Source organism: Microtus ochrogaster, chromosome 6 (assembly GCF_000317375.1).
Source record: "Microtus ochrogaster isolate Prairie Vole_2 chromosome 6, MicOch1.0, whole genome shotgun sequence".
In the NCBI taxonomy this organism is placed as follows: domain Eukaryota; kingdom Metazoa; phylum Chordata; class Mammalia; order Rodentia; family Cricetidae; genus Microtus; species Microtus ochrogaster.
Window position 1 is genome coordinate 26,504,358 of NC_022013.1, and position 61,183 is coordinate 26,565,540.

The 61,183-nt window shown below is 49.9% G+C and overlaps 1 protein-coding gene across 1 annotated transcript; it reads right to left on the reverse strand.

Moving 5' to 3' along the window:
* Positions 1–3,363: 3,363 nt before the first annotated feature.
* Positions 3,364–46,039, reverse strand: Pkp1 (plakophilin 1). The gene is made up of 14 exons (XM_005348424.2): positions 45,747–46,039; positions 35,895–36,001; positions 17,318–17,712; positions 14,921–15,065; positions 13,264–13,471; positions 12,311–12,488; positions 10,891–11,005; positions 9,118–9,273; positions 8,416–8,592; positions 7,159–7,312; positions 6,657–6,843; positions 6,086–6,170; positions 4,596–4,702; positions 3,364–3,508 (listed from the first exon to the last, which is right to left on the reverse strand). The coding sequence occupies exons 1-13, from the start codon at positions 45,946–45,948 to the stop codon at positions 4,628–4,630; spliced, it is 2,184 nt and encodes a 727-aa protein (XP_005348481.1). The 5' UTR covers positions 45,949–46,039; the 3' UTR covers positions 3,364–3,508; positions 4,596–4,627.
* Positions 46,040–61,183: the final 15,144 nt, after the last annotated feature.

Here is a 61,183-nt window from a genome sequence, read left to right on the forward strand (position 1 = left end):
CTCTGTAGACCAGGCTGGTCTCGAACTCACAGAGATCCGCCTGCCTCTGCCTTCCGAGTGCTGGGATTAAAGGCATGCGCCACCACTGCCCGGCCCCCAGGATGCTTTAATGGAGGCCTTCTTAGCCATCATTCCTCTGGGATGGGAAGAGCTCCCTGCACGGATTTCCTTAGCATCTCCCTTTCTCAACCCAGGCATCCCTGGTTCTTACAGGTGATGATGACCCTCAGCCCATACCATGCCTGGGGTCCTCCATATCCTTTGTGTTATGACTCTCCAGCAGCTGACATGGAACCTATGCAGCATAGACATTCTGGAAACATGGACCCCTAAGTATCCCCCCTTGTAGTTTTCTTCCCTACAGACCTCTGCCTGGATGGATGGGGTTGTGCTCAGAATGACTTTCCCACTTGTAACCAGGGTAGCATCAATTGGATATTTTTCCCTCCTAAAACTCCACCAATGATGTGGGAGTGATTTCTTATTAATAAAGAAACTGCCTAGGCCCATTTCATAGGCCAACCCTTAGGTAGGCGGAGAAACAGAATGCTGGGAGAAAGAAGCTGAATCAGAGAGTCGCCATGATTCTCTCACTCCAGACAGACGCAGGTTAAGATCATTCCTGGTAAGCCACCTTGTGGGCTACACAAATGGGTTAGATCAATATGTAAGAGCTAGCCAATAAGAGGCTGGAACTAATGGGCCAGGCAGTGTTTAAAAGAATACAGTTTTGTGTAATTATTTCGGGTAAAGCTAGCCGGGTGGCAGGAAGCAGCCCGCCACCTCTATTACAACACACCTATCTGCAAATTAGGACTGCAATCCCAACATCCTGGTTCTCACACAGGTTACAGGGGAGCAGGTATCTATGAATGCCCTTGGGTGACATTTTCATAGCTTGCTTGATGTGTAGTCAATAAGAGGAGGCATTGGAGATAAGGCCCTTCATCCCTTAATAGTCACCCAAATAATACAAAGCTTGACACATGTTCAAAGAAACACTATCAATTTATTGATTTTCTATATTTCAACAAAGCAAATACATGGTGTATCATACAAGGAAACTGGGCCTGGCAAACACAAGATTCTCATATAAGATAGAGCAATAAGAATAAGGACTGGAGGGAGACTCCCAGACCCTGCAAGCCCGAGTCCCAGTCAGGGCTGAGTAGACACACACAGGCCATCCTTGGCCTCTTGGGTCCTTGGGAGAGGCGTGGGATCTGGGCGGCTGGTCCATCTCCCACCGGGCAGGCTGCTGGTGGCCAACAGTTGAATCTCTCACAGGAGATCCAAAAGTCAAGGAAGACTTTCTCTTTGATCCTCAATTGTAACTTGTTTTAGGCATGGGAATAGGAGGCCAAGTTGATATAAAACACTAAGATAGGTCTGGGATACATAAAGTCCACCAGCCCCTTATTCCCTGCTTCTTCTAGGAATATATCCATAAGTCACCTTAATTTTACCCTTCCTGAGTGACAGGCATGAGTTGGGCCCAGTTCACCTGACCAGCTTTAGATCATGGAGGAAGTTGCCATTATCAGGCCTGGCCCCTGGGTGTCTGGGCACCCGCTTCATCCCCAAAGCAAAGGGTGGGCCTCCCAAGTCTTCCTCCTAGGGAAAGGAAAGCTAAGGCCCTGGGCTGCAGGAAGTGAGGATGTTGCTCGGAGTCCGTAACAGTTCCTCCTGCTGACTTGGATGTTCTGCACGCTTCTCTCCAGCTTACTTAGAAAGGGGACAGTCCCTAAAGCCAAGGACTGGGCCTGGGGCCTGGAAGGTTTCATATACCATTGCACTCTAAGTGCTCCCGTAGAACACTTCCCGGCATGGAGCAGGGTGCTGACGGCATACTCTAGGAAATGAATTGTTTTGGATCCCAATGACTGGCAAGGGAGATTCAAGGACAGTGTCGTGGGGTAGCATCCCCACATTGGTATTGGAGGAGAGGCGAGGCAGGAGGCAGATTCCAACACAAGTCAAACTGGGAAGGTTACGGCAGACTCAGGGTGTCAGAGCACACTGGGTGAGATAGTTTAGGACGCCTCTCAGGGACAACGCCCTCGCGTATCTGACCTCCATCTTTAATGGGCAGATCTTTTACTAGGCCATCCTGAGTCACAAGGGATTTTTACAGTCTTACTGCTGGGGTGAGAAAAGGGGTGGGCCAAGGCACACTCTATGTCTTCCCTGAGAGAAGTGTGACCCTGATCATTCTTGTCTACCCAGTGTTAACCACACCAGCTGAGAGGTGCTAGCCTAGACATGAGAGGCCCTGGGGCTCAGCTCTGTCCCATCCCGCCATCTGTCCTAGGGACCTTGACACAGACAGACCCACTTACAGGGTTCTCGGGTGCTCTTTTGCTACCGCAGTGCAAAGTCTGGGGTCCTGAGGCTGACTGCCTTCACCCCGACAGGCCTCTTTGTTTCACAGGGCCAGTGTGCAGACAGGACGACTAAGGTTTAGGGAGCAAGGACGACTGATGGCTGGGATGTGAGCTGACTGATGCAAACTAGGACATTGCCTTTTCCTGGTCCATCCGAGCAAATCCCCTCCCTTCAGCCTCTGGGACCCCCAAGCACTCTCTCACCTGACCCTCAGCAGACTGGGTTTGAGGCACATGGCAGATAATTTCCCGTTCTCCTCCCTTGCTCTGTGAGAAGCCTGAGTGGGCAGGTACCTGCTCCTCACCTGCTCTGGCCCATCCCTTGGGGAGATGGGAACAAGCAGCCATCTTTGACTTTGGGCACGTTTCTTGCTTTCTTTCTCCCAAAACAGCTGCTTGTAGTTTTTCTGAAATCGGGGGCTCTGCTGGCTAAAGCTTCATGTGGGTGCAGAACCCCAAAGAATGGTAAGCCTGTCTCTCTGCTCCTAGTCGCTAGCTAAGCACGTGACACTATCCTGCATCTTCTGGAGCTCCCTTCTGCCTCTTAAGAGAGAACATTAGCCTTGGCTACTGTCCCTTCTTCTGCCATCTGGGCAGTGGCAGAGAAAGGCTACTGAACTCTCTGTGGCTTGACTGGCAAGGGCCCCTGTCTGGACACACTGTATTTCCAGCTACCCAAAACCACACATGGCTCCTGTCTAGGGAGGAGACATGGAGAGTCCTCTGTGCTGTCTGTGAACTGCAAAGAATCAGCGGACCTAGCCTGTTGCAGTTGTTGGTTATGTTGTTAGGCATTCACACACACATACACACATACACATGCACACACACACATGCACGTACATACTTACATTATACACATTATATATATACTGTTTCTCAGAGAAGAAAGTATTGACATCAGATATAAGCCCCTTTAACTCAAGAAAGGCCCCCCACCCAACCTCCCAAACCCTCTTGCCTCCCAGTTCCCCTAAGGAAAAAAAAAGAATCAGAAATTATTTCCATCATCCACAGTTTTCAGGCTGCTCTTGGTTGCATCTGAACGTCTCCAAATACTGCACCGGATGAAGCAGGTAACCCATCCTTAAGGCCTGGGGTCTTCCGAGCTGGGTTGTGTCTTCCTAGAAAGAGAAACTATCAAGTTATGGTATACTGAAAGGTGGGCCTTGGTAGTGTATGCCTGTGGTACCAAGTTTTTGGTTAAGATAGCAGGATCACATGTTTAAGGTCAGCCTTGGCTATAGAGCAAGTCCAAGGCTAGCCGGGGAGAGTTAGGAAGACTCTATCTCAAGAGAAAATATGTAAAATATAAAACATAAGAGTTGAGGTTAGAAGCCAGTGGTAGAGTATTTGCCTGGAATATGTGAGGCCCTAGATTAAATCCCCCAAAACCATGACGTGCAAGGTTACACAATGTGCGGGGTTTCATGTGGTGAAACATTGCCACACCAGATTGTCAGACCCATTTAACACACAGCTTCTCCCTCACATCTTCCCAAAGGTGTCTGCTTCAATGCATAGCTGTGGCTCTTGATTTATCTGTATGAGAATCCCTTCAGATACCCATCTAAAATTACATTTTCTGCACCCCACTTAAGGGCTACTTACAGGCTATCAAGTCAGAATTGACAAGATGGAAGGCCAGAACATGAGTAGCAAGCATTCCAGTTGATTCCAGAGAATATTCAGCTTGCAAAGCCTTGACAGAGTATTGGATTTGAGTGTCTGGTCTCTAGAACCATCAACTGGAAACAAAGCTTGTTCACACCAAGTGTGTGCAGAATGAGAATGGGCTTTAAGAAGGATGGAGGGGCTTGACAGATGGTACAGTGCTCTTTCACAAGCCTAGGGTTTGATTCCCAGCACCCCTGTGGTTCACAGCTGTTCGTAACTCCAGTTCCAGAGGATGTATACCTTGGATACCTGGCACACATATGGTGCACAGACATACACGTAGGCAAGATACTCATATACAAAAAAATAGAATTTTTTTTAAAGGATGAAAAGTAAGTTATAGCTGACCTGACCCAAAATGACACTGTATGACTCCCTTATTACATAACCCACCTGTGAGTGGCTCCACCTGGTCTGTGCACTGGGTGACCAACACCGTTATACTCAGTAGTCCCACACAGATCTCTGGCCCGCCCTACCAGTGTTACTAAAACATTACACGTCCCTAATGTGGTTGGGCAGTCTGATTCTCACCTGCAAGGTGAACTTGCTTGGACAGTCTCTTCTTAGAACCGGGAGGTGAAGTTTCTGAGGCTGTTGGCCCCAGCTATGGTTCCCAACATGTTCCTATCGAAACCTTGCTGCAAGAGGAGAAACAAACACATGATCCATCATGGGACAACAGTGTGGAACTTGATGCCTGGTCAGGAGCCACTTTTCTGGGTTTGTCTAGACTCTGAAACATGCCAGTGTGCACTAACCACGATATTCATAGGCCTGGGCTACAAAGGGGCCTGATTGTGATGTTCGTAACACCATGAACATCAGTGTGTTAGTGAATTGCATTTGGCATTCCTCTTGCACATTTGAGTTTTCTAATTGAGTTTGCAGAAATCAAGCAAGGAAGTAGAGTTCTTTATTTTTGAGAAATGGTCTGATGTAGCGCTCTCTACATAGCCAAGGGTCCTGGCTAGTTGTACGCCAACTTGATACAAGCTGGAGTTACCTGAAGGGAGGGAACATTAATTGAGAAAATGCCTGCATAAGATCCAGCTGTAAGGCATTTTTTAAATTAGTGATCAATGGGGGAGGGCCCAGCCCATTATGGGTGTGGCCATTCCTGGGCTGGTGGTTCTGGGTTTTAAAAGAAAGCAGGCTGAGCAAGCCATGGGAAACAAGCCAGTAAGCAGCATCCCTCCATGGCCTCTGCATCAGCTCCTGCCTCCAGGTTCCTGCCCTGTGTGAGATTCCCCTCCAACCTGTGTTTTGGACATGGTATTTCATCACAGCAGCAGAAACCCTAAGGCACCAATGACGGCTTTGAATTCCTGAATCCCTCATTACCTCCCAAGAGCAAGGATTACAGCTGTGTGCCACTGCAGCTGGCATTGCTAGGTCTCAGACAGTGAGGACAGGCCTAGTAGTTTTCCAGTGCCAAAGGCACAAGTGCAAACCCTTGAGCTGAAACTAAAGGGGTTCTGTTGCTGAACTCTGAACCTCTCTAGGACATGCTAGGCTCCCAAATGGCTGGTGTGCCCTTTGTCCATCCTTGCTGCCTTGATCTAAGCCAGCAGTTCTCAACTTTCCTCATGCTGCAACCCTTTGAGACATTTCCTCATGGTGTGGTGACCCCCAACAATAAATTTATTTCCATTGCTACTTCATAACTATAATTTTGCTGCTGCTATGAATCATAATGAAAATATCTGCTAAGCAGGATGACCTTAGGTGACCCCTGTGAAAGGGTCGTTTAACCCCCAAAGGGGTCACAACCCACATTTTGAGAACCACTGCTCTAAGTGTTCTTACGCTGGGCTTCTCTCCCATCTCCTCCACCCCTCAGCTGCACGGCAGATTTTCTGGTCAGAGCCCCCGCTCACACTCCACGGCTACCCACATCTGCTCTTACTCACCCCCTGAGTCAGCCTCACCTTTAGGGAGTGCATGAATCTTTCCCTCCCTTCCCAGGACAGGGTAGATGTGGGAGGAGCCTAGGCAGGAGGGCCCCTGGTAGATGCTCTTACCTGCCTGAGGACACCTTGCAGCTCCTTGCTGGCCCACATGTCAGACAGGAGTAGCCGGGCAGCCTCTGCAGCCTTGGGTGAGGCACTGTGCAGATGGAAAGTGGGTTTGTGAGGTGAGAATACCTATGACATAGGAATACCCCTTCCCTTGCCAGCTCCCTCTTTAGGGTCAGAGATGTGGGGGATACCCTGAGTGCATGAAAGAAGAACCCTAATGGGGGTAGTGAGCCTGAGCCATTATATAGTGGTACATCTCATCCCCAGCCCATCTGGAGGCACCCTAGAGGTTAGTTCCCTAGCCCTGAATGAACAGAGCCCTAGGAAGCAGAAAAAAGTTCTCATAAATCGGTCCTACTATTCTATGTCTCCTGCTGAACCCTGGACAGCCCGGTGTCCCACACGTCCCCCAGCTAAGAAGTATGCTGTTCGATCCCCTCTATGCATTCCTAGGGCCTGGAGTCTGAGTGACATCCCCTCGGCACTCAGCTTCTAGAACTTCTTCCTCATCCCATCCCCTGCCTCCCCGGGTGCTACAGCGTGGGGAGGGGACGTGCGCCTCCTCTCTGCCCACCTGTTGCGACACAGGTTGAAGACATTGTTGATCATGCTGCTGGAGAAGTACTGTTTGGCCAGCTGTGGCTGCGAGGTCATCAGGTTCCTCACGGTGTAGCAAGCCGAGGACAAGATGTCTTCAGAGTTGCTGGTGTTGCCAGTGTGGCTGGTGAGGAGTCTGGTTACCTCCGGAAACACCTGGTTTCCTAGAGAAAAGGGAGTTGAGAAATGGGGTCAGGATTGCCGTGGAATAGCGGAGAGATTCTTTTGGGGGCCTCAGTAGCCATCGTCCTCTTCCAGGCGGCAAGCAAGGTGGCTCCTCAAGGACTCGTAGGACCCAAGGATTTCTGGAGACACACCCATCAAGTGACAATTCCCTCCTCCCTCCACACCTCTCTTGGGCCAAACTCTCCTCAGAATACACATACTATGGAACAGTTTGAGAATGACCTTCTAGAAGGCTCTAGAAAACACAGGCACCTGTGTGTCCTATGAGGAAGGACGAGGGGACAGCATCTTACCCATCATTCTGTGCAGCACAGGGTGGCGGGACATGTTGCTCAGCAGAGAGGCCCCGGACCGCACCACATCTGAATTGCCAGATTGCAGGAGGCGGGCGATTTGTGGCAAGCCCTTTTCCTTTAGCCCAATCAACTGGCTCATACCACTGGACATCTACAAGAGAAGACCCAGGGAGGAGCTGGCCTGTGGCCTCTGGGCACTATGGTTAGGAGAGAGGCAGATAACCCCAAACAAGAAAACCTGGGCATTTTCTCTTTCATCTTAAAGTTGGGAGGAGACAGAATTGCTCCTATGGGTGACTACGGAACAGCCAGGTTCCACCTGCCCCTGACTGGTCCCGGTGCCTAGTCAATCTGAAGCTCTGGTGAGTAGGCAGGGAAGTGTTATTTCTCTCACTCATGGTGACCCAGGATTGGTGTCTAGACTGGCAGTGTCCCATCCTTGCTCACTGTCTCACTCCTCTGTCTCAGACACCTCGTTCTTTCATGTATCTGTGGGCACGAGACCACGCCACCAAGGGCATGTGACAATTATGGAAAGCCTACTTCCTTTCAAACTCCCCAACCTCTACAGAGTCCAATCCACACTAACTGAAGGCTTGCCCAACACCAAGCTGGCTCAGAAGGGGTCTGGGTCACCATGGAGATAGAACTGGGATCCCTTGCAAATAAACCAGCTTATCTGGGTTGCAAACCAACATCCTGGTGTGAACCTAATCCAGGCCAGTTTGGTGTCCTTGAGAAGCCCAGCTTCCTCCTCTAAGAACCAGAGAAGTTATCTTGACCCTCAGGATACCCATGTCTACTGTTCCCCAAGTCTCTTTTGTCCCAAGAGCATCTGGAGAACAAAAGCTGGCCATCCACCAATATGCTTTACCCTATGCCATCATGACCTTAAGCCCCAAAGCTGATTCTGTCACAGCTTTCTCCAAATCTGCCCATGTCTCAAACTCTGTCTGCCAGTTCATGGGGATTTCTCTTGCTAAACACACTCCTCATCTCTGTCTCCCACTGTATATGGAGCCCAAGTAGTCAGCACCACAGGACAAGAGATTAGAGTGTGGGCATTACCCAGGAGTTCTTGGAGGGCAGAGGTGTGTCTGCCCCATCACTGCTCTGGTAACCAGCCCAAGGCTCAACATGCTCACATCTGCAGCTCGAAGCTTACATGGAGCCAGATGTGTTTGAAAGACTCAGGCAGGGAAAGGACAGACTGGTGGAAAGAACAGGGAATAATAGGAGAGTGAGCGTCCTCACCAGCCCCTTGCTGGCTGTCAGGTTCTGCAGGGCCCCAGCACAGGCCTCCAGGGTTGCATCCTTCTTGCTCTTGGCCATGAGGTTCAGGTAGGTGCGGATGGCATCTGAGTGGTACAGCCAGCTGCTGCCCTTGGGGTTGCTCTCCTCCTCGGGAAGGGGGCAGTCATAGTTATTGTTCTGAAGACGGACAACAGGTTAGTGAGGGGTCTGGTGAGGTAACACATCCCAGCAGTGTGCCTCTCCCCCAGTTTCCGGTTGTGGGTTCTGTGGAGAAGGATGGGAGAAGACTGCTCCCTGCACCCTTTCTTCTGAGCATTCCAGAACCCCCCACAAAATGAGGGGTTCTCTAGATGGTCTCCGGGCAGTATCACAGGAAGGGTGCTCCAGGGTAGCTGCATCCCTGAGCCTCCACATAGGTTTGGCAACAAGATGATGAGAATTTTAGTTACTTTGGGATCTCCAGGCTGGTCTGGAGCCCAGCTTCTATGTCTACAGCATCTTTCTTAAGAGATTTAGGAGGTAGTGGTAACCCTTGCCTAAGATGGAAAGAGTTCCATTGTTTCCTAAGTGCTCGGCAGTCAGAGGAAGACAAAGATGATTTCCCCATTATATAATAAGAGGAATGGAGGCCAGCAGAATGGGGGAGGTAGACCTGGTAGGTGCTGGGGGATGGGCCCTGGCTCTGCAGTGGTCACGGCTCACCATCATCTTGTCTCCCCTGTTGCTGAAGCAGCCAGTGGAGGACTTCTCAGTGTAGGTGTTGCGAGCGTTGTACTCCAGTTGGCGGTAGCGAGTGGGCACCTCGGCGTCCAGGCGGTAGGAGAGGTTATGCAGGATACACATGCAATTCTCCACGGACTAGGGGCAAGCAGAGAGCACCTGAGTCCTGTCCAGTCCTCACAGACTGCTGGGGCTGCCAACCACCCCGAGTATTCATAGTGAGCTGCTCCACTGTCAGTCTGGAAGGATCTCTCAGGCACACCCTGGGGACTAGCCACAATTCCTCCTCTGCCACTTCCTGGCTGTTTGAACATGTATAATAACTCATCTTTGTGGGCCTCAGTGTCCTCAGTTGTAAAATGGGCTGTTCTCACTTCACTTGTCCAGTTGGAGAGATTATGCACTAGGTCCCCAGTTCTACACCCACAGTACGAGCCAAACACAAATTGAAATGATTTTTGAAAAATCTAAGGGATTCCTGAGTACAGATTTCTTTCTTGGCACTTTAATAACTATTCATTTGACATTTCTATTGTATTAGGATTCATAAATAACAAATGGATGATTTAAAGTATACAAAGGAGTGAGTACAGTTATATTTAGATACCTGTCATTTTATAGGAGTGCTTGAGACTGTGGCTTTGGGTGTGAATGGGGATTTGGAACAATGTCTGTGGTTACTGGGGGATGATGGCACAGGAAGAATACCAACCATGGGGCCTTGCACATAGTACACACAGCAGACAGGGTGACCATTTCCATGGCTACAGACCACGTGTGGGCCAGAAGGCAAAAAGCAACTTCCTTCAGAAGCAGTCCTAACTCCTTCTAGTTTTAAAAGCATCTAGTCACTGCTGTCTTTCCTGTCCCTTCTTCCCATGATCACTCCTCAGTCCTCAACATCAAACGTCTTAGTGCATAGCAACAATGAGACCTGGGACTCGGGATTTCACAGAGGTCCCAGTGCACAGGTGCATTGTCTTTTGGTGAGCCTCCAGGCTAAGGGCTTGGGGTGGCAGATTTACCCTCTAGACAGGGCCTGGTCCCTGTTGGGGTCAGGGTGAATCTGACTCCTATTGGTTAGGGTTGTCCAGGCATAGGAGATATACACAGATCAGGAGAAAGGGGGATAAAGGCACTTTGTCCTGCAGCTTAATGATAAGGTTGTTCTCAGAGGCCTTGTTACCCCTTCCAGTGAAGGAAGCAAGAGATAGCACTTTCCCTTCATTGACCTTCCTGGTGACTTGGGTGTGGGGACTAGACCTCACTAGACCTCAGTGTCCTGAGTCACCGTCTGGCTATTGTGGGGGTACCTTAGCCCCCAGTTTATCTTTTTTCCAAGATCCATCCTTTCAATTTGTGCATGATGCTGCATCCAGCAATCTAGAGAAGGTGGGGGGGGGCTTTCCAGTGGCTTTTCTGGAGTTACTGGAAGGAGTTACATCTTGGAAAGGACAAGGGGTCCCTGGGAACACGTTCGTGGGCTCAGCACCACATTAACAGTGTGGTCCCTGAGCTCAAGCAGGGAGCACCTGCAAGCTCTAGATGTCCTCTCCACTGTTCCTGCCTCTGCTCCTGTCACTGAGATAGATTACAGAAGCATCCAGAAAGTATAACCCTGACTCGTGGGTTCTCGAAGAGAGAAATGTCAGGACCAGGAGAGTTCCTAACAAACATGTATTCCTGGGCTTTGCAGTTATGGGCAGAGACGTTGGGGCTGGAGGTAGGGATGTCACCAGGGGCCTGCACCCTCACCTTGTCATCGCAGCGGCTGGCAGCCACACAGTTCTGGACATAAGCCATGAGGGAGTCAATGAGCCCAGAGTAGTTCCGCATGGTCTGGCGGCCAGCATCAGCAGAGCTCAGGTTCCTGCAGGAGAGGACCAGGGAGGAGGAGGAGGATGCAGGTGGGGTGATGAGGAGGCAGGGCAGGAGAGGCAAAGTGTCGCGGGGACACATGGGGAAGGACAGCAGAAAGCACAGGGCAGAATGTGGAAGTTGTGGCAGGAAGAAGAAGGAAGAAGAGGAAGGGAGAGAGAAAAATGAGGGAAAAGGAGAGAAGGAAAATAAATGATTTAACCTTATCTGCCTGCTCCTGGCTGACAGGAGTCTCCTCTGAACTCAGTTTTCATTGTTTCTGTCATTTAGTCCCTTGACACTTGGCTGCACTACATGTGACAGCCCTGCTCCTCCCCTCTAGTGGTCACTTGAGGGACAGGCATTGGAAATGCCAGCATGCTGTCTTTGCCTGAGTAAGGCAAAGCTGAGGGGGTGCTGGACCAGAACTTGCAGGAGTGCAGGTGGGAGGCTAACCTGGGATTCAGATGTAACTACCTCTTCCAAAGGTTGTGCTCATTCCCAAGCCGTGTGGGTCCTCCTGCCCTAGGCAGTGTGTATGGTGCATGTATAGGATGCGTGTGTGTATATTGTCACACCCAGGAGCCATGTGACCCCATAAAGTTCTTTAATTGCACTGGCTTTTCATCTACCCAGCCTCTTTGCCCTTTGGAAGCTGTGGCTGGAGGCTGGCTGGCTGCGAGAAGAGCAAGCTGAGACACAGAAGCATATATCAACTTCACCCCTATTCTGGCAGTTCTTTGTGAGGTTCTGAGGGACAAGCTCCATTATAGCAAGATGAGATCCTAGAAGGGAACTCACTCCATGCCAGCACCTACCGGCAGCACATCCAGATCCCACTAGGGCTTTGCCACACCCTGCCGTGGAACTCAAACAACTTTGGGCAAGACAGTACCATCTCCATGCCAATGAACATGGCAAATGGTTTCAGCACTTGGGCGGGAGGTGACTCATAAAGCAGCCAGTCAGCAGACTTTTGCATAAAAGAATGCTCTTCAAGATAGTACAAGAAATACCCCCTTCCCTCTTGAGGGTGAAGGCGATGATTTAGTTGAATGAGTTTGGATATTCAAATGCAGGGTTTTTTTTTTTTTTCTCTTAGATTTCCAATGATGTCCTCTAGATCCTCCCAGGAGGTTGCATGGCATAGCCAGACTCAGAGACATTGGAAATACCTGGCCCTTTGTCCTGGAGCCAGGCCACAAAAAACAGAGCCAAGATGAGCACTATGTTCTCTACTCTGGCTGAATGTTGGCTGAAGAGGAGGCTGACTGTGGAAGGGCCTGAGCAGAAAGACCTATGTGCCATCTTCTCGTACCTCAAGCAGCCCGTGGCGTTGAAGAAGACCTCGGGGTCCACCACGTCCCGGGACATGTTGCTGTTGCCATCACACCAGCCAGAGAACGGAATGATGACTCGGTCAGTCAGAACAGGGAGGGCATCCGCCACCAGCTCCTCCTTCAGCTCGTCAGTGGAGGACAGGTTCCAGAGTAGCCCTGGACACAGACATGATAAGCACAACACGGCAGGCTCCGAAAACCTAAGGACAAAAGGTGCCGCCCCTAGCGTGGGCTCTAGCCAATGGCTCCCTTCCAGGTAGGCTTGGCCCATCAGACCATTGTCTAACTCTCTCTGATCCTAGTCTCAGTGTCCCTGTAAACTGCAGGTTCTTTGGGGTCTGAGACTATCTCAGAGCAGGAAAGATTCCTAAAATACAGCTGGTTGATCAGTGGTTTTAACCATATATTTTGGAAATTAGAACCGTTTTACAGTCTTTGTTTTCCACCTGAAACAATATATGGGAAGTATCAGCCATGGAGGTCCATCTAGAAGCTCTTATCAATCGTTAATCTGAACTTTCTCTTCTTTCCAGTCCAACTCAAGGTCTTCACGGTGACTTACTTTGCTGTTCTGTTCCCCACCTTGAATGTTCCATGTGTGTCGTGAATTCAGGGTAAGGGCGTCCTTCCAGATCCACTAATCCCTGCCCTACATTGTGCTTCCCTCCCATCCCACACGTTTCTGTGCCTACTACATACGGTTCCTTCCCTTGCACCCCACTCTCAAAGATGCCCTCTGAAGAGTGTGCACCATCTCAGGCCATCATCTGGATGCCACTGTCCCAGCTGGAGCCAGTGCCACTGCGCTCCTGAACTGTAGCTCAGTGAAACCTACACAGCTTGTCTTGGCCTAGCCTAAAAGGGACTGGTCAGAGACACACCCTGCCACCTTGCCCAGTCCCCTCCCTGGCTTCCTACTGCAACAACCTACCGGTCAGCTGTTTCTGGATCTCCGTGCTCCCGCTTCTCCTCAGGAGGTTGACAGCCTCACGGATCCCATTCTGCCTCCTGGTCTCCAGCTTGTTGTTGGCGCTCCTGAACACCAGGTTGCGCAGGGCCCCAGCAGCAGCCTGCTGGACATTCTGATTGGGGCTGCGGAGGAGGTCCACCAACTTGCAGATGCCCTGCAGCTGAAAGACCTGCCAAGAAAGTTGCTCACATTGCTTGCTCAAAGGAAAGGAGGCTGAGACAGTTATTCTCTACTCAAAGTAGCTGCTTCTCAGGACAAAAAAAAATCAGTTCAGAAGCACACAAGTCCACTACAACACATAAGCAATAATGAGTTAATGGCAACTGACTCAGACAAGAAAGCCAAAGACCTGAATTCAGAACTAGCTTCTCATAGCCTACTCAGGGCCCTTAGCAAGTCTCTCCTCTGTCTGGAGCCTGTGTTCCTCTTCTGGAGCATGCTAAAGACCAGCTGAGAAGCTGTACCACCATACTTCAGAATCCCAAGGCAAAACACGCTGAAGGTGCCACAGAAGGTCTCCTATGGTCGAAATTTTGATGAAAGCTACCCCGGGCTTCTAGGAAGCCATTTGTGGCACATAGAGCTGTATACTGTGTGGTGTAGGTGTTTTCCTAGCCGGCCAACAGCCAAGCGTGGGAGGCGTTAATGAACCCTGTTTTCACTGAGGGAAAGAGCTGGGAGGGAGAGAGTCTTATACTTGAGTGGAATCTGAGGAAGGGGATTTCTGTGAAACTCATGGCTATCAAATTGAGCCGTGGGCCCCTTCCAAGGCTGTTGTAGAAGGCAAGCCTCCTAGTGTAGCAGCCATTATTATCTTCACCACAGCAGCTGCAATGGCTTCTCAGAGATCCTCAAGATGGTGTTTGCTGAGAGCTGAGTGCGTGCCGCAAGTAGAAGAGAACTGAATCCTGAGTTGTCCTCTGATCACTGCATGGGCACGCATACACACGTGCACACACAAACACACACACACACACACACACACTGAGTAAAAAGATTGGGCCTGTTACCAGAAGGAGAGGATAGAGAGAATCATTAGATCTTCACCTGAGGTTCAAGCCACTCCCCCCATGTTTCCCTCCCAGAGATATGTAATCCTACCCAAGCTGTATAAGGTCCCGTGGTCTCAGGTCTTGGAGGTGATAGAGTATATAGAATATGAAAGATTAGATGAAGAGTAGGGGATACTCCATCTATACATCTGTGCTGGGATGAGACTCGCTTTGGGGTCACTTATGTGCTTGCAAGTGTCTCATTACCCATGCTTTCTAAATAAACCCAATAAATTCATTGACATGCCAGGTTGTGTCTTGGTGGGATCACTACTCTGGTCTGTTGTTAGTACATTGTCTCAGGTGAATAGCCGTTTATCTATATCTCCCTAGGAAAGGTTGACATAGCAATGACCAGTGGGGGAAAGGCAACTGTCTAAGGTCCACTCAGGAGGGCATTACTCTGCAGGTTAGGATGCAGCTCTGATCTTGCAGGGAATACTCCTCCTCCTGGTACTGGGTGCCTTGGAAAGGAACCAACTACAACTGCTTCCACTCATCTGCAAATCCGGGGCCAGGCTGACACACTCAGGACCTGGCACCGAGAAAGATGTATGACCTATTACCTGTTGCTTGGCAGATTCATCCTGGAAGCAGGTATGCTGAATGTAATAGGCCCCGATGGCCTGGTACTTCTCATCCTGGGAGCTCAGGTACTGCACAGCCTTGGGGATGGTCAGCCCACTGCACTCAATGTCTTCACTGCAGATTCTGGAAGAATAGGGCACAGTACATTACAGGGTGAGCTTAGAGCCTGGTGAGCAGGCTCTATATTCTTATACACCGAACAGCCACAGCCTCTTCTGCCTCCAGGGAAACAGAACAAGGCAGCCAGGTTCTCTTGGAGAACGTCTTGTGAACAGCTCCCTATGAGGAAGGAAAAAGGGTGTGCTCTGGGTTCCCTTCTCCTGGGATGAGGCCCCTGTCATGGGTTAAGACTGAAGCAGGACAGTTACCCTTACACTGTGCACAACTTAGCCCTGTTTCCTGAGATGAAGCTTTCCGTCTATCCTGCCAATGTGTTTGTGCCTCATCCCCGGAAAGTGAAAGTGAATGGCTTGTCTTTTCCCTCTCTCCTTCTGCCCCGTCCTCCCAAGTCCAGTTAGCTTCTTACTCTCTCTCTCTCTCTCTCTCTCTCTCTCTCTCTCTCTCTCTCTCTCTCCATCACCATACTCGTCTGGGTTAGGGTCACTTTCGTGGGGCTAGTGTCTAGAGGCAGCTCTACACAGCACATTACAGCCTTTAGCTAGGTCCTGAAATCCTGTCCACTAGATTGTTCTCCAGCTCAGAAGCTACCCGCAGTTCCTCCATACAGCAGGTTCAATTTCAAACTGCTTAGACACTGAAGGGCATGCTATTAGTTCACTGTTTCAACTGAATGCTTGGCTCCACTGCAACCTCTGGCACGTTCCCTTGCCTCTGGCAAGAGTCCGTTGGTTGTAGCAAGGCATCCGCGGTTCCAGGCACGAAGGCCTAGCCTAGGCCTGCTGGAGTCTCCCTTCCAAGAAGCCTTTCCAAGGAAGGGAATCCTCGTCTGGAAACTCCTTCAGCTCCCATGGTATGCCCAATAAATAACCGCAGTTATAGCTAAGGCAATCCAACTTCATTTCTGAAATCCATCATCTGAAGGGCAGAGTTCTCTGACGCCGGGCTAGTTGCACACCTGCCCTCTATTGAGAAGGCCTCACCTCACCTTTATCAGTCAACTGTCCCTTCTACATGGCTTGTCACTCAACCCTAGACCTCCAGTTGGGGTCAGATAGTGCCATGATTAGTCTCCAGAAGAGAAGCATTTCTGAGTCCTCTCACAAGTTACCCTAAATACCCCTTACGCATTTCAAACAAAAGAGGTCCACTTTCGTTCAGAACAGTGTGAGACTGGGAGGAAAGAGTACAGCACACAGAACCAGCTGTGTGGCCTTGGACAAGCACCACCATCTGCCAGCTTTGTTTAGTCTTCCTTATGGTCTGCCTAGACAGGGGCTGAACAGGAACAAGGCAAAGGTCCTCGGTCACTAAGACTGTGTCACCATGGCTGTGCATCCTGAGATCACCGCAGAGCTGGCATGGAGTGGGTGCTCCCTAAATATTTGTCAAATGAGTAGCTGTCATGAGGAGATAAGGGACAGTGGGAAGGTTCATGAAGGTTCATGGTGTTCTGAGCCTTAAAGGCAGGTTCAGTGTTACTGTAGCCCCAAAGTGCCCTCTGCTTATGTCTCTCTATAGGACAGCTCATCAGGTCTGCTTCAGTGTGTGTGTGTGTGTGTGTGTGTGTGTGTGTGTGAGAGAGAGAGAGAGAGAGAGAGAGAGAGAGAGAGAGAGAGAGAGAGAGAGTCTATTACCTAGAAGGCTTGTTGGAACACATATTGCAAGGATCTCCAGGTGTCTGTAGGATTGTGTGGGACTGTGTGAGGCCCAGGAATGAATATTTTTTAGATGTCATTTTATATGTAAATGAGTATTCTGCCTGTATGAATGCCTAACTGGAGGGCAGAAAAGGGTGTTGTATCTTCTGGAACTGGAGTCACAGATGGTTGTAAGCCACATGTGGGTGCTGGGAATCAAACTTGGGTCCTCTGGAAGAGCAGCCAGTGCTCTTGACTGCTAAGCCATCTCTCCCGCCCTGAGAACAAGTATTTCTAACACATTCCCGGGTGCTGCTGATGTTGCTGATCACAGAGACATGGTGTGGCAGCCCTAGGCCTGTTAATCTCTCCTTTGCCCTTCCTCTGTTCACAGCTGGGGATCCTTAAGACCTGTATATGCAATGGCTGGGTTCTGGGGCCTTTTCACTCTGAGGACTCCCTAGTCAGTGGCCCGTCAGACCAGAGATTTTTCAAGGTGGCAACACTGAAGTCAGAACACAGGCGGAGCCTCTCCCTACTTCCCTGGGAGCCCCTGGCAGAGTGGGCCGGCTAGCAGACTGCCTCCCACCGGCCCCTCCACAGCCCCGCAGCACTCACTTGGAACTGGCCCTTGAGTGGCCAAAGGACAGGTCCTTGTTGCAAGAGATAGGTGGCACATACACCGGGTCCTGCTTGGAGGTGCAGGAGGGCGGTCGCACAGGACACTTCTTGACGGCCTTCTGACCGCTGCAGGTGCTGTAAAAGCTGTAGCGGTTCTGGGTGGTCTTGTGGCCCTTGCTGCCCAGCGTGCCCTTGCGCAGCGTGCCCCTCGGGTCACAGTAGAGGTCGGGCTCACTGCGGCTCGCCTTGATTTTTTGCATGAAGCAGATGTCACTGCCAGCGCCTGTGGTGGCACAGCTTCCGCGGGGATAGTTCCGGCTCCAGTTTTCCATCTGGCTGTAGGAGCTGAAGCGCCTGTTGTCAGACTCCCGCTTGAGGGTTCCATTGTAGATCTAGACAGGAAAGGCGTGAGCTGTTTAGTCAAGCGCTCAACTGGGGTCCTGGATCTAGCTGTTCACAAAGGCAGCCTTTCCTGCCCTAGTTACAGTGTTCAGAGGATCTGGAAATACTTGCAGAGAAAGGAACCGTTAACATTGTCTGCTTGCTATATTATTCTTTCCAAGGGCAGATTGTGATCCACTGTGGAATGTGAGATCATATTAGCAGTTATGTCCACCCTTAATAAAAGTATTGAATAAAGGAATGTATTGGAAAATACACACACAATACAGAGTGTAACACAGTAGAGATATAACCTGTTTTGTGCTACAGTGAGTAGATTCTGAATTGCAATGAAAAATGTACTTCTTTTTTTAAAATTAAAAAGATAGTTTCTTTTGTGTACATGAGTATTCTGTCTGTATGTATGTCTACACATCATGTGAACGTCTAGTGCCCGAGAAGATACCAGAAGAGGGTGTCAAATTCCTTGGAACTCTGGTTACAGATGGTTGAGAGCCACCATGTGGTTGCTGAGGATTGAACCCAGGTCCTCTAGAAGAGAAACCAGTGCTTTAACTGCTGAGCCATCTCTCCAGTGCCCAAATTTACTTCTTATTGTGGAAACGTGTGAAAGGAAGACGTTCTATACCACTGATCCAGCCACATGCGCAAAGTCTAGGATGGGGTCTGCAAGCCAGGGAGGAGGGGGTCTTTCAGTTGTCACTGGGGAAGGAGCCATACCTGTCTCAAGTCCTTGCCTTGTCCCTTTGGATCATCCCCAACAGCAGTGGCTTCTGACACAGCCAGCTCTGCCTCAGCACTTGCACACGTTTGGAAATGTCAGTTGCTAGGAAGCCACTGTGCAACAGAGACAGCGCAGGGCCATAGGCTGGGGCACAGGAAGACCTTTGGGCTGTGCTGTCAGGCAGGCTGGGAAAGAAGCGGCGCAGAAGCTCATCCAAAGGGGTACATGCCCCACGAACAAGGTGTTCCTAAGGGTCTTGTAAGCCAAGTGGGAATTTACTTCTCTGGGAGGAGCCTACAAAGCCAGAGACTTGGTGAGAATCAGCTGTGGTACTGAACTCTCCACAGAAGACTTTCCCAGACCCAAAAGCTGGCAGGTTTGGCCTGCTGGAACTTGTTCTCAGACTACAGGATCAACACTGAGCCTGATAAAACCTCTCTATACAGGTGCTGACTTGGGACTCACCTTTGCTGGGATGAGCGAGGGCCAAGTCCAGCCCAGAGACTGCCCACCCAACCCTAAGCACAGGATGGGGTACAGAAAGTGAGAGAAGAGAACCGGTTGCAAACTGTGTGTCTGCAGGGGAAGCTGTTTGGCGACCAGCAATTCCCCTCTACACTGGATTTGGCCGCACAGACTAAGGAGGGGCCCGTTGTTCCAGTTCCCTGAAAGAATTGGTGTAAAGCTACCAGCTGGAAGTGGTATCCAAAACCCAGAAGCCACAGGCTGTTAACCTTGGTGGTGGCAGGTACTCTCCCTTCGCCATGCCAAGCAGGCACAATTTTCTGCCCCCAACTGGGTCAAACCACCCTGCCACACACACAGTGAGCTGCTCTGTGGGGAGTCAGGAGAGACACAAACAACAGCAAGGCAGAGGTTAGAGGAACTGGCAGTTTTCTTGACGTTTGGAGTTGAACCAGACAATTATATACAAAATGTAAAGAGGCCTCCACTGCCTCAGACAGTGGCCACATTCTGCCTTCTCCCGGGGAAGGAGGGCAGCAGATGGCGCTTTGGAGGGAAAGCAGAACCAAACACTCCCCAGGGCAAGCTGGGCTTAAGAGGGAAAGACAACAAGGAGCTCCCTTGTTCTCAGTAAGTGACACACCTGGACGTCATCTCAGACACCTGATGAGGAGTGCAGATGCTCTCCTGGCCCAAACCCAGGAAAGACGCCATCCTGCTGATTAAGCCTGAGAGACATTCTGGTCTCAGCAACCTGTGCTGGGAAAGGGAGCAGCAGGCGGCCCTGGCAAGTCTCGGCGAGGTGGGCTGCCCCCAGGGAATGGGCGAGGACGCCCCTGTGAGATTGCAGTACCAGCCCCCCCCATCAGCCACACCCCAGTAATGTCATCCATTCCTGGGAGCCCCACCCCAGCTTTTAAAGTCACAGTGCTGGATTGTAAGAGTGTGACAGCTAGAGGTGGCTCTCCTGTCCCCGTTGCCTTTTGTGGTCACGTTGACAAGCAGGAGATAAACTCTCCAAGGCTCAGATAACGCATTCTGCCTCTAGGCCTCCTGCACAGGTAGCCCATGCTCCTGCTGTAGCTGCAGCCTGCTAAGGCTGCATTGGCAGTGGCATCTCGGGACTTCAAAGAGTTTCCTCGAGCGTGAGCAGGTTAGGACTCAGGAGTGCAGGCTGGAGTCAGATGGTCTTGGCTATGTCAGCTGCCTCTTTGGGTTAACCCAAGGCAAGAGACTTAAACCCAGTGTGTCTGAGTTTCTCCAGCTTTATGTCCGAGATCCTAATTGTTCATGACATAGAGGGTCATTAGAATCATTAGGCTAATGTTCGTGAATTAGAACTGGACATGACATGAGTACTTGGACCATCTGCGTCCATCTGACTCTCACACTGGCTGCCTTTAGGAGCTGGCTGAGAACACACACATGCACATGTACTCCCGTGATCCTCCTGTCTCTCCCTCCCTAATGCTGAGATTACATGCATATGCCATCAGGCCAATCTTTCTACATGGGTACTGGGGATCCGATCGCAGGTCCTCATACTGGCATGGCAATAAATCTACCGACTGAGCTAATTCTGTAGTCCCTTCTGCTTCCCTCCCCATCTGAATGTTTTAAGACAAAGCCTCTTACTGAGCCCAGAGCTCATGGATTCAGTTAGTCTAGCAGGCCAATGGACTTCAGTGATGTGTTCCCCCGGCACCAGGGTTACAGATGTGAATGGCCATGCTGACTTTGAAGTGGGTGCTCGGATCCAAACTCAGGTTCTCATGCCTGTGTAGCAGCTGCTTTACCAGTTAAGCCATCCTTGGCCCCTTTCTAAAGGAGTTTCTAGATAATAAGGGGGTGACACCCAGGATTCAGAGCCCCATGCCACGCTCATTCCATAGCACAGAACAGGTCTAAGTATGTTTGGGAAAAATAGAGGTACCCATTTTGCCCAGATGATACATGTTGAACGAAGCAGGCTTTCTGCCAAGATGGTGCAGTCCTTCCATGGGTGCCCCTGGCATCTGTGGCAGGACACTTCTCCATTGTCTGGATGCCCAGGTACCACAGGATGTTTGTGGGAGCCCCGCCCCCAGGCTCCAAACGATAGCAGGTCTCACTCCCACCCCCACTTCCACACACTGGCTTCCAAGTCTTAGCAAACAGCTGCAGCCAGAAGAGAAGTCATGGGCACCTGTGCCCACAGCAGGTGGGAGAGCTTTGCTGCCAATGCCTCTCCAGCCACACCCCCACACTCAGATAGGAATCTGCTGGCCGCCTCCTCTTCTTTGAATACAAAGGGGGTACACACACACACACACACACACACACACACACACACACACACGATGTCAGAGGACTATCCCATACCTTCTTGAGAAACTCAAACCTCAGGTAGGACAGACTGTGAGACCATGTAGTCAACAGGCCGGGTTAGGCCTGAGTTTGGCTGCACTGAAGCACAGAGTGTGGACACAGAGACATGCTTCTCCAGTTGGAACACTAGCTGGGCTCTTGGGACTCAACTGTTGGGACCACATTCCAAGCCTAGCCAGACAAGACTGTGTTGGCCAGAAGCCTCCCTAGCCAGCCTGTGTTCTGCCCTCTCTTCTCCTAACTTAAGTCTAGTTACTCACCTGTTAAAAGAGTGAAGCCAAGCTGCGTGCCTGGAGGCATTTGTTTCCTAACATGGTTTCCTGCATCTGAGGAAGAAGTGTCTTCATTACGCTAATGAAGCACCCTGTTGTTTAGTGGCCCTGCCTCTGAGGCCATCAGGCCCCTAAATGCCTTCTTCACTTCTCCCCCCTTGTCCTGAAGAAGTGTGGTATTTCAACTCACACTCATGGTCCCTGGATCCCTGTTCTTCTTTAAGTTAAGTAGGAAGCTCTCAGGAGCCCACTCTTCACTATGTAGGCAAGGAACGTGAATTCTAGAGTGGGCTGGATCAAAGTAAACCAATGCTTTTCTTAGGCTCCGAAGGCCCGAGGAACCCCTATGTGTCAGCGTTATTGGGGGGACAGTAAGCAACCATTCTGGAGGAGGTGATGCCCACCTAAGCATGCTGTCTGCCTCCTTCTTTGGCATTGCCATCTCTTAGACCATGGCCCTGTATGTCCTTGGTATAGTCCTAGGCACCCCCTAACTTATGAATTGTAATATAAGTATCTGATCTGACACGCAACCTTCAAAGGGGTTGTGGCACACGGGTTGAGAACTACCACTCTGATCCTCACCTTTTCACCCCGTCACTTCCTCCTTCCTCAGACAAAGCTTCCCCTAGCCCCGGCCTTGCTGGAGAACTCACTGTGTCTCTGCTGTTTACCAGGTAAGCACATGAACTTGCCTCTGGCCCACCTACCCAGCGGCCTCTTCCTTCCCTAGCACGCGCTCTCACATGGTCCCACAACAACAGATACACACTAGCCCCTGCTTCCCCTGCTTTCTGCCCACCTACTTTCGAATCCCATATTTTTCCCAAGCTTCTGCTCCAACCGGTCATCTCCACGAGGGCTGCTCTGCCCCTTCTTGGCCCTGGATGCTCACAGCTGGAATCCTTCAGCTGCATACCTAGTTTCCTCAGGCCTTGTCTGTTCTCTTGTTACTACAGTAGGGTTGTTATGCCAAGCTTTTCAAGCCAAAGAGCTCTGCCTAGTAGGGGGCTGGGTTCCCAGCAAGCACTTGTGGAAAAGAAAGTTACTTCTGCTCTGGAGAATTTCTTCTGGGAACGGACACTCTGGTTGCTGATGAGCACTACTGGGTTCTCCATGGCCTCCTTGCCTGGGGTCTACCACAGACAAAGTGAGCTGGTGGAAGGTAGAAGGGTTCTGAGCAATGCAAGACAGCCTATCCCAGAAGCACAGCCTGAGCTCACCACCTGGGGTCCAGGACTTCCTTTACCCTGCCCTGGGACATAGCTGATACCTGGCTGAGCCCAGAAAGTTCTGCCTCAGAGCTGGATAAGCAGACTGAAACTGCCTGCCTCCTTGGAAGCAGTGTATGCGCTAGGCAGGCCAAGATGAAAAGAGTGTCCACGTCCCCAGCTATTAGCCCATTTTGAAACCACGCTCTGCCAACAAGGTGGGGCTGGCCAAACTGGCTCTGCCACAGGTCACACCCTTCTCTGCCTGGAGAGTCACACACCCAGTGGAGTGTCCAACAGGGCCATGTTCAGCAAGGCAACTTCCCCACACCCTTCTCATGAAAGCCAGCACACATACAACTTCACAGAGTCCTCATCCCTTTTGGACCTGGAAAGAGCTTTTGGGCCTTGGCAGCGCTCCCCGTCTCCCCACAAGAACAGCCTCCGAGGTAGTTTATCTAACAAGTACTACTGCCTACCTATCTGTGCCCACTGAGGGCCCTCACACAATAATGACAACGGCCCTCTTGCATCTTTTTAGGGTTTTGTTCACTCGAGAGTAGCAAAGTACATCTGGTTTACAGGTGACTTGCCCTTCTTGCCTGGTGCTGGCGGACTAGGGCCCTCTACCAGAAGGCACCCAAGAGGGGCACATAGGACCCGAGGCATGGAGAGTTCTCCTAAAGACACAGGGTGCTGCTTACTTAGCTGTGTGAGTCAGGGAAGAAGCCACTGAGGCCTGAGTCACCAAAGATGCAGCTTCATCAGGGAGAGTGCCGGTCCCTGACTCCTCTGGGCACACCTTCCTCTAGAGAAGCACAAGTCCCACCCTGGGCTGGGTTTCTTATTTCCTGGCACACAGTTGTGAGAACACCCCACTGGTCAGAATCCCTGATGTCCGTCCAGGCAGAGAGTGGTGCCACTGGGCCATGAAGGAGGCTGGGGTAGGAGTGTCTCATTGTGGAGTCCTCAAAGGCAGGGAGGAGAGACACACCCACAATTCCATTACCAACACCCTGAAACCCACAGTGTCTTCCCAGGGACACCCCAGAAGCTTGAGAGATGCCTGTGAACTAAAGGGTAGTGTCTGGTTGACAACCAGTTCTTATTTAGTGAGAAGAGGAGAAGAGCAAACTCCGATACAGTCCCATTCCAGGACTCAGATAAGTTTTATTAATTGTTTTTGTGTGTGTGTGTGTGTATGTTTGTATATGTATGTGTGTTTGTGTATGTGTGTGTTTTTGTATTTGTGTGTGTATGTGTGTGTTTGTGTGTGTATGTGTGTATGTGTTTGAAATAGAGTCTTACACATAGCCCAGTCATAATTACCCTGCCTCAGCCTCCTGAGTATTAGGATTATAAGGATGAGCACGGCACGTGTGTTGTCACCTAAAAAAAACTTGAAAAAGTAAAAAACCAAAGCTTTGGTGCCCATCTCAGAAGCATATGTAGACTTTACAAGAAAGCTGGTCAGGAATAGCGCCTCTCATGACCTTTAAAAAATAAAAGCTGTGAGCCCTTACCAATCAGTCAGTATGAAGAAACATTTGCAACTGGGTGGTGGTGGTGCATGCACACCTTTAATTCCAGCACTTGGGAGGCAGAAGCAGACAGATATCTGTGAGTTCGAGGCCAGCCTGGGCTACAAAGCAAGTTCCAGGACAGGCTCCAAAGCCACAGAGAAACCCTGTCTCGACAAACCAAATAATAATAATAATAACTTTCAGATGACTGAAAGCAGATCTCCTAGAGTATCAAGATGACTGAAGCCCAAGTGTGAGGGTGCTACAGAACCCCATCCAGTACTCCAGGAGGCTTTCAGGAGGTGACCATCTTTCCGGGAACACCCGGTGCCTAACGCCCCTGTTACCTGGCCTCTTTGGCTGCAGGCTCCAAGTCTTCCTTGTGGGTGAGAAGCCTGCAGGGGCTCCTCATATCCAGTGGGAGGCGTCAAAGTGAGCTGGCACTCTATGCCAGCTGCTCTCAGAACTGCCCACCACTCCAGTAACAGTGCCAGCTGTCCCTGTGCCCTATGCCCGGCTTTATCACTCACCTGGCTCCTCTCCTGCCTCCTGTTTTACAGACTTAGGGCTGTTTTAGTTCCTGCCCCCGCCAGAATGAACAGGGGCACAGGACATAGGTTTCATACACATATTTCTTTCTAAAGATGAAAAGACAATGATCATTAACTGGGTATAGGAGTGTGTGTCTGCGTGTGGGTAGGTGCGGGTTAGTGCAGGTACCTGCTGAGGACAGGTGCCCAGTCCTCTGGAACTAGAGTTACAGAGAGTTATGAGCTGTGTGACGTGAGGGTTGGAAGTCAAACTTCAGGGCTCTGGAAGAGGAGCCAGTGCTCTGAGTTGCAAAGCCATCTCTCCATTCCCCATGTTTCCTTCCAAAAGGGAAATCCGAGCAGGGGCTCGACGTGGCCCTCTCCTGTGCAGGTGGCAGCAGAGCCCTCACGCTTGACTCTCTCCTCCAAACTCAGAGAAGTTGGAGCCTCAGTTATTCTGTATAGAATGTCAGGTATAGAATGCAATGTCATGGATTCTAAATTTGGAACTCAGCTGACCCAGCGATGGGTCAATCCAGGGAGGGAGGGAGGAGGAAGGGGGGCACGGAAGTGTGAACTGGTTTCCCTGAAGAATACTTTTAAGTCAAGAAGATCTCTCATAGCCAGTGTCCCCACCCTGTTCTGGAATGTCAGAGGGGAGACCGAGTAGCCCCAGAATCCTTGGGAACCACAAGTGCTGAGTGTTATTTCAGTGTTAGAAGAGAGTCAAAGACTTTGTGGAAGATACGGATCCCAGGGAACCTGCTTCCCTGGTCCTAACGAGCTCCCCAAAGACCCAAATCCATTGCTGCTGATTAGATGATCAAGAACTTCATATGAAGACATGTGACCACCCCTTATCCACCCCCTACCCCGATGTTTGGGTAGAAAAGCACCTCTTTGGAAGACGAACATGTATATGTGCATAATGTACATACAAGCATGCACATGCGTGTGCACATATATTTACTCGCATCCACATGTGCACAAGCATACACCCATCCTGTACACACCCCACCTGCTCACTTGGGAAGCACACATTGTTTTTTTCCAGAGGTAGTCTTATGTAAGGAAAATCTTTGAAAGTTTCTTGATCTCATCTGAGGCCATTCTGCTAGAGATGGCAGACGGTGAACCAGACCTTTGGTCCCCTCTCAGTGTTTGTACCCAAGTGACCAGCCATCAGCTACTGGAGTCTGGTGATGGGAACAAAATCTGAGTGACAAAGAGAACTGGGTATGGTGGTATATGCCTGTAATCCTAGCACTCCAGATGCTGACCAATAGAGCCATGAATTCCATGACCAGGAGAACCATGAATTCCAGACCACTCCAGGCTTCATAGTCAGGACCTGTGTCAATAAGACAAAACCAAACAACAACAAAAGCAAAGTGTTTCTATCCTAGGTGGCTCTGGTGTTTACCCATGGGCTAACCTGATTCTTAGAGAGCTTAGACCTAGGAGCCACTTGCCTCTTTTCTTTTTATGGGTTATGAAAGATTCTTGAATATATTTAAGAAGATAGTAAAGCTTGGGGGAAGGGCAAATTCAGTTGCAGAAGGATTGCCCATCGTGTTCAAGGCCTTGGGTTCGACCTTCAGCACTGTGGGGAAGAGGAAGAAAGGGAAAGAAATAAAGAACTTAGCTGCTCATTGGTGTCACACAAGTGACCCCAAAGCCAGGGCTGAAAAGACCCTCTGGCCCAAAGGACAGCAGGACAGTGGAGACCTTGTGGCTGCCGTGGTTGCTGTGTTCCATGCGGGAACATGAGTGCAATGATGGGGAGGAGGAACTGGCTCCCTTGAGCCACACCTTCTCGAGGAGCAACGGTGGGTCAAGTTGTGTGGTGGACACAGGGGTCTGTGCTAAGGTTGGACCCTGGAGTCCTTTGAAGTTAGCCAACTGTTGCTGGGCTTCTTTGGATTTGGGTGGAAGTATGGGTCCTTGGCAGCTTCCTGAGTACCCCCACTCTGTCCCCAGCAGTGTGGGACCTCCAGAGAGGTGGTTAGAATTTTAGGCGAAGGTGGAAGAAGTTGGGGGTTGTTCCTGAGCTCCAAGATGGGGGGTTCTATTCCACAGAGCCTGGCCCTTGTCTGACACTGGAGTTAGAGACTTCCTCTGTACATACTCCATTCACAAAAAGTATTCAGCTAGGCCTGGGGCTGGTGGCCTTAAGGGGCAGGGGCTTCACAAGGTGCTTTTCTCCGTGGCCAGCAGAGCTCTACACGACACGACCTGGGTGGGAGTCAGTGTTGGAAAGCCACCCCACATGGTTATCTTATGACTCTGAATCCTTCCTGGCATATTTTTGCCATGCACCATTGGTGACTGTGAGGTGATCTTAGGGACCCCAAGGACACAGGCAGTAACCGTCACTGAAGCACACAGACACTTTTGCATTTCCAGCCTGATGACCACAAGCCTAAGCATGGGTTCCTATGCTTCTTCGTTACTCACAGCGTCTCTTTCGGCGCAAAAGAGCTCAAAGTTCCCAGCGGAGCAGAAGCACCTCCCAAGTGTTAAAGTGTTCTTTACGGGCTATCAGGGTCATGGCTAGCCTTCCTCGAATAGCAAAGAATGCTGTTTGTGTCATCTGGCTTAGGGATACGTGACTTCTCTTCAAAGAAAATACACTGAAATGGAAAAGTTCTCCCTTCACCCATAAGTTCTAGTTGGTGTGATGGTTTTGTAAAACTGTGATACTCAAGTGCTCACGACCTGGGTTTCAGGAATGCCACAGTAGCCAAGCGAAGCTTAAGGCTGCCAGGGGCCAAGAACTCTGAGCACCAGATAGGGAGACCCGGACTCAGTCCCCTTTCCCTGCTGCCTAGGTGTACAGGTCTGTGCAATCAGCCTCCTTTCCCCAGCCTCAGTTTCTCCAATCACAGACGGCTCCAGTAGGCATTTTGGTTTTCAGCCGACCATTTCAGCCCTTGCTGAAGTCATGGCCTCCTGGCCAACCTGGCTCAGCCCTGTCTTCCTCCCCTTCAAGGCCACTCCCCGGTACATAGGGTGGGGGTGGAGGGGCGGGCCCCCAAGCTGCTTCTTTCCCCACCTTTGTCTCTTCTCATCCCCTCCCCACCCTGCCCCTCCACAACCAGATTTGATTTAGTTTTTCAGCTGAGTTTGCGCTCTTGGGGCAGGTAGGCAGGCAGGCCTCGCAGAGACTTGCCAGGGCCCTGGGGGAGAAAGCTGAGCCTCACCCTAGCAAAGGGTGGGGATAGCTCTTCCACCCACCTGGGAAGTCTCTCTGGGCTCAGTGACAAAAGGAAAATTCTCACCAAGAGAGGCACCAGAAGATCCCTCAACCACTTCACTCCCATGGCCCTTCTTCTTGTCTCCACTTTCTGGCTTAGAGCTGGCTGGCAGGGGAGAGACACCACCCATCCTCTCCTGCCCTCCTAGCTCCTGTCTCTCCTCATCCTTCACACTCCTTCATGGCCACTGGGCTCCAGACTCAATTCTGCCAACCCTACCTATGCAGGAAAGAGCAAGCCCCTGCCCTTTTCTGCCACTTAGTCCCCCGGCAAATCAAATCAGAGCAAAGGTACTTGGCTGCCCACTCATCTCACAGACACCCAAGGAATCGAGTCAGGGAGTGAAAACACGAACGGTCTGCGTAAATTCAAAACACAGCCCTAATCCCAGGGATTATCACATTATCTGAGTTGATGGAGGATGTGGAGGGGTGAGCTGGCCTTACACGTTCCTGCTTGTTAGAATCCAGAACCTCAGGACCACATCCCCAAACCCTATGACTTCAGCAGAGAAGGCTTGGCTGGCCGTCACCTGCCTCCTTCCTCGCAGTTTCCCTTTACAGACCAGGAAACTGAGGCCTAGGGAGGTTGAAGTCAGCATGCGCTGTGGAATTTAGCTTTTAATTATGTCCCTTCTTAGGCAGTTGTTTCATCTGGTCTTTGCTTTTAACCACAGTGTGAGGACTTTAAAGACTTGTTGGTTAAGTAGATGGCTTTTTGTCAGCCTCCCTCCCCCCTCCCCAAAGGGCCTCAAATCAAACTCTCTTAATCGCTTCTGGGGAAAACTAAAGATATTTACAATTATTCCTGATTCTTCACAGCTGCTCTCCAAAGTTTTGGAGGCTATATTTAGAAGATGTGAGGAGGGTGATGAGGATGAGTGGCTACCTCTTCTGGTAGCTTCCTTCTTTAAAATAAAAAAAGGGAGCTTTATCATGGGTCCCCTAATCCCTATCAGGAAGGAAGGAATTGAGCCCTAATGAATCCGTCTAAACCCTGGTTCTTCCCGTTTGGCCACCAACTCTGAGCTCTGCATTAACTGGATGGAAACCATAGCTGACCCATCAAGTTGAAATTGGCTTTGCTGTCCCAGGAGACAGTAACATTCTTTTCTGGGGATTTGCTGCTGGCCACGCCCTGGGCTAGCTCTATACTGGGTCTTCCTTCTCCACCTATCCCTCAGTCTCTCATAGGGATCAGAGAGAGGATGGGGAAGGGGGCAGGTGAGTTCTGGCCCTCAGTGATTGGCTGCAGGAAGCCAGGTTGCTTGTAAGACCTCTCCAGAACTGGCAGCTTGCAAGCTACTGCATGGTGTGGTCCATTCTTTTGGGATGGCCAGAGCGGTACTCTCACTCCCCAATCCTACCCTCGGGGCCTTGCTGTGTTCTCCGCCTTCTCCTCTCTGTTCACACAATTCAACATTTAGCATCTCCTACAGGCCTCGCTGGTCCCCCATCTGAAGCTCATACTCAGGGATGCTATTCACATTTATATACCACAATCATGTCCTCCTCCCTCTGTGGTACCACGGGCCTGCATAGCGAGCACCCTCCACTTCTCTTCCCCTTGAGAGGTTATCAGCTGGCAAGTATACAAACTACTCAGGAAAGCTAAGTCAGCTATGGAGGGAGACACATAAAAAGGAAGCTGCCCAACCTAGAAACTTCTCAGGTATAAGCAAAACCACTCTGACGGACTATGGCTTGTCAAGGAGTGTCCGTGCAGGGACTCCATAGATGTGGACGTTTGTCATGGGTGAAGTTCCACAGTGGAAGAGCCAGGAGCATCCCCAAAGCAGTGATTAGTTGGCAGAGACATGCCACATCTATCGGGAAGGGTCCCCTCCTGAGCCACCGGTCAACTCTCTCGTTTCCCTCCTCTTTCTCTCTGTGGCACATTCTGTCCCTTGGCAAGTAGGATCATTGTCTCTTCTTGTTGGGTGATAGCCTGGGGCCTTGGTGGGACCCTCCTATCTCCCAAAGCTGGGTGGGAGTGAGTCACGGGCTGGCAGCAGGGACACTGAGTTGGCAAACACATCAATCGCTCCTTCCTAGAGCAGGAGCCATGCCTGCTTGGGAGCCAGAGCCAGAGTCTACTCTGTAGACTCACCTGGGCTTTGCAAGAAGAGACAGAGGCCAACAGGCACTGCCAGAGGAACCCAGCTTGCACACCTGGAGAGTGGCACTCAGGGCTGGGAAGAGGAGATGAGGGGTCAGAGCTCTAAGTTAGTGTACTTACTCATGCCTCCTAGCTGTTGCAAGAGTTAAGTAACTTCCGTTTTCCTGGTGGGAAGAGAAGCTCACATGAGACCAGGAAGGAAGTACAAAGCCTTCCCTCACCTGGAGGGTTGAAGCAGAATCTCTGGGCTAGAGGATCTGCAAGGAATCCAACCAGAGGGCCACCCACCCAGGTGTGGCTTCAGCCCTGAGGTTCAGAGGCACCAGTGAGCTCTCAAGCTCCATGGAGCCCTATGTTAGCCGTTGGCAAAGAGCTAATCAAAGATTTTCATTCTGAGTTGGAAAACAAATGCCTCTTCAGGTCCCTCACCTTGTGGCTGTCCCATTGAGAGTAGAATCCAGGCCTCCAACTGCTGTATTGGAAGTGTTGTATACATAGCCCTTACTGCTCTGGGAAAGAGATTTCCCTCATTCAGAGACGGAGGCTCAGGCAGATTAAGAACGTGTCTGAAGTTACACAAATAACCAAGTGGAGAGCCAGAATGTGGGCTGAAGTTCCTGAGCCAAGCCTGCAGCTTGTTCCCCTCCATCATGCTATCTTGGGGCACAGCCTCCGTTAACTGTGGATTAGTATGGGAAGCCTCTTTTTACTGCTCTCAGGACAAAGGGCCCAGCCATGCTTCCCTGGCAACCTCTCTGCACTGTGTGGTCCACAACCCAGTCCTTTGCATAATCCACAGTGTAACTCTGACAGAAGGGGAACCACCGACCCAGAGAACACTGTGCTTGGATTTGCTACTTCCTGCAAAAGTCTAATGCAGCTACTGTCCTCCCATCTGTACCAGAGGCTCCCACCGGTTGCTTTGGCCCCAGAATGAACAGACTTGGTTCTCTTGCAGGGGAAACTCTCATAGTCCACAAGACTCTGTCATGAAGGGAACAAACATGAAGCAGCGAGGAGAAAGATCCAGAGCAGAGACAGGGATCTCTCTCCTTATGTTCCTGGAGAGTCTCACCTCAGGACTGCCAAGCTGGATTTAACTGAGCATGTCTGTGATTGGATATGGCAGCCAGCATGGTTCACCCTGCTTTCAGAACCCCTGACTGGTGTTACCTACATGACTTCTCAACCCTATAGATCAGATCCTGGGGAGGATGAGCAAGATCGATGCAGATCCAAAGGACATGTTACCCGATAAACTCTCAAAACAACGCAATACTCATGATGTGTTTCTTGCTTTAAACATAGAAATGAAAAGTTTCTGCACTCTGATAAGCCTCTCCGCTGACACAGTAATCCAAATTAGACTAAATTAAAATGAATTAGGAAAACCACAGGTTTAACAGATACAATGCTCCTGGATGGATTTCCAGCCCCTCAGAGAGGAGATGGGAAAGGAAGACCAGAAAACTAGGAGGTAGTTTAAGTACCCTGTGGGAGTGAGCATCTCTGGGGGAAGGGATCATCATTTGGCAGGCTTTCTGAGATGCTTCAGGGTTTGGAAAGAGATAGGGGAGGGGACTTAGGATGGAGCTCCCACGAAACATTCCAGATTCTTTGAATCTATGAATGCTAGGGACTGGCGTGAAGCTTCCATCAGAACACCCCAACCTCTTTGGGTCTATAGATGTCAGGGGCTGAGGTAAAGCTTCCACCAGAACAAGAAAAACTCTAGCTGCACCCAGCACAGACCCATAGGATAGTGACTGCACAGATTTAAAACAGAGTATCTATGCTCTCCAAATAGCCTCGGTTCTCTATTCTCTTCACCCTGGTCAGCCTGACCCACAGGGAGGTATTCAAGTCACTCACTGTACCGACAAGTGAGAGGGGTCAAAGGCTTCCTTTTCCCAACTCATAACAGCTGCAGCCTGACGTCACTCTGCTTGGGATCAGAGCCCAGTGGAGGAGCTCTTAATGGAGACTTATTTCAATGCAGGAACAACCTAGGGCACCAGACCTGAGGACACAGGACACAGCTGTGTTTGAATCTCAGATTTGAATTTTTTTTATTACAATTATGTCCCAAACTGTTTGCTGTATTTTACCCCACAAGCTTACTATTAACCACTCCCCTTTAATAAGTTTTGCCAAGTAACCAGAGTTTGAGTCTGGGCAGAGAAAATATGCCTATTCCCTTCCTTCTCCTCTTGGCATTAGACTCCCTCAAGGAGAGAGGGCTTGGCTAGAAGACAGGGGAAGAGGCACTGAATGATTCGGATTTGGGGATCTCTTGTGAGTCCCTTAAATGCAGAGGTTTGTGGAAACTGATACAGTGATTGCCACAAAGAGTATAAGCACCTAGAGGAAGGGAAGCAAAGCTCCCAGGCTAGCAGGCCTGGGATCTAGGCCACCATCCTAGTAAACATCTGTGTCACCTTCAGTGAGTAATTCATCCACTCTGGGCTTGAGTTTCCTCAACTGTCAAGTGCAAAGCCCACTGCTCTGACTCAGAGACCTGGGACAGCAACAGCCCACCTGAGGTGTCAGGGGTGGGAACACTGCCTCATGGCACAGATCCCTCCCTCTTCTGGAGGCCTGGGGGACTCTGGGGCTCTAGTGTTGTCTTCCAGAAAATTCTTGTCTCTGAAGAGGGAGGTTAGAGTGACCCACAGTCAGAAGAGGAATGCTTAGGCAAATGGTTTCCTTTGGACCAGTCTTTTCTTTAAGCCCCTGGATGTTTCTTTAAATGTCAGAATCCCTCCATCTTAAGCTTTGTTCTTGGACTCTTTATATTCAGTTTTCTAGAATGTGCGATACACTTGGTCATAGATGAAATACAAAAGATCTTTTAAATTAGAAGGCTGCTGGTGATACAGAGTATAAAGTAACACCACCAATTTAAAATATCAGTAAAAGTTTTCTTTTAGAATTGCCTGTGGAATCCCTCTATACTTTAAGAAAATGTTTACTCACTAGTGGGAAAGTCTTGGAACTTGAGAATGGTGTGATATTTGGGACTGGAACCAACTCTGAGAAATGAAGTGCTCGAAGTGGGCATTGCTGCTTCTACTATAACACCAGCCATCTTCAGAAAGAAGCCATAGGGCTTCTAAAACACACTCAAAGTAGCGCCTTTTAAAAACGGTTAAGGCTCCCGAAACATTTGAGCAGGGTGTTGGTGCGGTTCTCCAGGACAGAAACAGAAGTCCAGAGATTATCTGTATTCTATTTCTGTTGATCTTCGCTTCTCCCTGCTTGACTGGAAGTTCACTTAGGGCGAAGGGAATCTTCGCCGTTTCATCCACATTGTGCTTCACGTGATGCCGTGCCCAGCCTTTGCCCCATGCCAGCTGGCTGACTGAGTGAATGAATAGGACGCATCTGTAGGAAACGGTCCTTAACCAGCTCATAGAAACTCCTGGGAAAATGCTGATGAGGCTCATGCAGACGAGCCACACCCTCCTCCTGTAGTCCCTGCCCTGGGCTGCCATATTGGTTTCACCAAGGGTGGGAAACACATTTCACGCTTGTTGTACTGACCTTGGGAAAATCCCACAGGGATGGGGCTACCTCACACTGCAGATCGTTGTTACCATTTCTCCCACTCTCCTCTCTCAATCCGGACCCCATTTCGTTTTCCTCAGTGCTCAACTGATTATATGTCTGACTCCAATATCAATTATTCTACTTCCTTTCTGCTCTGCCCTCCCTCCCTCTGCCAAATCCTCGTGTGTGCGCAGCTCTTCCCTGTTCCCATAGCCTCTCCTGAACTGAGAGGAGACAGGACAAGCCTCAGCAGCTACCCTGTCATGAGTCATGTCTGCAGCATTGCCAGCAAAAGGAGTGAAGAGGGATGGGCCTTAGGGCGCGGGGTAGGAAAGGGATTTTCAGTGGTTGTCAGAAAGCGGGCACAAGGAGCTGTGGGGCTGTTTGTGAGCATTAAAAGGCAAGAGAGGTAACCAAGGATTAATTATCTAGAAGAAGATGTTAGAAAGGCACAAGCCACATGAGGTATTTTAGAAACACCCCCTCCCTCGTTTCCATGGTTACACTCTCGGTTTGATAACATAGCTAATGTAGCATGATATCAACATGTGAATGAAGTAGAAAAACTGGTACCATCAGTCTCATTTTAGGGAGGAGAAAACTGTTGCCCAGAATGGTTACAAGTTTTATCCAGAGTCACAGAAGAGAGTAGAAACAGCTCAGAAACCTCTACGCTCTGGCCTGGGAACACGGAACACGTATATTGTTAGCGTGATCACGAACATGTATAATGTTAGCATCATCGACTTGGATCAGTAAGTCCAGTTGATAGCCTTTTGGGGGTTTTAGCCAATCCATTTACTCTGCATTACTAAGGCGTTTTCTGAATCTATGTGGACATCATCTTTTGTGTTAAAGCCATTTCACATCTATGAGTGTTCTGTAAGCTTATCTGGCTGGATCAACTAAATTTGTGCTGTACTGAGAGCGACAATGGATATAACCCCTGCCCCCCTAAGAAGGATGAGAATTTGTAGCAGACTGAGTTGTTCTTTAGTCTCCAGCTTACAACATTCATGGAAGGTACATCCTCCACAGTCAACCGCAGCAAAACCGACGAAGAAAGGAAATAAAGCCACAATGAACGAACGTTACATCCCCAATCCCCCTTTCTTTGCACAGGACCCCAGGATCTTCAGCAACTTGGAGCAACACCTGTGATCATCTGTTCAAAACAAGATGCTGCTGATCCTGGAACCCCCCGGAGGACATAACCAAGGCTTTGCGTGGAGGCACACTTTTTATCCCTGAACCGCACATAAGACTTTCCGAGAGCAATGCAAGTTAGAGGTGAAACTAGCAAAAGTAAAACACAGAGCTCATGGAATTTGAGGACTCTGGGACGCCTTGGCTACCAGTGTCCCTGGTTTAGGAACAGGGCAAGTAAGTACTGCTTCGTCTGGTTTACCCCAGCACCTGCCATGGTGCTATATACAGAGCTCGGCCCTGCAGGTCTCTGCTCAGCAAACAGGCAGGTTTGTGGAGGGTGTTGAGGAAGACGGCCAGAACCGGATTAAAGGATCTAGAATTATCTCCACCCACATTAATTTTTTTTAAACCTTACAAATTGTAATCTGCTTTTTATGTATATTAGTTCATTTAATCTTGACAATAACCCAAGAGGACTTTGTTATATCCACTTTGTTTGTGATGAACTTGGGACCCGGAAGTGGAAACCCAAAGATACATGCTCAGTGAGTGTCAGGGCCTGAGTTTCAACCCAAACATCTCTGACTAGTAAAATCAAGCAAAGCTCGATTGCAAGCCAAGGCAGCCTTGTCAGAAGTTGCTGCAATGGACATGATCTCCTGGTCTCAGGGGACCTTCTGGATCCTTCTTTGACCATCAGTACACATGAAGAGGGAAAATACTTCATGATTTCCCTAAAAGAAAACCTCTGTGTACAAGGAACCTCCAGGATTCAGACTTTTCACTTGAGATACCCAGAAATCCCCAGTCAGCATCAAAGGAGACTGCACAGAGTTCCCTGTGAGGCAATGGCTAACCTAATAGCCGTGGTCAGACCTGCAGCCCTCATGTACTGACTGAAGTCTGCGTTTCTCTTTCTGAGCAACCGGTGAAAGCTTTGTGCACCAGGAACCCCAGACCGTGCTAGCAGATATTCTAGATCTTTCCAAGTGGAAGCAGTTCCTTACCGGATATCCCCATGAGCCATTCCCTGCCTGGAACTTGGAGAAGTAGCTGCTTCTGCTTGTGGTCCCATAGTTGTTGTAGTTGTCGGCCAGCCCATCATACATGGAACCTGGAGGGCAGAGTAGGGAGGTTAGGGCAAGGATGACCATCATCTTCACCCCTCCCTGCTCCCGCGCTATCACCCACATCCAGGGTCACCACCTCCATGGACAGAAGCAGTGTGAGTTCCTGGGGGAGGGTGAAGAATGGCTAGTCATCTACTGGCCAAGCCCTTCTCTCTCCATATCCTCCATAGCCAGGGCCCAGCAATAAGCCACCAAACTGCCACAAAGACAGTTCTTAGATCCCTTGGAAGATATTGAGACCTACAGTTCAGGATCGGGCCTGGAGAGCCTTGCAGAATGGCAGTTCCAGCACAGGGAATCACCAGTCCCAGTCCGTGCTCCACAAAGATGAGCTTCCCATTCGGGGGAGGAAGGCAGGGTCTCGACATCTCAGGTCCAGAGCCTCAAGGTCAGAGCCACACAGTAGTGCACACAGTAGTGCACACTCTTTCAGTCTGCTCCTGTCAGGACTGTGAGTTCCACCCTGAGCTCAGCCCCCACAGGTGATCGGGTAACCTGCCCCTTCCTTCTCTGAGGTCCTCCCACTGGTAAAGGGGGAGCAAAGATCAACCTCAAAGGCCCAGTGAGGATTAATTAATGTTTTCACAGTGCTTGGAGATCCACAAATGACAGGCTCTGAGGGAGGACAGAGTGTCATTAGGGTTATTAGCGGCAAAGTGGCTTTGAATTACAAAAAGCAGGCTGGATTTGAGGTTCGTGGCAGGGACAGATCTTCCTTCTTTCTTTCACAGAATGGCAGGGAGTGGGCAGGCCTACAACGCAACCCCAACTTCAAGCAAGTATGCCTGTTTAAGAGCCTAATGTCATGAAACATGGCTCACTGCAACATGTCATTCTCTATGCTGAATCTGTCTTCTCTTCTGGGCTACAGCTACCACGTTCAACCCATCTTTCAAAGCAAGACTCAAGGCCTCATCTCCTTCAGGAACCCCCAATCAAGACAATCTCTCTAGTCTCTGCTATATATATTCTGTCCTTGTTCTTCAAGTCATGTGCTGCCTAGTGTCCACATTTCCTTGGCTTACATTGAGAAGTCTATAAAAGCTCAGCCATGGTTCTCTGGCCTGTATATCCATAGTAAAGCTTGCTTACTCTCACCTAATATGTCCTCTGGATGAGCAGGCAGAACCTTCTGACAGGGATGTGCAGGATGTGTACCCCAATCTCTGAAGTGATACTTGGAATCCCCCATCAGAAATCCTGTCTAGGGGGGTAGGGGCCTGGACCTTGCTGTCCCTTGAATCCATTAGCCCTTAGACTTTGGCCACACCCACACAGCTCTAGGTCACTTTCTGGGAACCAAATTGTCTGCCCTGGGACCAAGAACAAGATAGGTACTTCAGAATCAGGCCAGCATCCTGCTTAGGGCCATCTCCTCTGTCCAGTGCCAGACCCATAACAAAGGACATTTCCTTGATTCCCCTTCCTCATCTTGGAGGGTGAACGGGACTTAGGGATATTGACTGTGACAATCACATTTTGCTCCAGCAGCCTAACTGTTGAAATTGGTACTGGCTTGGCCCTCAGGTTTTCCCTGGGTCTCAGCTTCTTTTTCTGTAAGAAGCAGTTTCTCTGTGTCCTAAATGGTCCATACACTCCCAGAGCTCTGTGGCTATTGTGGCATCCCGAAAACCTTCTCTAAGATAAAGTTCAGCTTCCAGGGAAGATGGGCAAGCAAGTAAGACTCACTTGCCTCCTCTGCCTCCTGCCTCAGGGTCATCTCAGGGGCTTTTCCATCCACAGAACCCCAGAATTCTACCCCATAGGGCCCAGGTCCAGGCCTTTTCCTAAAAATGAAGTCCTCAGATGCTGCCTGATCCACAGAGCCTCCAACTGACCCCCAGCCCTCTGCGGCTACAGCAAGTTGGCTCCCGATCCTGTCCAAACTGCAGCTGCTCTTCTGGATAGACTGTGTTTCCATAGGGAACAAGGAGACTCCTGTTGACTCGGTTACCAGAGAAAGGGCCACAGCCAGGCATAAATACCATCAGAACTCCAAGGACCTGACATCCAGGTCTCACCCGCCTTGATCCAGCCCATGTCCATCATCTCTTCTAAAGTTTGGCAGGCCAGTGTCTGCTTGGCTCTCACCTCTTGAGCAGGCATTTCTCCCCAAAGGGCAGGTATGGGTCAGCCAGCTACTTCCAGATGGAAACTCTGGGGTGGTGACAGATACTTCAACAAAGCCCCAGGGAGGCCTCCTACTTTAAGAACCATCTCCTGGAGGCTCCCACTCAGGCCCCCACCCCCGCGGGAGGGAATCTACCAGCATGACCTGACGCCCACAGGTCATATAAGCATCTCCGCTTCTCACGCCCTTCACCAGCCTGGCTGCCCTCTTCTACGTTCTCCAGGCGAAGTAGGAACTGTGCCATGGAGGCAGACATGGACACGTGGACACGTGGACAGAAGGAAGCGGAAGATGCGAGGCTCTATAATTCCCAGAGCTAGTCTGTGCTGTAATTCCCACTCAGTTGGTTCCTTCCAGGCAACTTCTAAAGGTGTCCTCCAAACCTACCTTCAATTAGGGGGCTGCTTGGCTCCCCGGGAGAGTGGGGCAGCCATGATGCCAGCCAGCACAGCTTTTCTGGCAGAAGGTATATGCTCTGCTGCAGGGACTGCGAAGGTGGGAGAGGAATCCAGAGATGTGACACATTTGGGATCACACCTGGCAGCAGTCAGCAGTAGAGGTGAGCGTTCTCTGTGACACTGCTGCTGGCACACAGAAACCACTTCCTCTCTCCTGACCCCGGGGTGTCTGGATGGTAAATCAAGTTCAACAGCGAGAACATGGAAGTCGTCCACAGTGTGACCATGATAGCTTGCTCTCCACACCTGGTCTCTCTACTTCTCCCAGACTCATTCCTAGGAAGCCTTTCTGGGCTAGATGTACTTGAAGCCTTTCTGGGCTAGCCATACTTGAAGCCTTTCTGGGCTAGCCATACTTGAAGCCTTTCTGGGCTAGCCATACTTGAAGCCTTTCTGGGCTAGCTATACTTGAAGCCTTTCTGGGCTAGCTATACTTGCATCTGCTATATTTCTAGTTCATGCCTCAACTCTTACTACTGGGCACTCCGGGCACTATAAAAAGCTCCTCTTTCCCAGGGATTCTGCACTAGGCACTGCTCTTGTTGTGGCTTGGCCTAGTTGGCCTGAGCAGGACATTTTGGTAGCATGTTTCTCTCCTGTCCAGTCCGATGGGAAAGGTACTCTGCTCTCTAGGGACTCAACACCTCCATTGAATGCCAAATGGAATTAGAGTCTTAGAATTCTACAAGTCAGGGCCTCCTCTATCCCAAAGGTTCTCGGAGGGTAGAGCTAATTGGACTAAGAGAGGGGGTTGCATGAAATTACAGTTGTTCAAGCCCACCTCCTTGAGAAGGATTCTCTGCCCTGGGAGTGAAGGGAAAGGCTGAACATCGGTTCATCCCTCAGAATCATATTTTCCTTCCTGACAGGCGTCCGCCTTCCCACTGTTCTCTACAAAGGTGCATTTGCCATGAGCAAAAATGATGGTGACTTTCTCAGTGAAGCTGGCAGCCCTCTCAACATGGGCACCATGGGGACACATCTGCCTGTACACAGAACCCCAACACCTTAGAACATAGAGGAATTTTTCTGTTCTACAAGCAGTGTGAGTTGCTTGTCTCAGTCCGTGTCACCGTAGAATTTTAGATGAAGCCATGTCAGTCTTCTGTACTGAGGACAGTTGTCCCGTGATCATCTTCCCTTCTGTGCCCTGTGTCACGTGTGCAATCTTTGGAAGGCAGGTTCACATAGGAGGGGCAGCTCATTCTTCTCCACTTGCAAGCTTTCAAACAGGTCACATACCCTGCACTTGAGGTATTCTTTCTCTTCTTGAGCCACCTCCCTCTCTGCACTCAATATCCTGTACGAAACACAGCTACAGATCTCACCCACCTCTTCATCCCAAACCTTCATCCCAATCCCATTAGCCCTGGGTCCAATGGCTGTGCTTGCTCTATCTGTTCTGGCTGGTATGTTTCCTGGAGTGTGGAGCCTGTACAAGTGTGTGTGTGTGTGTGTGTGTGTGTGTGTGTGTGTGTGTGCATCCATGCACCTCTGTATACCATTTTCCCAGAAAACTGGGAGCTCCCTAAGCAAGGGACTTTGTACTTAAACTAGATTCATGTAACCTCCAACCCCAGGTCTAGCTTCTACATCAAAAAGGACCTTGGGACACAGTTCGCCTGAACAACAGACAGTCCTCGGGGGCAGAGGACATCTGAAACTCCTCTATTTCCTTTCTCCTCAATAGCTCTTCTTTGATAAACTGGACTTGTCAGAGGGAAGTTTCTCTGGAAGTCTATATCTCTAGGCTGATGTGTCTTCTTGCTTCTTCTATACCTGAATCAAGTTCACCTATTCCTCAATAGACAGATCTCAAAAAAGAAGCCTACAGTCTTTCAGCTTTAAAAAGTCGTCTCCCCCCCCCAGAGCTCTCTTTATCCATGGTACCCACAGCTAGAGCCACAGAGACATTTAAATGAGACAATAATATGTCTGCAAATGCGTGACACTACCTTCTCACAAGACATTCAAGAGCCAGGGAGGAATGAACTGTGAGAATGGATGGTCAAGTGTCCCAGTAGGACTTGGGCTAGCCTGCTTCCTAAGCATCTTCCTGGCCACAGGAGACACTGGCAACTGCTTCTTCTCCTTCTTTGGAGCTCCCAGGATCCCAAAAAGGACAAACAACTCAATGAAACCTCATCAAGCACTCTGCTGTGGTTCTTGGTCTTTTCCTAGGCTACGCACCCAAGAGAAAGGCCAAAGTACATTACGCTGCGTTCTCTAGGAACCCTCTCCTCAGCCTCATAGAGTTTCTGCAGGCTCTGCCTAGCAATGGTTAAGGCCAGCTTTGACAGAGCCTGCTCTTTCCGATGGTATCTGTGTGGCCACTAGCGAACCCACACATGGGTGGAGCATGTGAGCTTTCTGTGGAAACAGACCGGGCATAGGCAGGATGGTGGGTGAGAGTAGGCAAGGGCCAGAAAGGACCCCATCTGTGGTCAGGAGTAGAGTCCATCGCTAGCAGCCACTCCATTAGGGGAGCATGTCCAGTACTACAATCCTCGTGCTGGTTTGACAGGAGTGAAGGGTGGGGACTGGGATCACAGCTCCGAACTTTGCTACACAGCAGAATCAGCTGAGGATTTAGAGTTCCACTTCCTGTGTCACCCTCCATACTGACAAAACCTAGGTACTGTTTTTGTAAAAATTCCCAGGTCATTCCAGCCAGCAGCCAAGTTTGAGATTAGCGGATGAGAACTTTACATTTGTGTGCTAGCTGGGATGCAGGGAGACAGAACAACTAGGAGGCCTAAAGAGCAGGACATCTGCAGAGAGTTTGGGCAAAGCCTTTCCAGAGGGAGGGAACCGTAAATCCAGCTCCAAAGGGCACAAAGCACTTTTGATATGATCTTACCCAATTCCTAACAGCTGCAGAGACCCAGAGAAAGGCAGTGACTTGCCCAAGACAGCATAGTAGAGAACAGTAATAGCCAAGCTGGATTCCTGCCACAGTTCAAGCTGCAAGGTGTGGTGAGTGTACATGCCTAGGCTATGTGCTATGTGTGTATCAGTGCATGTGCATGCACAGGATGGATTGTGTGTGTCTCTGTGGATAGATGTATATGGTAAAAGTGTGTATTCATGTGTGGAAATATATTAGTAATGTAAAATATCTGCGCGTATACATACATGCATGCACTAAGTGTATGCAAGCAAGTATATACTCATGAGTGTGGTGTTTGTATGCATATGCACATGTATATTGTTTTGTGTATGAGCATGTGTCACATGTGCATATAAGTGAACATATGTGTGTATATTCATGTATATCAGAGCATGTGTACATATGTAATTGTGTCCATGTGTATAGAGTAACTGTACATCTACAACATGTATATCTGTGTAAAGAATGTATGTACATGTATATAACACAAACCTACAAAGAATATCAATAAGGATATCTGACATCCTTCCATGTTATTATGGTCAAGCACCATACACCTTCTGGAAGTCATATCCCTTCACAGAAGCACTTTTTAGCTTTTTAAAACCAGATTAAATGACACATTAGTATTTAAAATCGGGGAGGGCAGCCCACCAAGCAGGTTACCTGGCAGTGTGGTCACTGCTTCCTCAGTCTACCCTTCAAGATATTTTTACAAACTCTGCCAATGATGGGATCCAGGGAAACAAGCAGTGTTTGCTACAAAACACCCTGAGATAGGCCACATTTTTGCATGTGTTGTAACAGGTCAACAGAAATACTGGCTAAAACCACGACTTCAAGCCAAGAATGGTAAAGAAACAGAATTAGTTCATTTGAAGTTTAATTAGCATGTTTTGCCTCCGGAACAAGCTTAAACACAAATGCCCTTTACACATCTCTCAGCTCCACTTAGCGCCCGAGAAAACAACTCCACCGTGATGTTAGCCTGTAGTCCGTGGCCAGGGAAGGATAACTTTCAAGAGAGGAATGAGCAGAGTTTTCCTCGGGCAGGGGATCGTGCTGAGATACAGACAAATACAAACACGCAAGTCACCAAAGGCAGGGCCGCCCAAGGCTGCCCTTTCATAGCTCAGAGGAGCTGGCGGGAAGCTTGTAAGCGGAGCAGGCACCCCCACGAGTCCAGTCAAACTCCAATTTCTGAGCACAGGGAATAAAGACTCTGTGTTTCAGTGGGAAATACCACTTCCGAGAAGGGAGAACTTCTGGCCCGGGTTGGGAATTTAGAATCACAGACATCTAAGTAGTTCAAATGCTGGCTGTGAGGGATTCTTTGGGAGAAGCAGTAGAGGTGGGGCTCTTTTATGGAACTTTGTGTGTGCCCTGTATGTCTGGTGTTGCTCTTGAATCAAATGAGATGTGGGGTAAGCTGTACGAAGAGATTCCAGATGAGTTGTATAAGTCTGGAAGGCATAACTGGTTGACAGTCCTTCACCCTCATAGCAAAGATCACCGTCAACAACCAGGGGGCTTCCCCCACCCTTAGGGCCATCAATAACCCCTAGCAAAGACCTCTTGCTGAGCAGGTTTGACATCCCGACCCTCCCCCATCCCACCACAATTTGCTTATTTCCCACACAGTTGGGAAGAAAACACAAGAAGAGATACCCTGAGAACATAGGAAAGCAATTTCAAGGCCAGTTCCAACTGGTAGCTACCTCCCTCTGCATAATCTCCAGCCCTCCTGAGGACTTCATGAGCAAGCTGAAGAACCTCATCTACCATGAATCAAGAGGGAACAGGTAGAGATGTGGCTTTAAATAGTGCCAGATTCTTTCTCCAGCCCATAACAGCTCAATCCCCCATCCTTAAAAAAACAAGGTGACAACAGTGGACCTGGTGGACAAGGGTCTGACCAGGACTGTGGGTAAATGTCCGTGATTGTTCACCAGGGGCACAAGGAACAAGTGGCTATTCTGCCAAGTAACCCTTTGGGCTGGGGCAGCCTTCTTTAGAGCTGGGTTCTAACCAGAATCTCCCTGGATATGAGACCAGGAGCTCAAGACCCATTGAAACCATGGCTTTGTTCCAGAAGAAGACTGAGAAGTCAAGTGTCCAGGGGCAGAGGACTTCCACAGCTGCCAACTGGTCTCTGCCAGGATGGAAAGCAGGCTCCTGGCATGGAAATCACCAGGAGAAAGAGAGAGCAGAGTGGCCCACGAAGCAAATACAGAATGCTTGGGCGTTTCGGCTGAAGAGGACGGAGAAATCTGATGAAAACAAAGCCAGACAAACCAGACACACCAGGTTCAAGTGCCCCAACCGCCTATTCCAGCTGGGAAAACTGGCCCCCTTTGGGAACCTCCCCAGAGGCTGAGGTTAGAGGAGACACACCTACAGGGCCAGTCTCAGGCAGGCTACCGGACAAGTATGCATTAGGAGGCATCAGAGTCAGCTCTAAGCCTGCGCCTGGCTGGATCCCCTTGGGGGACCTTTGGTAGAGACACCATCTGATGGTTACCCACAAAAACCAAGCTAGAAGCAGCATTCTGAGACGACAGGGTTCATCCTGATAGGGAGAAGGGACGATGGGCCACGCATCCAGTTTGACATGTTCCTGGCCCTATGGGCCAGGAGTTGAGGCTGGTGGAGCTGGGTGGAAAGGAGCAAGGTTAAGCATGTGCCAGGGGAGAGTGGGTGGCCTTAAGCTGTGCCCTGGGCTGTGGCTGGATGAAGCCCTTTGTCACTCCAAACCTGCTTTCAAATGAAGCTAGTAAGCAATGACAAAGGCACTAAATAAAAGGGGAGAGAGGCCAGGGAGTGCGCATCTGTAGGGCAGGAGCCTGGAGCCCAGACAAGGGCAAAGGGCACCCAGAACAGCGAAGCCTTTTGGTGTGGGAGGTGGCAGTCAGCTGACAGCCATTTTCTCTCCCTCTGTGCTACAAAGAGTTCGCCAGGGAACAGAGGGAAAGAACACATGCCCGGGGCAGAGAGTTTGGGCCTGTGGGCAAACTGAAGAACTGGCAAGTCCATCTACTTTGTCGCTCGCCCCTGCCCCTCACTGTCACCTAGGTCTCTGCTAAGCATGCTCTACTTGACTTGGACTGGTTCACACTGCGCCCTCTTACTAGCATTTTACTCAATTTGGCTAAATAATAAAAATAAAGAAACACATAGTTTTGCTGATTATGTTTGATAACCAAAGGTTGGCATATTTCTCACTGAGAAGTCTTTGTATGAAAATTTTACTCTAAAATGTCCACATTAACAGCTTGTCAGGTACACTCTCCATCTTCAGTCCTTCTCCTGGACTCTCCTAATCTAAGACCTTGTCACTCACAGACCCTGGGATGAGGACAGAACTGGAAGCCCAAACTGGTGAAGTCTGCTCAGCTGGGACTGTGAATGTTCCGCTCCCCTACCCCAGCTCGTATTCACTTCCGGTTTCACACTGTTTGCTACTTAAGCTGGGTCAGGAGAAGGGGGCTCTGTATTAGCTATTAGAGAAAGGGGGCAGGTACCTGGACCCCCTTCCTTGCCATAGGAACACTGGCCCTATGATAAACTTCTAATAGATTTGCATCTTTCCAGTTTGGTTCCAGAGTCCAAGTAAAGTGGCAGGGAGCCCCGGGGACTAGTTGTGGGAGGAGGTGGCCCTGACTTTCCTCATCCCATAGTGCCTCTCCTAAATCCAAACTCCATCACAGTAACTCAGTCACTTTTTTTCCCACTGCACACACCACCTCCACCAGGAATATTGTCCCTCTGCGCCTGGGTGGAAGCTGGCGGCTAAAGGTTCCGGTGATTGCAAAGCCTGGGAAACGTAGCGTGAGCACGCTAGGTCTGGGACTTAGGGACAAACATTTCAAGATAATACGGGTTTGGTACCCCCAGAGCAGGATTGGGAAAAGAGAGCCCTCTGGATTCAAGTCTCTCTCGAAAAGTACTCCCAGCAATGCTCCCCTACGTGAGCTATCCATCTTGACCCGCAGCGTGCTCTCCTGACCCACAGGGTGGACTCACTCCCAACCGTGTCCCCCAGTGAGCTACCCAGCCTGACCCACGGTGCGTTCGAGCTCCAGCAGCAGGCTAGCAGGAGGTGGGAGAGTCCACCCTGTGGCAATGACCTGAGAGCTGGGCTGTGGTCATTCCTTGCAGACCCCTTCTGGGAAGACTGACGCTCAGTCCCCACCGGCAGATAGGAGCGCGTAGGGACGGACGCACATCCCGTGGGCGCCGCGCGCCTTTACCTCGGTTGGAGTGGCTCAGGGTGGACGACTGCGAAGACTTGGACTTCTGTCGTTTGACAGTCATCATCACCTGCTCCTGCACACGCTGCCTGCCCGACGTGCCGGTCTTCATCTTTTGATCGGAGGGCAAAGCCAGGGTGGAGTTGTCCTGGTCCTGGAAGCATTCGTACGCCAGCGCGGTCTTGAGTGGCGAGTGGTTCATGGCGGCGGTGGGCGAGAGCCGGGCGAGCCTAGAGGCGCGGGGTGCAGTGCAGCGGGGTGCGGGCGCGTGTTCTCTTCTCAGCGGCTCCCTATGGCCATAGAGCACTGGTCCGCGTGAAGGCTCCCGGCTGCTGCTCCTGGCGCCTCCGCCCCAGCTCGTCCCTCCGCAGGCACTGGCGGGACCCGCCCTCCGTCAGACAGGATATACCACCCCTGCCCTGCACCACCCACTCCGCCGCCGGCTGCCGCTCAGACGCGAAGTGCAGGGCACTGCCTCTGCCGGGAGGGCGCTGGGGTGTGTTTGGGGCGGGGGGGAGTGCCCGGTGTGCAAAGTTCCCAACCTGGTCCTTCCTCTGTCCCTCCTCTACGGTCCAGGGGAAACGCCCCTAGGTCCTGCTCATACTGGCTCCTGGAGAAAGTGTGTGCTCAGCTCAGGGCCGAGGAGGACCTCTGTCGAGGAAAAGGAAGCTTTTCTTGCTCAACTCCCCGTCTCGCTGCCCCCTAAAGCGAGGTGCCCCTCAAGCACTGAGGCTATGGCAGAGACCAGCCCTGTGCTGTGGGGGCTCCCAAGTTGATAGTAGAAGTTTCTCTCCCAAGAGATGGCTCAGTTTTACAAGGGCAACCCATTCCACTCTACTGAAGCCTTCAGCTTGAAGGGAGTGAAGTCGAGGCAGGGGCAAAGTAAGACAACCCTGCAAAGTAGCACTTCTGACACTTGTGGCTATACCCACGGTAGAAATCATGTCAACAGTGGGTCTTCTCTGGAGTATTGTATACTACCCCTACAACAATGCCGACATCCAATAGGCACGCAACGGAAGTTAAGATGAACTCTAATTCGAAACCCATTCAGACCCTGACTGAAAAACTGGAAGCTGTTTCATTCATTTCTAAAACCCCACACTATGTATCTCTGTGTGTTCTCCTCTGTGTATGAGCAACCTTAGAATGTTCATAGGGATGTTTCAAGCACATGGCATCCTCCTCCGAGGCTATGGAGGGAGCCCATGGCAGTGAGCTTGGTGTGGACCAGCAGCTGAGTCCTCTGAAAAGTTCTTTGATGACAATCTTTCTAAAAGGCTTCACACCCAGCCTTGCACTGAAGCAAGCGATACTGGAAGTATTTTATGCTTTTCTTGATGACTCAGGTTTCTGGTTCTGGAATCCACCACTGGAGTGCGTAGCAGTGCAATCCGGCCAGCTTAGGTTTAGGGTCTCAGGAACTGTGAATGCCGCTGCTCTCGCTTTGAGGTGTAGCTGTAGCTCATAGCCCACACAAGTCCCTTGTAGTTCACTCCTTTAACCTGCAGAGGAAGGAACAGTCACAAAGTAAGACTAGATACTACTTTCGCATCAAGGAATGGCCAAGGAGACTGATGTGACCACATGAAGTGGGTCCAGAGAAGTGGGTGTCACGTATAGGCCACTCAGGGGTTCTCCAGAGGGCACGCATGGGAGCCACCTGCACAGCGGATTATTATAAGGCAGATAATAGCCTTCTCTGGAAACAGTTGTATACTGTATGGGATTGTGTTCTTAAAAAAAACAAACCTAAGAGATGTGGCCCCAAATACGCCATCATTAAATACTAAAATTAAACACCTCAATCCTTTGCCATGCAGCCATAGACTGCCCTGAAATCACCCTGCCTGGTTCCATATTTCAGTGTTAGGAAGAGAGGCAGCCTGCTCCTAGTGTCCCAATGAGTAAGTGACAAAGCTTCTTTTCTAACCAGGCCTGGCGGCTCCTGGTCCATTGCTTCTTCCTTCACACTATCCAGCCTCTCGCAGCAAACACCTATAAAGTGGGCATTAAGTGCTGCACACTTTGGTTACATAAGAGCCCAAGTGTGCCACCAAGTTCACAGGACGGCTTATAAAAGTGCAATTCCATTATATCATACATTCGGACTACCTGAGACCTAATGTGTTAGTCATAATAAACCTTAATTGAGACTTTAGATAATGATAATTTTGCTACCTTCTATAATACACACAATGGAATATAATAACATGAATGGAATAGTCTTATGAAAATCAAGTCCATGGAAGCCCAAACTGATTTTCTTTAAAACTTTTAACAGGTGTAAAGTTCAATTTGTCTGGCTACTGCGGTATGATTTGGATACTGACATTATTTTTACAGCACCAGTGGCAACAGGTAGCATTCAATATGCCATTACAAGCACTACCTCCAGATCAAGCTCCGGGTCCTCCTTATGTGACCCATGCCCTCCTTAGAATGATCCTATGAATGTGGTGCCAGCACGATCGCTTCTCCTTTTCAGATGAGGCAACTGAGGCACTGTAAGGTTACCCGGTTAGTAATTGTCAGAAGCGAGTCCGAGCACCAACAGCTGGATCCAGAGCATGGCAGCGCCTAGCTGCTTCCCTACCGCTTCCTTATCAAGCAGCAGCCTCCAAACCCTTCCAATTTTAAAACTATTGATTTTCAGCACACGGAAGTCAGACAAGCTGGTATATAACCCTGACTTCCTCGTGATTTCCCTTAGTGTCTCTGCACTGCAGCAGGTCTACATTGGTCTATACTGCACGTGTCCTTTATCTGACCCCATCCCCCAAACTTCCCTGAGAGGTGCTATCCTTCACTAGAGAAGCACACTTTGAAGCTAGGGCAGCCGTGAAGCCTGAGAGCTATGAGAAGGGATCTGGAACAGTCTAGGCACCTGTACAAGACCAGATGAAGGGGGATATTCGCCTGTTTCCACCATCTCTCCCCTCCTGTCCCACTCCGTATGGGGTCCTATCTCAGAAAATAGCCAGAAAAGAAGGTAGTCATGCTAAGTCACAGAAAGTGGAGGAGTACTGCCGCCCAAGCGGTGTTCTGTGGCATGCTTTCGGGAGACCACTGAACACGCATTTAGGCAGGGAGAGAATTTCCAAGTGGAGTTCTGTGGCATGCTTTCGGGAGAATGTTGAACACACATTTAGGCAGGGAGAGAATTTTGATGGGTAAGTTTGAGTTTCGAAGCTAAAGGAACGGTCTGTGAAAAACTTCCTAGAAGAAATTTTATTTTGACCTAATTATGAAACAATACAAGCAAAATTGCATCCTCAATGTTGTTGAAAGGAATGAGTAAGAATTGACTCTAATTTTGTTTGGCACTTGCCTACAGCATTAAGTTGACCCAGATTTCACTCAGCACTCAAGCTCCCTCCCTATCTCCGTGAGAGGAGAACACCTTGTGGCCTTGGTGGAGTGTGGATTCATTTATCCAACAATTATTTACTGAGCAGCTATTTACTGTATGACAGGGAAGCCAGGCAAATGGAGGAAGGAGAAAGATCCAGAGGAGGCACAGAGGTCCCTTGGGCTCTTGCTACTTCTTGCTTATATTGAGTCCTACTAGATGAGTGGACCGTCTCCACCTGTACCCAAAACTGATACAGAATTCCCAGGGATATTAAAGATGGGATCCTCTTGTTTTCTGGGTTCCTATGTTTGACAGAATGGTCCCTTTTATTTAGCCCACCTCTCTGAATGTGTCCTGTGCTCTAGGACAGTGGCCATGGGGCTGACTCTGTTGTCAAGGTTTCTCAGCCATACAGTAGGCTTCTCAAGGACTGCCCAACTCAGGACTCAACCTCCCTGAGACATCCTCATCACCTCCTCCGCAATCCAAATATGTGCCCTTCCTTCTTCATTTTTCTTCTACCCTCCGTTGCTCCCACCCCTGTGTTGATGCCTGCTCCCATGCCTTCACACGGATGCCGTTCCCTCTGCGCGGAGCATACTCAGTTAGACGCTTAAGTGTACTGAGTCCTAAGTGAGCTTGAGGCCACACCAGCCCCTGGAGCTTACCCAATAAGAAACACCCAGCCTGTGTCCCACAAGGCTTACCTGCTACAGGGATGCACAAGGATGAAAGATTACATGAGCTAGCAAAACTACTGAGAATAGTATTAGGTACTGTGTGGGAAACGTGAATGGTGATAGGGAACACAGAGAGGCAGCTATAGCCACTGGGACAGAGAATGCCAGCTTGCTGAGAGCTGGAACATGGAGGTGACTGTCCATCTCTGAAAGAGCTCCACAGCGTCTGTCAAACCCTGGGAAGCCGTACATCAGTGACAGGGAGGCACGAGGTGTGCAGGCAGGCAGGCAGCACGCTTCTGAACGACTTCCTGCAGTATGGGAGATGTCTGTGATGGCTGCTTCTGTTAGTTAAAACCACATGTAATTTTACACCCTGCCACATTTCAAGCACCCGGTAGCCATTGCTGGTGGCCACCACGCCGGTCTGTGCAGGACTCTGTAACTTCTACCTAGTTTAACTTTCTCAGAGTAACAAGAAGCCTTTTACAGGTGTTAATAAAGGCGGTGACAAACGGTCCCACTTCTTCCTTATTGCCACATCCGTTCTTGTTATCCCTGAAGAGCAAACCCCAAGCCAGATTCCATCTCCCTCTTGGAGTCCATTGCGCCTCCCTGTTCTTATCCCTCGCTCTCCTTCATGAGACCCATGAGTCTCTATGGCTTGAGCAGCTTGAGGGGAAGATGCTGTTGCTCATTGCAGCGTCCTGAGTCCACATGCTTGATGAACATTTGTTTGGAGTGAATGACTTCTCATCTTGTGCACAAACAAGCCTGGATGCAGACCCTTCCCAGACTCTTGAGTCAGCCGGGCTCAGCGTACCACAAACCTTCGACTCTAAAGTCTGTTTCCCCAAGGGCTCCACCTGCTAGCAGGGATCTCAGCAATGCACGCTCACCTCCCAGCCTGTATCTCTGGGTGTCCATGCGAACACAAGGAGCCCCTCTTTCTCAAGTCCCAGGGTAAATTTACTCCAGGAAGGCAGAATTTATTTAACCCCACTTTGTCCAGCATACTGAAAGATAACCCCACCTGGGGACTCATTTTACCAGGATTCTAAAACCCATGCCTCACAGAGACCCTGTGGTCCAGACTTGTGAACCTTGACTTGTGATGAAACCATACATCACCTTTCAGCAGGCAGCAGGACCTCTGGTCCTAGAAGTTACAAGAGCACCCAGAAGTTCCCAGCTATGGTCTAGGAGATGAGGGACTGGAAGAAGCCTAGGAACAGCAAAGGCTGTGCCCACATCCCATTGGCAAGCACTCGAGTTGGCAGACTAGAGCATATGGCCAGGGCCTGTGTCCCTGTGGGCAGAGACATAGCCCAGCTCTGTCCTGGAAGAGCTCGGGGGAGGGGGGGGCAGGGCTGACAGAGGGAGGAGACAGGCATCAAGGGGCCATGTAGAAGGTCCTGGGTGAATCTAGGGCGTGCTGGGCTAACCAGCTAAGGGGTGAGGCCTGGGTGTGCACTGAGGGCTCCTGGGCCACCAGGACTGTCTCAGAGCTGCCCTTCTGGTCTCTCTGGGTGGGGTGGGTGGGGCAGTTGCCAGCATCGAGGGAAGGAGATGGATAGTGGCAGGGATTTGATCCAGCGCTGGCTGACAGTTGCTGTCAGCACCAGACTTGCGCTGCGCCCTGCCCTGCTGCCAACCCAGATTTTGTCTGTCCTCCTGAGACGGGCCTCCCGAGGCGCTGCCTTTTCTCTTGCCTCAGCCCACCGCTAGTAGTCTTGGCCTGGGATTCCCTGGTGGACCTCAGGGGTTCTGTCAGTCTCTGCCTCACCCAGACACCAACACTCACTTCAGAATAGACTCCGAGAAGGGCCCTGGGAAGACAAGAACGGGATTCTGGAGTCGACAGGACAAGGTGTGCGCCACAATTTTGCCACTGCTAGCGGTGTGACCTTCATTGAACCACTTGGCCTTTCTGTACCTTGGATTCTTTATTGGCAGCATCGAGTTAGTAAAATCTTCCCCACAGGATTTGTATAGCCATAAATAAACAACACACACACACACACACACACACACACACACGCACAGTGCACAGAATATTGTAGGTACTTAATAAGAAAATATAGTAAGGGCTTGCATCTTCCACCAGCAGCGTCCACCTCCTGTCTAACTGCCAGTCTTCCATACTACCCAGGGCCGTATTCCCAGCTCAGGCCCTTGCTTCTTAATGGCAAATCCCTCAGATATTCCCTTCCTTCCCGGAGCAGGGTCATACCCCTTCCAGGGTCCACTCAAACACCCATCTCTGTTTGTCCCTGCCCCCTCCCCTCTTTGAATCAATTCTTTTTATATCAAGAGTGGCCTGTCATTCCCCATGGATACTTGAGAGGTTGAGCCCCTCGGAGATCTAGTGAATCCCTTGCCTTTTAGGAATTGGTAACTTAGTATATGGCGGCCTGGTGAGGTAGGCTTGTGATGGACCTCCTTGGTGTCTGGCCTTGCCTCCTTCCATTTCTGGGATACTGGTATTCTCTCGGTTGGTGAGGTGGGTATGGGGTGATGAGCTTGATGCTTCAAAGGCAAGGAAGAGAGCAAAGTGCCTGGGACAGATCTGAGCTGGGAAGTACGGCTCTCACAATGCTCTTGCAATGTGAGAATTGCTAGTATTCAGGAGGTGGAGCCACAGCCCAAGGAAAGGCCATGGTGGGAGCTGCATCTGGTAGGAGCTTGGGGTGTGTGCCTGAGAGCCCAGCAGGGCCCCGTGTTCTTCCTCTCTGTCTCACAGTCACCTGCCCAGTCCCAACCCCAGGCCTGCACAGCTTGCTGGTGATGTGATGAGTCACCTGCCCTTGCCTGCAGACGGCAGCCACACCCAAGGCAGCTGGCACCTTGCATTGCTTCTGCTCTGAGCTGCTGGGCAGGCAGCCTGCCAGGTCATGGATGGGCATTGGTGGGAGCCAAGACACTCCAGGGCCTTAAGCCAGGCTAAGAATCTGCTGAGTGTCAAAGCCTCCCTCTGTATTGCCCCATCGGTCCAGCCAGAGCTTCCCATGGAAAGCCAGGCACTTTCTTGTTAAGATCACCAGCAACAAGTCATAGCATTTCCCCCACCTGTGCTTAATAAAACCCAAGCTGTGGGCTGCAACAAAGGGTCTAGAGTCTCCCACACACTGGTCCTGAGCGGGAGCCTTGCCTGGTCACTATGGCTCTCTTTGCCAGACATAGCTGGTATTGCACCAGAGCCCACTGAAAATGGACAGCTCTGTCCATCGGTACCCATCTCAAGCTCCCCTAAGCACGCCTTTGCCTGGGAGTAATCTCTCCCTCCCTCCCTCTTACCCTCCCTCCCTCCCTTCCTTCTCCCTCCCTCCCTCCCTCCCTCCCTCCCTCCCCCTCTCAAGCCTTACAGCAAATGGCCAACTCCTATACCCACTTGGGCACATCATGCTGTCCTTCTGTGCACTCTAAGCAATTTGCATCAGCAGCACACCTGCCACCGTGCTCTGAATACTGAAATGCTTGATAACTGCCTATGTAGCCAAGCTGCATTCCAGTCACATGTTTCGTTATGACATCCCTGTCACCAGATCACATGTTGGAAAACACCCACATGGCCTTAACTTTAGACACTGCTGGGGCACAGGCAGAGCTTGGACCTATTTTGACAAAGAGTCCTTAAGGGTTTGAGGGAATCCACTGATACCTTATTCTTCTAATCATCCCCAGACTTAGAACTCGGCTGTCCTCACAGCTAGTAGGGGAATGGAGCAGAGAGGCAGATCATCTGAGGAAAGCCTTCTCACTTCTTCCCAAAGCAGCATCTGGGTGTGCTATCACATAGCTATTCTGTCCTGACTGGCATGCTCCAAGAGCCTTTGCTAGGCTAAGAAAGTCCAAGCGGCTTTGATCATGGAGGATTTTTATCCCCACTCCTACTCTCTTGGAAGCTGGTCAATAAAAGGGAGTGGAGTCGGCAAGAGGCATGAGCCCAGGACTCTCCTGTTGCTTCCTGAAACTTAGGTTAGGCAGGTATCCCAGGTCCATGGTTGAAGAGGACAGGGAAAATACTGGGAATGGCTGGCGATGTGGAAACCGGATTTGGAGGGCTCGTAGAATCTAGAGAATTCTGGAGACCATCGAAACAGGAAAGGTAGGTTTGAAGTTCAGGGCAAAGGGTTTTGTTTTTATTGTTACAAAGGGTGATCATTTGGATTTTCACAAAGAATGAATGTTTTCTGGACTACTTGGTGGTTCAGGTAAATTTGCCCATCCATCTGTTTTGATAACATTCAAATCTATCTAGCATTCCATGGTCTTGGCTTCCTGCCCTGTATCTCTTGGGCTCTGCCCCTCAGTTTCTTGAGAAGTATACTCACCTTTTTCTCACACCCCATCCCACTGGAAGGATGAAAAACTGGGTCTTGGAGAAGAAATATGACTTTCCCAAAGCTGCCACTACTTAGTGACAGGGATGAATCTTGAGATGCTTGCTGTGATTCCGAGACAAATTTCCTCCAGGTCACACCATTCACACCATAGGACATCTCTGGGACAAAAGAGCTGCCCAAGGACATAGTCTTTGATCTTGCCAAATATCAATATCCTTACCACTGGAGTTTGTGAGCATGATGTGTTTGGGAAAGAGGTCTTTGCTGGACCACAGTTGAGATCAGGTATTTTCCTAAGAGAAAGGTAGATGGAGGTGTGAGCCACTTGTGGAGACAGAAGCAGTGATAATATCTCTGTTGCCACAGGTACAGGATTCAAAAGCCACTGAAAACTGTAAGAAATATGAAACAGAACCCCCAGAAAGAGCCAAAAAGGCAAACACCTTGATTCTGGGGTTATGGCATTCAGAACGGGGGGAGAATAATTTCTACTATTCTAAGGTACGAGATCATGGGAGCTTGAGCCCAAGAATGTGATATTGATATTGATCCTAAAACTCCCCAGTGGACAGCATGAGCTTTAGCCTTTCTCAGCAACAAAGTCACTTGACATGCATCTTGGTGAGGACAGGAACCCTTGACTAGGAATAGGAGGTACCAGAATGACAATATCCCTCACGATGGCACAATATACAGCCAGCTCTTGCCCAGCGCCAGGGAGCCAACCACTTACTCCCTTCCTTCGCCTCCTGCGCCTGCACTGATACTTGGTTTCACCCCAAGTTGAGAGAATGATTCCCCCGTGGCTCTCAGCAAAGTGAAGCGGCCATAGAGACGTCACTTCTCCGCCAGGAGGAATTTATGAAGCCAGTTACGCCTTTCTTGCCAGGAAGTCAGAGGAGCCCAGCCTCTAATAACTGCCAGTCTCTCAGCCTGGCGGCCCATCATTTTCATACTTTCCTACTTAATGGGATGTCTGCAGGCAGTCAAAGCAACGCAGCCACAATTAAACACAAGAAAACATAATAGGACTTTGTCTTTGTATGGGCCTTTCATGGGAGAGCACAGACAGCACCCAGGCTCTGGGGAGGCCACTTGTTATTTTATAATAATGGGGAGACTGAGGTCTTGTCCAAGAATAGAGCCAGCACAGGGTCTGATCAAGTTGCCCTTCATACACGTAGTTCTGAAGGCTTACCAGACTGTAGAGGGAAGCTTTTTATTTTCTGGATTGGTGTCTTTTTAGAGATGACTAGAATGGAGTGCAAACAGCCCGTCCAACTCAGTGAGGTATGATGGGATGGTGAGCCTGGAGGTAGAAAGCATTATTCTGCTGGCCCTTTGTTTGGATTGATACAAAACACTTGAACAAAGTGTTCTGCTTGGCTGCCAACTTGCTGTGTGACTTTGGACAAGTCGCTGGCCTTGTCTGAGTTTCAGTTTGCCTGTTTTGCTTCTAAAAGGAGCAGGTGGGAATAGATGCTCCAGTCTGTAGCTCTTGGATCTGAAGGTGCAGATAATCTCTGAGGAATCTTGTTCAAGCACAGACTGTGGTGCAGCAGGCATGGGGCGGGGCCTGAGGCTCTGCATTCTACCGCGCTCCCAGAAGAATGCCTTGCTGTAGGTAGCACACTTAGAACGAGTTAACTAATCACGGTCTGTAAAGTGCCACCAGCTCATTGTCACCACCATCCCAGGGTACTGTCTGAAAAACAAAAAACAAGTAGGCTAAGATGTGTAAGAGGACTTTATGTGCTGTAAAGCCCTGGACAAACACAAGAGACCGCCAATAATATGATTAAGACTTGATGCTCGAAACCAAAAGACTTGGCTCAAGATCAAGACCTAACACCTCTCTCCAGCTATGGACTCCTCAGAAAACACTTCACTGTGTGTGCCTGTGAAGCAGGAGGAGCATATACGTTACAGGCTTTGGGGGAGGGTGAAATGAGATAGGACCACTGAATAGCTAGATGCAGAAGATCCCGTGTATGATGACAATCACTGGTCTCCTCCACCCGCCCTAGCCGCTGTCCACGCTGCCGGACGGAACAGTTGCAGGAACTTACAGCTTCCACCTGCACCTTCCCTTGCTCCTCCCAACTGGACTTTATCTATAACACCTTGGCTCCTAAAGCCTCCCATGGGGTCCCAGGACTTTCTACTCTCCTGGAGACTAGATCTCCAATCCTTCAGTCCAGTCTCATTGATGGTACTGCACCTGGAGTCTGTGGCCTTAGCTACCAAAACCTAGCTGGGGGAGAGTCTGGCAGGGAGTCAAGGGGCTCTGCACTTCTTCTTTTCCCCTGGGAAACCATTTGCTGTCTAAAGTGTTTGAGGCTTGGCACAGATGACAGTTTCCATGGCGATGATAAGCTAGTGGGATTCCCCACATGGTCTAGCCTCCCACCCTTTATTGGCTTGGGAGGTGCATCTAAGGGACCTCCTTCTCCAAGTGGTGGCTTCTCCCTTCTGAACCATCAGCCCTAGCTTGGGAGGTTTGCAGGTGGATGTTGGGATAGCCAAGAGCAGCAGTGCACAGCCCGTGGAAAGGGCTTAGGTACCGCCTCTCTCCCAACCTGTAGCAGTGAAGTCTGGTTATGTCTAAACAGAACAATTACTCTAATTGCTGTTTGTGCTAATTATACTGTCATCATTGGTCAGACAGTAGGATGGCATTACTCACCCACATGGCCATGGAACAGCAGCTTGCTGTAGGACCCAAGCCTCCGGAGAGTGCAGTAGAGACAGAGTGCAGACCCCGGTGTACAGTCTCTCCAAGTCTCCTGGTCCCCTGTGCCCCATTAGCATGGCTTAATTTCCAGATAGGAAGGTTTGGGTTTGCTGATGTGTAGATTTTATGTAACATACTTACATGTGCAGAGAAGGGCAAATTACCATATTGTTCATAGTTCTGGGGATGATGACGCTGGGGAAAAAGCCAAACTTTCCTGTTTAAAGTAAGTAATGGATTGTGTGTAAGAGTCTGGTTTGGAACACTCAAAGTCACTGTGTGAGTAGTCATTCCTGCCCCGCTGATGGGCTGTGCCCCTTGCCCAAAAGAACACTCACGGGAGAGTGGTGTTCGAGGGTTCTGCCCTCTGCCCTATTTCCAGAGTGCTTGGCTGGGGGATGCTGTTGGACTGTGGTCATCTCTCCTCCTTTCTAGGGGAGATGTTTTTGTTTTCTAGGTATGTGCCCTGAGAGGTAAAAAGCAGGGCTCCTGTACTAAGATCTCCTGCCAAATCTCTCTGCCCTGCACTAAAGGACTTCCCCCTGATTTTGAACCTGACAATGGAGGAGGGGGCAAGCTTCTTCCCCTCCCCCAGCCTTTCCTGGCCTGTCTCTACTGTTTCTAAGATGCCGAATGCTTGAGTCGCATCTCACTCTATCAGCTTGAAGTCTCTTTCTTATCCCCCTTCAACACCCTTTCCTGCATGGCAAGCCTCCCTGCTGAGCCTAATCAAGGGAAGGAATGAACAAACTCTGGATGGCCCAGAAGAGATTTGAAAGCCATCATATGTATTGTACAGAAAACTCAAAGCAAGCTTGGGGAAAGAAAGAAACGCATGGGACTTGGAGTCAGAAGAGCTAGTTCTTGTCCCAACAGGGCTGCTTTCTAGTTCTACCTATTCTAGACAGAAAGAGTAGGTGCAAGGGTGGAGAGATTGAGGTGGCTTGTGGGCATCGTGTGCTCTGCAGAGAAACATGTGCACTAGGACATGACTCTTGGGGACAAGGACTTCGCCTTCTGATTCACCTGCACATGGTAGCCCATCTGTGGTGTTGATTTGCATGGAGAATTCATGAATTCGTTGCAAAGAGAGAAGGAGAGGGTAGGCCGAAAGATGAAAAGAGTTTCCCAGACTTCTAGCCCCACTCTGGGCTAGCCACTCAGGTAACCTTGCAGCATCCTCCTTCTTAGGGCCCACGGTAGCTAATGAAAAGGACTCCCTCTAGCCAAGGAGGAGCCTGGTCCACGAGGAATAGAAACAATGACAACAGCATCCCAGCCAGAGGGACCATGCACAATCTTGAGAGGTAGGTAAACGGAGTACGGTTCCTCTGGCCACCAGCCAGCGTCCACCCTCTTCCCAGTGCCTCCCATGGACACTTCCTTGTGGTCAAAATCTCTGTGGACAATGAGTCACATTGTCCACCCAGACGTGGGAGGCTCATGGCATGAGGGAGTCTTACAGTGATGAAAGGAGTCAGAGGCTGCATCGGCCTTTCCCACTGTGAGATCTCTAACCCTGGGAACAGCTCTGAATAGGGGCAAGATGAGCTGTGGGATCACTTCTCTACCCATATGCCTTCGTGTGCTGCTGCTACTGGGGCAGTCATGTAGTTACCAGACAGGGCAAGTTGATGAGCTGATGGCCTGGAACCAGCACACAGATAGTAACGCTTAAGGTTTCCAGAAGGTTCCTGGGTGCAGTCTCATCATTTACACAGATGCCTCTGGCCCAGTTACTTGTAACTTTTCAGGTGTCTTTACCTCTCCACAAGTTCCAGACTGGAGAGCATAAAAAATATCTCTCAGGTCTTCTCCCCAGAGGCACATCAGAGTCTGCAGTACAGTTCAGGATGAGCGTGCTCAACGAACAAACTTAAGGCTCTACGTTCCATCTCTAACCACTCCTGAAAGTCTACCCAGGTCTGTTCTGGGGCTCAAAAATATAAATTCTAAGTCCAATTTGTATTTTGATTATTTTTATACCATGGCAAGATATTCTACCCAAGCCATTTTGAAGAATATCACTAATGCATTCATAATTGCATGAACCATCCCCATGGCTCATCTCCAGAACCATTAGACCGTCCCAGACTGGAACGCCCATATCCCCTCCCTCAGCCCTTGGCAACTACACCCTGAATTTTCTTTCTTAACTTTAAATTTTTGTCATTCATTTATCTTCTCCCTGCGTGTGTGTGTGTGTGTGTGTGTGTGTGTGTGTGTGTGTGTGTGTGCCTGGGAGTATGGGATGTGTACCCTGTGAGTTCAGGGGCCCATGGAAGTGAGAAGAGGGTGTTGATCCTTTGGAACTGGAGTTACAGGTGGTTGTGAGCCACCAAGTGGGTGCTGAGAACCAAGTCCCAGTCCTCTGCAAGAGCCATAAGTGCTCTTAACCGCTGAGCCATCTTTCCAGTCCCATCAGATTCTACTTTCTGTTACAGTGATTTGAATACTTTGGGAACCTGCAAAAGTAGACTCACAGAGCATCTGTCAGATTGGCATGGCTTATTTCACTTACCGCAGAATGCTATCAAATGCCACTCATGCTCTATCATGGACCAGAATCTCCATTCATTTTGAGGATGAGTAATAGTCCACTGTGTACACGTACCACATTTTGTCTATCTACCCATCCGTCACAGACACTTAAATTGTTTCCATCTCCTGGTTATTCCAAAAAAAAAAAAAATGCTACTGTCAGCTTGGATACCCAAATACCTGGTTAAGTTCCTGCCTTCAGTTCCTTTGGGCATGTGCCCATGTCCTTTTGGCACTCCTCACCCTGCCATTTCACCCTTTACCCTATGCTACCGGCAGGGCTTTCTCGATTTCTATCTTCCAAGTCTGAAGGCTTGCCGAACTACAAGCATCTGCCTGCCACTCAGTGCTGCCCTGCGTGGGGGTGGGCGAGATGCTGCACCCTTCATCTCCTCTGGATGCCACTTGCTTGCAAAACCCTGAGCCTCATACTTCCCCTGTTTGCAAGTTTTCAAGTTATTGCACCACACATGATGGCTTCTTCTGTCATAGACACCATCCTTGTTTCTTGACAAAGTTATATTTTCTGAATAGATTCAATTTTTCCTTAATAAACTCTTGGAACTGTTCAGAGTCCTCTGTATTTACATTTAAAAAAACAAAAGGAGATAAAAAGAAACCCTTTTAGGCTCAGGAAGGTGGGAGCCAGTCACCTCCGTCCAAGCTCAGACATCAGTTTTATGTACCTGTGCCCGGCATGTGCCAGGGAGAGGCTCTCAGGCTAGGCAAGACTGAAGCACGGCCTTGTTTCTGAGGCGGCCTCGGGCATGAGGCAAGATTTACGGGCATGAGGCAATCCAGGGAACAATACAAGACAGATGTGATTCATCCGCTTTATATCAAAGCAAGTGGAGGGTGTGGACAGAGCTGCTCGTGTTAGCATAAGCAGTATGAAAAGAAATGGCACAGCAACTGTGAAAACACACGGCGGGGCGGGGGAGATGGCGAGGAAGAATCATGCCAAGAAGAGCAGTGTGAAGAACCCACTAGGGACGGGGACCCACGAGAAAGCCAGACACTGGCTCCCCACTAGCATCTCGTGTGGCCAAGTGGGGCCTGACTTAGACGAGGTCATTATAGAACTGAAGGAGGTGAAGACAGGTTACAGGGGAAGGGACACTAATGGAAAACCAAATGCAAACAGGCACCTAATAATTAGATATATAAGTCAGATGCCACGAAGATTTAGAAATGACATACGTACGAGGCCTGGAATAACATGGCATAACAGAAAGCCTTGAGGCCATTATCCTCAATGTGGAGGAGATGAGGGAGAGACTAAAGCCACTGGAGAAAACATGGTAGGTTTGGACAAAAACATATGAAAATAAGGTAATATAAGAATAATTAATATCTCTAAAGGCATGCAAATGAATCAGAAAATATATTCAGGGTATAATTAAGATCCCCCTTTAATAAAGAACTGAGTGTGCACAGAAAGGGGTAAAAGTTAGAACAGAGAAAATTGGAGCGAGATCAACACAGAGACACAGCTGAGATACTGGACTTTAAGGCACATGGAATTTCTCAGGTGTCAAGGCAGAAAGTCAAATGGTTACAAGAGGAAAACCTCAGGCTCAACTCGGTCTTACTCTCATCCCATGCCAGAAGACAGAGCAATGTCCCCAGAACAGAGTGGAGAAAAGCTGGTTCAGGTCAGATTATAATGCTCCTCTTTACAGACAACAGAGCCTCACATCCTAGGAGCCCATCTTAAAACACACCCACTGGGGTAGATATGGTGGGACTCGGTGGTGGAACATGGCCGGCATGTGCATTCC

Coding starts and splice junctions, on each gene's coding strand:
- Pkp1 (XM_005348424.2), bottom strand. CDS start 45,948: ATGAACCACTCGCCACTCAAGACCGCGCTGGCGTACGAATGCTTCCAG. Junction 12,489..13,263: donor GATCCAGAAACAGCTGACCG/GTAGGTTGTTGC, acceptor GTCTGTGTCCAG/GGCTACTCTGGAACCTGTCC. Junction 7,313..8,415: donor TGACAGCCAGCAAGGGGCTG/GTGAGGACGCTC, acceptor CTTCTCTTGTAG/ATGTCCAGTGGTATGAGCCA.